The following is a 72089-nucleotide window of genomic DNA, read 5'->3' on the forward strand; positions in this document are numbered from 1 at the left end:
AGAAAACCTAGCTTGAATCCTAAGCAAATAACAAATAAGGAAACACATACTCATTCCTAAAATAACTAATATTCCTAATCGGTGTTGGTATCCCAACATCCCCAACCCCTTGAGACACAACTTGTCCTCAAGTTGGATGAAAACTAAAATAAAACATAGATAAATAATTTGCTAAAATATATCTAGCCTAAAAATATAGTTGGTTTCCTAACATCCCCAACCCCTCGAAACGAAACTGGTCCTCAAGTTGGATCGCTAGAATAGTTTACTATGAAAACATCATCATCAGCTTCCAACAGTAACACTTGGGATGCCCGTTTGCATAAATGACCAGGTGTATAAGCTTCATCACAATGAAAGCATAAACCCTGCTTTCTCCTTTCTTCCTGCTCGAACTTAGAAATTCGACGTACTGGAACTGTAGTAGATGTAGTTGTCGTAACAGGTTTTGATGCAGCTTGTATAGATTTTGTAGCTTTGAACCTTGATGTTGCATCGATATCTTCCTCTTGAAGAATTTCCAAATCAAAAGCTTCAAATAAGCTCGAAGGACGAAGCATACAAACACCTGCACTTATATCTTCACGAAGTCCCGAAAGAAAAATGCTAATTTGATGTGACTCTGGCATATCGGGCACAAAGTTAAGCAATTTTTCAAATTCAGTAATGAACTCACGAGTTGAACCTGTTTGCCCTAACTTAGAGAGGCTGGCACATGGATCAGTATATTTCCGTGAACTAAAACGTGCTCGAATTGTATGAGAAAACTGTTCCCATGTTAATTGTTCTAAGGAGCTAGATATCCAACGATACCAAGATATATAATCCCCCTCGAGATGGACAACAGCCATACTTACCTTTTTAGCCTCTTGTACACCAACCAAGGAAAAATATTGTTCGGCCTTGAAAATCCATCCTTCCGGATCAGTTCTATTGAATACAGGAAATTTCAAATTAATCTGGCTTGCACGAATGATAGGAGCAGTACCAACTCGACCATTATTACCATTTGAATTTTGTGTGTCATCCTTCTCACCATTCTTATTTTGTGTGTCAACCTTCTCGCCATTCTTCTCCGCGATGTTCTCAGCAATATTATGTTTTTGAGTTTGGAAAAAGGTTGCAATAGATTCCAAAGCTACAGTGGCCCTATGCCGATATTCAATAGCTTTTTGACGATCTTCTTTCATCTCGGCAAGCACTGATTCCAAATTCTTATTTAATACAGCGATTTGTTCTTCTAAGTTTTTCACCGTCATTGTCGGAGTCCAAGAGAAAAACTTGCTTGACAGAAGGAACAAGGACCCAAACTCACCCGGTATTAGTGGATAACGAGCAGCTAATTAACAGGAGGCAAAAACTTGAATAACCACTATCGCGGAAACTGAGGTACTGTATTGTTTGTGCTTGATAATTAATGAAAGGAACAACAGCAAATCTTAGATAGTCCAACAATCAAAACTTACCCGACTAGTAATTGGTGAAGCCCTCTTGGTGGTACCGTACTTTGTTCACAATTTCACGGTAAATTTTTTTTTTTTTGAACAGAGTAGCGGAAGATGGTTTAGGGAAAAAAAAATTGGGGTGGAAGAGTGGTTTTAGATCGCTGGCTCTGTACCAGATGTTAGGATTCGAGACCAAAACGATAAAAAAAAGATAGAAATCCTTTGAATTGGGGATTATCCAAGGGGTTTAAGAAAATCTCATTAATTATATTGATTTGATTGATACCATAAATCCTAAAACAAACTATGAATTTATATAGAAAACCTAGCTTGAATCCTAAGCAAATAACAAATAAGGAAACACATACTCATTCCTATAATAACTAATATTCCTAATCGGTGTTGGTATCCCAACACTAATGAAACACGCTACTATGACCCGACTAACTAACACACTATAATATGACACGACCAACTAAATATTTGGCCCGTTCTGCTATGACCCGACTAATAAAATATGCTCCCGATTATTATAGACAAGACCAACTAACACGCTAATTTAAATGTGGGCATTATATTTGTTGGTCGTGCTAATTGTATCTCAAATTTTTGAAACAGAATAGGACAAAAGGAAGGTTTGGAATTTTAGACCATAGGAAGGAAGAATTCTAGAGAAGTGTCCTTACTATTAGGAGTTGCTTGTCCCAGTTTAACGAATGTTGTCACTAATGGTCATGTGATCGTACACTTAAAAGAATAATCTAGCCTATGATGAATTGATGATTATTAATCGTTTCCTTTTCTAATTTCAGTTACTGGCGGTCATCCCCGACGAGTGTGATTCGACAGTCCAGCTAACCCTCAACTACGAATATCCATGTAAGACACATTTTGTGCATATTCCATTTAACGGTCTAAGAGTGTCACTCTATCATTCTCCACTGTTACAAAAAAAGAATAAATTTGAATAGTGCTTCTGCAATATTTGCTTGCTATTCCTCAGTCCAAGATTATTCTTCCGCGTTACATATAGGCTATTGTCAATGTAGCTACTTAACTGTATCAATTTCCATGTTTTAGGAATCTAACTAGGTAGTAAAAAGATAGCCTTGGCAGGTGTTAACAAATTGTCGAGTGGATTAGGATCTGTATGTTATAGTTCCTCTACTTGGATGTTATCATCTATTAATCTTCGTGAGCAATAATTTTTTGGTTCAGTGACTGTTGATGTAAATCAGAGGTAATAAAGTAGCATATGGAGGAAACTGCCAACGTGTTGCTGAAGAAAAATAAGTCAAGAAACGAACTGCCTTGGTTTTTAACACGGATGGGAAGGAATATAGATTACTTATGTAAATGTTCATAGACTTTGTTGCATGAAAAAAGTATGAACTAGATGGTTGTCCAACTTGTGCACACTATGTCAAGTATCTACATATATGGTTTTAAAATCTAGGCAGTACGATTCTAATTCAATTTTGTTATTCATTTTTATTTTCTTGTCATATGTTCGCATTACACAAATGCAAGATAAAATTTCACATCGCTGCTTCCATATGTTCGCATTATTTTTATGTGACAACTTAATCTTTGTAAACAATTTTAAGAATCATTTGAGTTCGTCTTTTTTTTGGTCACTTTGGTGATTACAACTGTTATTTTATTTGCAGGATTGAATATTTTATCGATTTTTTAATTATAAGTAAAAGATCAATATTATTGACCCAAGTGCTACGACAGTCCTTACTGATTGACGCAACTATAAAATACTTACCGCTAATGGCGGGTACCGTTTTGCTCGGAGAGTATCAATATGCATATAGGACAAAAAAACATTTTCCTTTAGGTTAGCATTTTCTTTTAGGGCTGTCAATGGATATCCAATATCCTACTTCTAGATAATTTCGGGGTTCAATCTATACTTAAAAGCTACATATATTTTGTAGATCCCTGCATAATCACTTAATTTGAATCTTGATTTTTATTGCACCGAAATAAAACATATGACTAAACGTACGATGATTATGTAAATAATTAACATGAACTCAATATATTCACGAGTTTAACTTACACATGATGATATAATTCGCAAATTTACGTATATGCTATATTTATAATTAAAGATTTATATATGTTATGTTTAATTTATTTTAATTTTGGTGATTCCCAAGTGAAAATGTATTTTAGGTTAATGTAGTCGATTGAGAGAAAGGAAACCAAAAGAAGGTCATTTACTAAAGAAATTCATTACTCAGTATCCATTTTGACTTTAATAAAACATTAACAAAATCACATGGATTAATTTTGATAAAGATTTTATTTTTGAAAGATGTATTGTATCAATATCATGATCTCGATAATGTTTTTGTTCACGAAGTAAAACCACATAATAATTAGTTAAGATCAAGAAAAACAAGAATACATAGAAGAACAAAAGCATGACCTTATAAATAATAAGATTATCGAATTTTGGAAATGGATTTAGGACATAACTTTTGGCCAATCAATTGTCGCACCAATAAATGTTGTAGTCCTTTATTGGTAGCTGGGCAAAGAGTACCTAAAACTACAACCTATGTTTTACCTACAAGTATACAGGGTCTTGATGAAGCTAGTGTGCAAGTAGGGGAAAGTCCACAGGGACAAGGAGGGTGATATGTTGGTTTCTAAGTGATTTCCTAAAGAATTCTAAATGGCAGTGATATGGGAGGGACTAGGATCTTGAATCCACCCTTTTCCTAAGCAAAGTCCTCCTAGTTCTAATAGAGTCTTGTTCCTTGTATAGATATTAGTGAAGTTCTAGCCTCATCTAACTATCTAGATGGCAGTTGAGGTTCTATGCCTGCTGCTCATCAAAGGATGGTCTTAGGATAATGGTTCAGTGTCTCTAAGATGATCCTAATCCTAGTTCTAGCTGCCTTCTCACAATGCAACTAACTATGGATTAACCTCTTAGATAGCTAAACAATCCTGAAGGATATTCTAATCGCAACTAAGGTGTTCCTACAAAGTACTAAGAGTATGATTAAAGTACAATTAGTCAAAGTTATGAACAACAATCTGTTAAGCATGAGTTGCAACACATTCAACATAGAAATAACCTGACTACAAAGGATACAAGGCATACATTGTGAAAGTAAAATGCTGACATGTTTAGATTATATTTATCCACAACATTATATCACAACAAGAACACTGTCTAGAATATGAACAACTTAACATAAGAATTGGGGTTTCATCTAAACCCTAGACATGAAATCAGAACATAACAAACATTGTGCAAAACAATTGAAAATAACACAGTTGAGGAACTGGCTAGTCCAGTCCTCTTGGGTGAAGCTCTGGCTAGCCCAAGCATGCCCCAACACAACACACAAGCCTTCTATTTATACCCAATTTTAATTCCCCCAAAATACCTAATTTCTAAAATTAGGGTTTACAAATTAAATCAAAAATTCTTACCAACTACTTCTGATATCCACTCAATTAGCTTGACCCACGCTTCCTCTTCCTCTCCTGCTCACTCTTCTGGTACGATTGCCCTAGCTCGAGCTATTCCATCATTTTCTCTCCTAGGGTTTCAGGAACTGTGAAGAGGAGAAAGTGATAGAATAGTAGGCTAGAATGATGGGGGATTAGATGGTAGTGATGGGTTCGAGTGTTTGGGGATTTGACGGCTCATGGAGGGGAGTGGTGGTGGTTGAGGCGACGGAGAGGGTAGAGTTGGCAGGAGCAGAGCTCGACTTCTCGAAGGAGGAAGATGAGAATTTGGGTAAGGTGCGTTTGGATGAAGGGTATAGGTGTCAGGTGTTGTAGTGTTGAGCGGAACATCAAAATCTGATGAACATCGAAGCGAAAGCGTTGGATTATAAATTCTAGATTGATTCTAACGGCAAGATGGAAGCAGGTCTTGAGCGACCGTTGGATGCGTGACACAACGAAACTGACGGCTCAAGATGGATTTAGGTGCTATAGTGTTTGACAGGAGCTTCAGATTTTGATGCACTATGATGAAGCGACCGTAGGATGCTGAGATGATCCAATCTGACGGCTGAATATGGAGGCGGGTATGGATATTGGAAATGGGTTTGGGTAAGGGTTTTGGACCTTGGGTATGCCAAGCCCATATCTTCTTTAAGAACAATTCTTCCTTGTTAAGCCCATTTCTAGCATTTTGGTCTTGTGCACAACATTCCTCGCGGCTTCCTTGCGTAATTCCTCCCGACTTTTCACTACTTTTCTGCTCTTTTCGCTCCGCAATTCATCCAAACTTTATTTACAACCTAAAAATGCAAAATTAATTAATAAAAATATTTATTCTTGAAAACAATGAAAATACAGAATATGGGATAAAATGTAGAATTAATGCACAAAAGATGAGTTAATTGCCAAGAAAAAATATATAGAAATATGCACTTTTTAGCACTCATCAAATACCCCCAAACCTGAATTTTACTTGTCCTCAAGTAAAACAAAACTAAGGAAATCCTACCTATACCACTGTCGCTGGTTTCTCGATTGCATTTAGCGAATGCAATAAGCCTTTTAAACCACTAAGTGTCCCTAGTGGACGAGTTGAAGTCTCGTGAAGGTTTGCTTAGAACGTACCTGCAAAGTTCTAGGACAAAATATAAGCTCAGATTCCATGAAATGTGACATGTGCAAGACAGTAGAAGCTCACAGCAAAATGGAGATGTCAATCTAGCTATCAAAGGCACAATCCTAGCACTGATAACAACTAAAGACACGTGATAAGAGTGTAAAGTGTATCTACACATGTTTCTAGAATGACCTGAAGTTATGACTACTAATCACCAAGAGATAGTTTTTAGGCTAAGAACCGAATTCTAAGCCAAGCTAGCTGTCCGGCTTTACGAGAATTGTGAATGTTCACCCAATGAGTTGGTGATATTTCAGTTTACCCGCGTTATACATCGATGGCTGCACCCTCCTTGCTTATTACAAGACTATTTACAACAAAAAGATGACTCTTTACATGACTCTTATTTACATTGATTGCTCTCTTTTATTTTTGGAACAAGAGAGAACTATTGTCTTTAACATGACAAAACATGGAATAAATAAATACTTGATTTTCTTTTTTTAAAGAAATAACTTTGATCTTTACAACATAGTGACACTTTTGATACATGAACAAAAAGAAAAACATAATTACATGACTCTTAGCAAGAGGTGGCCCTTATCGAATGCATCCGGTCAAATTCTATGGTTGCTTTTCTTAACGTATCCTCCAACTTCTATCACAGCCAACCAAAGAACAAGCTAGTCAAGTCTCATTCAGTATTCTAAAGTGATTGGCAATCTAACTTCCTATCAAACACCTTGAAGATCGAGGCTATACATGTATTGGTAGATTGTGCAAGTTTCTTATCACATGTGAATTGTGCTAGAATCAGGGTGCCTAAATATCTAGACTAAGAATCCTTATGTTTACATACATGCACAAGAGTCAACATTTAAAGGTAAATGAGCTCCATTTTTATGATTTTTTTTTTTTTTTTCAAAAAGAAAGAGTTCTGTTTTCAATTATTGCATGCTATCGTGGTATATACTCTTTACCCCCAAAACTAAACTAAAAATTGTCCTCAATGTTTCAAAAGATGAACAAAATTGTAATACAACATACGAAGAGGATCATGCTGAGTAGAAAAAAAGGAAAGAGATTACCCAATTTGACGGCGAAAGCAAGATTAGAACTCCGTTATTCAAGGCTGGAATCCAACATTTTTTAGCCGAGATCATATTGGATTAGCACAATATATACAAAAGATACAAAAGATTTATCTAGAATATTATCTACTGGATTATATACAAGAAAATTCACCATACACTAACAATCTAAAGAGTTGAGGATCAACCCAAAAGACGGAGTGTAGACATTTCAACAGCTTCACACAATAATAATAGAAAAGAAATGCAAGTGAGGCTGTGAAACAAAATGAGCTACCCCCAAACCTGGATTTTTCAACAGATATAGTTTTGGGTACAAAATCTCGCAGTTTTGGGGGTTCATCATGCCCAAGGTCTAGCTCGAAATAACTTTGCTAGGGACGGGCAAACATGCTAATTCCAACTGTGGCTCCTCAAAGATATTATACTTAGATGCAAAATAGTCCAAAAGGACTTGGGAAGCACACAGTTCCAAACCTAGGTTGGGAATTCTCAGAAAAATTGGTTTGACAATATCGGTACAAACCAAATCTAGGTTGGGTGGAAGGCCATCAGATTGTGACTTATGTAGGACGATAGGCACATCATTATTAATCACAACAACATCTCCTAAGTCTTCTACAAGTGTCACAACATGCTCACCATGCTCACACAAATCAGAATCATCAGAAGAATTATTCTCATGCATCGGCAAATCAATGGAAACATCACAACGTGACCCAAGTAGAGAATCAGACACAACAATTATATTTTCATGCATATTAGTGTCAACAGAAGATTCTATATTACCTAAGTCATCTTCATAGGACAGATGCACATGCTCAAAATCAGTATCAACATCACATGTATATGGAATACTAGAAGAAACATCATTCATGAAGGTCGAGGCAGAGAAGCCTAATGTATTTGAACCCAAAGGTTCCATAACATTTTCAGTATAGACATGTTCTTCTAACATAACATCATAATCATCATCATATGGATTTTGCAATCTAGGATAATTTTCAATCCTAAGGTCGGAGCTATCACAAGAATAAGACTCTAACTCATGGGGGTGACTCATACCATGTGGTGTTGTCCCTGTTTCCCTAACAGATTCCCATTGATGGGTTTTCTCTGCAATCTCAGCTAAAAATTTCCATGCATCATCCACAGATTTATCAAGAAATTTACCATTACACATAGACTCAACCATGGTTCGAGATTTAAAGTCTAGTCCCTCATAGAGGATGACGACAAGTCTCCACTTCTCAAATCCATGGTGCGGACATTCGCTCAACAAATCATTAAAACGTTCAAAATAGTGAAAACAGTTTCCTCATCCAATTGGACAAAACAATTGATACTTTGACGAATAGCGATGGTCCTATGATGTGGAAAGAATTTTTTGAAAAATAGATCTGTGAGTTGGTCCCAAGTGTGATTGATTGTGGTCTCAAACCGTAAAACCATGTTTTGGCCCTTTCCTTTAGAGAAAATGTAAACAAACGCAATTTCAGAGAGTCTTCGGTCATATGATCAGGTTGCATAGTCCGAAAAATTTGTTCAAACTCTCTTACATGAGTATAGGGGTTCTCAGAATCGAACCCTCGAAGTATAGGAAGTATTTGTATCATGCTTGCATTTATTTTAAAAGGGTTATTGGTATGAGGTAAGACAATACATGATAATGGAATTTTTATTGTGGGATACATGTATTCATGGAGAGCACGAGGTTGGCCCATATTGAAAAGACACAAACCCCACTATTTGGTTTTAATGGGTTTTCAAAAACTCCTTTTGGTTTTAATGGGATGAGGCCCAGCTAACTGGTTCAAATTTTCTGTGGGACAAGCCCAGCGAACGGACTAGAGATTTGAGTACACGGACCAACTAACGAGTTCAGCGAACCAAGCCCAGGAATGCACGAGGCCCAGCTGGGTATTTGATTTTTGGGCTCTCAGTTAGCCAAAATACGAGGCCCACTTGGGCCTAAAAACGTTTTTCAATTTTTTGTTGGGTCAAGCCCACAGTTCAGTTCAAATTACAAACCCAATAGAAAATGGAAGCCCACAATTTGGGTTCTCTTAATGGGTTTAGGCTTACTCTTTAAGCACAGCCCAGCTGCTCTGATTTTGGTTGCACAGCCCAGTTGGGCTTGGTTCTTTTCCAGCAGCACAGAGCAGCAGCAGCATAGCAGCACCAGCAACAGCAAGAGGCAAACAGCAGCAGCACCAGAGGCTGGCTGTAGCAAAAGTTCAGCAGGTAACAGTAACACAACAACAGCAGTAGGCAGCAACAGAAGCACCAACTACAACAGCGGCACAAACTCAGCTTAGCACCTCAGCATCAACACAGCAGACAGGCAGCAGCAACACCAACTACCTGACACTCATTCTGTGTGATCAGTACACATAAAAGGTAGGGAAAAATGGAAAACTGCATAAAGCAGTGCAGTTTGTAGCTGTAGATGCATGGTTTATGAGGCTACAGGTGCAATGAGCAAAGCCACAGGGAAATGATACAGATGCAGCAAGGCTTCAGAGCAAGGATGCAGGAATGCAAGTTATGATGGCAGACACAGATGCAAATGCAAGATGAATGCAGAACTAAGTTAAAGCTAAAATGCAAATGATGCAGATGATGCATGTATGCAGATGCAGGAGATGCAGAACTACAATTACATGCTAAAGTTACAGCTAAGTTATAGGTGGTACTAAGATATAGCAACTAAAGTTACAGCTAATCTACACTAAGTTACACTAAAACAGAAAATAGCAAAGTAAAAGGAACAACTTCACTACACAGCAGCAAGTCCCCGGCAGCGGCGCCAAAAACTTGGTAGCTGGGCAAAGAGTACCTAAAACTACAACCTATGTTTTACCTACAAGTATACAGGGTCTTGATGAAGCTAGTGTGCAAGTAGGGGAAAGTCCACAGGGACAAGGAGGGTGATATGTTGTTTTCTAAGTAATTTCCTAAAGAATTCTAAATGGCAGTGATATGGGAGGGACTAGGATCTTGAATCCACCCTTTTCCTAAGCTAAGTCCTCCTAGTTCTAATAGAGTCTTGTTCCTTGTATAGATATTAGTGAAGTTCTAGCCTCATCTAACTATCTAGATGGCAGTTGAGGTTCTATGCCTGCTTCTCATCAAAGGATGGTCTTAGGATAATGGTTCAGTGTCTCTAAGATGATCCTAATCCTAGTTCTAGCTTCCTTCTCACAATGCAACTAACTATGGATTAACCTCTTAGATAGCTAAACAATCCTGAAGGATATTCTAATCGCAACTAAAGTGTTCCTACAAAGTACTAACAGTCTGATTAAAGTATAATTAGTCAAAGTTATGAACAACAATCTGTTAAGCATGAGTTGCAACACATTCAACATAGAAATAACCTGACTACAAAGGATACAAGGCATACATTGTGAAACTAAAATGCTGACATGTTTAGATTATATTTATCCACAACATTATATCACAACAAGAACACTGTCTAGAATATGAACAACTTAACATAAGAATTGGGGTTTCATCTAAACCCTAGACATGAAATCAGAACATGACAAACATTGTGCAAAACAATTGAAAATAACACAGTTGAGGAACTGGCTAGTCCAGTCCTCTTGGGTGAAGCTCTGGCTAGCCCAGGCATGCCCCAACACAACACACAAGCCTTCTATTTATACCCAATTTCAATTCCCCCAAAATACCTAATTTCTAAAATTAGGGTTTACAAATTAAATCAAAAATTCTTACCAACTACTTCTGATATCCACTCAATTAGCTTGACCCACGCTTCCTCTTCCTCTCCTGCTCACTCTTCTGGTACAATTGCCCTAGCTCGAGCTATTCCATCATTTTCTCTCCTAGGGTTTCAGGAACTGTGAAGAGGAGAAAGTGATAGAATAGTAGGCTAGAATGATGGAGGATTAGATGGTAGTGATGGGTTCGAGTGTTTGGGGATTTGACGGCTCGTGGAGGGGAGTGATGGTGGTTGAGGCGACGGAGAGGGTGGAGTTGGCAGGAGCAGAGCTCGACTGCTCGAAGGAGGAAGATGAGAATTTGGGTAAGGTGCGTTTGGATGAAGGGTATAGGTGTCAGGTGTTGTAGTGTTGAGCGGAACATCAAAATCTGATGAACATCGAAGCGAAAGCGTTAGATTATCAATTCTAGATTGATTCTAACGGCAAGATGGAAGCAGGTCTTGAGCGACCGTTGGATGCGTGACACAACGAAACTGACGGCTCAAGATGGAGTTAGGTGCTATAGTGTTTGACAAGAGCTTCAGATTTTGATGCACTATGATGAAGTAACCGTAGGATGCTGAGATGATCCAATCTGACGGCTGAAGATGGAGGCGGGTATGGATATTGGAAATGGGTTTGGGTAAGGGTTTTGGACATTTGGTATGCCAAGCCCATATCTTCTTTAAGTACAATTCTTCCTTGTTAAGCCCATTTCTAGCCTTTTGGTCTTGTGCACAACATTCCTCGCGGCTTCCTTGCGTAATTCCTCCCGACTTTTCACTACTTTTCTGCTCTTTTCGCTCCGCAATTCATCCAAACTTTATTTACAACCTAAAAATGCAAAATTAATTAATAAAAATATTTATTCTTGAAAACAATGAAAATAAAGAATATGGGATAAAATGTAGAATTAATGCACAAAATATGAGTTAATTGCCAAGAAAAAATATATAGAAATATGCACTTTTTAGCACTCATCATTTATGATGTTAAGCTAAAACTTATACTGTTTTAATAATCTTTCTCAGTTACATCTTTATTAGTTTTCAGGATCGTTAACTTCTTGAATGAAAGATTGTAATCGAAAGCGACGCGGAAGAAGTAATTCAGAAGATAAACAAAAGAGACTTTTGTGAAAATTATCGAACTCAATCGATTTTATCGGATATTGCATATCTAAACACCAAATTTAGGAGAATAAAATTTGCATATGTTGACCGCACCTGTAATACGGTTGCCTATAATGTAGCCCAATGTGCAAAAAATAACAAAAATTGTATAGCATGGTCTTCACCGCCTGTTTGGCTAATGACGTATCTTAGTGCTGACTACAGTCCCCCATATTTGACTGTGGAAGTTTAATGTATTTTTGATCTTTATGACTTTGCGTATATAAAATAAAAAAAAAGAAAAAAAAACTTCTTGAATGATTTATTAGTTTTTAATAATAGTGTTTTGTTGTGAAAGAGAATGAGACATAAAATAAGGAGAAAAAGTAAAGAGAATTTTTTAATGAATGTGTGCATAGAATACAATGTTTAAGTCTAAGACTTGGCATCCAAGATATATAAACCCTAATTTTAGACACGAAAGGCATCTTAGTAAAGTTTATAATATATATTTTTTTCTTAAACATGACTTTGCAAGTGAACACGGGTGAAAAACTAGTATTTGTTATAAAAAAGTTATAATTTCTTACAACCGTATTTTGGTGGTGGTGGCGGCCTGCTGGTGGCGCTATATTCTCACTTTCCCTCCATAGCAGCATCAAAGTGTGTCTTACCGTCGGGAAAAAGGGGTAACGTGTGGTTATGTACATATGATATGCTATGAAGGATCTGTTTGTCACATGCGTTTCTATGATACTCAAGCTCGAGCACCACCCACCGTACTACCTTTGTTGGGATTAACCTTATACCTTCCCATGTAATGCTTCATTTAATTCACCCCCATCGAATTAGTTCTATTTGCTACTCACACCCGCGTATGCTGCTACCCTTGCTTAAGGGTATTTTTAAGATCCTAAAGACGAGGGGTATTCTTTCAAATGTAGTGGAGGTTGCTATTGCATATCATTGGATGATGTTAGTCTTAGCACCCAGGCCTTTCCAGGTGAAACCATAACTTTGTCCAAGCTTGTGTTCTGCAAGTGGGAAGTTGCATATCTACTTTATGATCAGTCTGACTCTAGGGGGAATGAACCAATTTCCTGAGAGTGGTGTAACTTGAGATATTGTTGCAATTTCTTGTATGGTTAATAGCTGATGTATTTTCAAATAGTGATTGTAATAGTGGTAAAAACTGGGTTCTTTTCAGACTTGTGAAGGAAATAATTTTTAGACTTAATAAAAAATTAAAGATAAAACAAATTAAATTCAAAGGTGATGTAAATATTATGGAAAGACCAGGGGTTAGGATTTCACCATTCACCAAAATTCATGTGATTCAATAATAATTATTATCATGCAATTCTAGACGTTATAATTCAAATCAAAAACAATTGTGATTCTAATCATTGCCTAAATCAGATTTTCAAAACATCCATTGTTAATCGCAAGCATGAAATATCAAAAGCAATAAACCAAGCATATTTCATCAAGAGAAAACACAATTAATTAATAAAAATCATTTATTCAATTTTCATTCGGTGCAATTAATCATAAAAGGATTGCATAAATAAATTTAAATGAATTTTACCACATAACTTTTGGAAGAATGGCTTCCTCCATCACCCCTGGGATTGGGTTTAGCTCCTCATCCCAAAAACACACTCACAAGATGTATTCATGGATACAATAGGTGTTTTTATTGATGTATATAAGGTGAAACAGGAATTAGCAACGCTGTAGAAGTGTTACAGCGTCACTGTTACAAAGGGGTAAGTGTTTTTGAGACTGCTGTAAACGATAAGCCTTTACTGCTGTATAAGAACGATATTTGTTCTGCTTTTAAGACTGTCGAAGAACGACGGACTCTGCAAGTCTGTTCTTCGTCTTCTTCTTCCTCCTCGAGCAGCAGCAGCAGCAGCAACAATACCTCCTGTAACTTCTTCTTCTCGTCTCTCGTGAACTCCCAACTCTCTCCTAAGAGTTTCTAAAACTTTCTAACCCTCTTTATGACTTGAACCAACTCTTATATAGTCCTCTAATCCCGAAAAATCTCTACTGAATCCGCGACTTTTTTTTTTTTTTCTTCTCTGCGTTGTTGAGAGAATATCTCTCTTGTGATCTCCCTGTACGCGTTTGTTAGCTATAAACTTGCCACCAAACTCTTATCAAGACTTGAACAGGACCAAGTACAACAATCACTAGCGTGAAACTCTCCCAAATATTCCTCACAAAATCTTCAAACTCAACAAAAGCGTACGTGTCCTGTTTGGACTTTGATCACTTCTCCCAGCCATTCCAGCCCAATTGGTTGGGTCCAATCGATTGTAACAGACCTGTTGAGTCTTGTAGAGTCCATACGTACCAAATACAGTCATTGAATCTCCTAAAATCACGTAGAAATTCGATCTCCAAATCTGTTCCTCGCTGCATGCATTTTCCCGCCAAAACTTGTATTTGAATTATGAAGATGACCTCCCCTTATCCAGTTCCGGTCTCCCTTTAGCAGATGCATGGAAATGGGTCACCCCTTAGTAATTAGGTTACCCCTTATCCAAAGTGACAGTCCGTATAGTAGTTTTCTCCCACGGACGCAAAAACCATTTTTTTAGCCAATTTCGCCGCATCTTCAGAGTCCTTACAATATTCAAGAGATTCTTCTAAGTTATTATCAGGTAGTGCATCTTTACTCATCTCTGCGGGTCTATCTTCTTCTTCCAAGACTATTGTTTCTAAGTCGCTAGACTACATTTTCAGAATAAACCCGTTCCTCTAAACCACTATCGGCTTCGTAATCAAAAGGAAATACTACATCGTCTAAAACGGTGGTATTCCTAATCAAATCCTCGTCCTCTTGAATAGGTGAATAATCATAAAAATTATTTGGATTTGAAGTAGAAATAATATAATCACTATAAAGCTCAATTGGATTACTAGATTCCTGATCACTATGCCTACATATTTCAGATTCTTCATCACTACTATCCTCATCATCATAATAGTACGAAGATGATTGAACCTTATCTAAATAAGTAGTTTTACCAATTATAACCTCGTTATCTTGATTATGTGAAAAACTATCTTCATTCTCAAGGGTATTATTGGATACACTATATTGGCAATTCAAGTTATTTCGAGCAATACTTTCGTTCGTCTCTAACTCAAGTCTACGTGTCGACTCAGCTATCCTCTCAAGGGTCTCTTCCAAAGAAAGTTCCCTTAGTGTAGGATCTAAGTTTTGAGTTAATCTATTGAGGATATCTTCTACAGATTCAGTTGTTGTTGCAGTTCTTTCGTCCATAACTACATTATTCACCTCATCTAATTTATACGTCGATTCAGCTAACTGACGTGATGACTCAGCTAAATTCCTGAGAGTCTCTTCTAGAGAAGGAATAGGAACTGAAGGATCATAATAAGGAATACTTTTCAATAGTTTGATTGTATCCTCTAGAGACGAAGAACTAGTACTATAATCTTCTTGCTCGTATGACTGATGCACGTGTGGATAGTAATTGGGCTCACTATGGTATGAACCATAACCTTGAAAAGGTTGGCGTCCCCAGCCACTATTCTCACTATGGTCATAATACTGATGATGTCCATATTCAAATTCAGGTCGATATTCATTGTATTGGCTTCTATCATACCAGTTCGTCATTCTTAATTGTAAGGGAATTCTACACAATCACAAACAAGGCTGACTCGACCAAATCAAACCTATAGAATCTAGCAAACAAAAAGCATGATGGCTCCACTTAGATTGTTTCTAGACTAGATTCTATCTCTCGAAGGGGAATTCGTTACAGTTTAAGCAAACCCCTCTGGAATCAATCCGAATCAAAGTAAGTTGAATTGAGGCGAGGGAAGCTCAGTGGAGCTTTGATACCCAAGGCCTCACCGCTATCACAAGGCGGCGCAGTCACGCGTTCAACTCACAGAAACCATTATTAACTTCGAGATTGCTTAAAAGGTAACCAATATCCTTCGAAAATTTTTCCTAACAAGCTCGATACCCTATAGGTTTCTTTCTAATCAGATTTTAAAGCTCGGGTTCGCGTTAGGTTTTGTTTTCCTAAGGCGGGCAAAAAGGGAGCGGTGATGAAATCCGAACCCTTATCTTGTATTGGCCAGGCCTTTCCCTTTACTAAGAATTTAAAAACAGTCCGTTTCGTCCTCAAACAATTATCACCTTAAAGAATACAATAACTCGCTTACAGGAGATTCACGAGTGTTTCGATTGGACTTACCTCCCGTACCAGACGGGGGATGAACCGTTGTAGTCGACTCGGGCCACGACTCCTATGTCATGTACGAACCCGAGGGGCCGAGACGATATTGTAATCGTCGTCCTTCCCTGCAAACAATTTGTATTTAAGGATCCCTTCCATAAGGTATAAAAATAAAAATGTCCAAAGTTTAAAGTCCACAGTCCACAAAAATAAAGTGCAAAAGAAAAAGTAAATTACAAAATATTTCCTAATACAATTCTAAAAATAAATAAATAATAATAATAAATAAATAATAAAACTAAATCCTAAAACAAAAATTGTCTTATTTTTCTTCTCTTTTAGCTTTAAGCTTTGTTCCAAGTCCTTAGTATCCAACTTCAAACCTGCAAATCAAAGACACACCCAAAGAAACGTAAAGAGGAACAAATAAAAATAATAAAAAAATAAAAAAATAAAAAATAAATAAATCTAAAAAAAAATGCTACCTAAACACAAATCCGCGTCGGCGGCGCCAAAAATTTGATGTATTTTCAAATAGTGATTGTAATAGTGGTAAAAACTGTGTTCTTTTCAGACTTGTGAAGGAAATAATTTTTAGACTTAATAAAAAATTAAAGATAAAACAAATTAAATTCAAAGGTGATGTAAATATTATGGAAAGACCAGGGGTTAGGATTTCACCATTCACCAAAATTCATGTGATTCAATAATAATTATTATCATGCAATTCTAGACGTTATAATTCAAATCAAAAACAATTGTGATTCTAATCATTGCCTAAATCAGATTTTCAAAACATCCATTGTTAATCGCAAGCATTAAATATCAAAAGCAATAAACCAAGCATATTTCATCAAGAGAAAACACAATTAATTAATAAAAATCATTTATTCAATTTTCATTCGATGCAATTAATCATAAAAGGATTGCATAAATAAATTTAAATGAATTTTACCACATAACTTTTGGAAGAATGGCTTCCTCCATCACCCCTGGGATTGGGTTTAGCTCCTCATCCCAAAAACACACTCACAAGATGTATTCATGGCTACAATAGGTGTTTTTATTGATGTATATAAGGTGAAACAGGAATTAGCAACGCTGTAGAAGTGTTACAGCGTCACTGTTACAAAGGGGTAAGTGTTTTTGAGACTGCTGTAAACGATAAGCCTTTACTGCTGTATAAGAACGATATTTGTTTTGCTTTTAAGACTGTCGAAGAACGACGGACTCTGCAAGTCTGTTCTTCGTCTTCTTCTTCCTCCTCGAGCAGCAGCAGCAGCAGCAACAATACCTCCTGTAACTTCTTCTTCTCGTCTCTCGTGAACTCCGAACTCTCTCCTAAGAGTTTCTAAAACTTTCTAACCCTCTTTATGACTTGAACCAACTCTTATATAGTCCTCTAATCCCGAAAAATCTCTACTGAATCCGCGACTTTTCTTTTTTTTTTTCTTCTCTGCGTTGTTGAGAGAATATCTCTCTTGTGATCTCCCTGTACGCGTTTGTTAGCTATAAACTTGCCACCAAACTCTTATCAAGACTTGAACAGGACCAAGTACAACAATCACTAGCGTGAAACTCTCCCAAATATTCCTCACAAAATCTTCAAACTCAACAAAAGCGTACGTGTCCTGTTTGTACTTTGATCACTTCTCCCAGCCATTCCAGCCCAATTGGTTGGGTCCAATCGATTGTAACAGACCTGTTGAGTCTTGTAGAGTCCATACGTACCAAATACAGCCATTGAATCTCCTAAAATCACGTAGAAATTCGATCTCCAAATCTGTTCCTCGCTGCATGCATTTTCCCGCCAAAACTTGTATTTGAATTATGAAGATGACCTCCCCTTATCCAGTTCCGGTCTCCCTTTAGCAGATGCATGGAAATGGGTCACCCCTTAGTAATTAGGTTACCCCTTATCCAAAGTGACAGTCCGTATAGTAGTTTTCTCCCACGGACGCAAAAACCATTTTTTTAGCCAATTTCGCCGCATCTTCAGAGTCCTTACAATATTCAAGAGATTCTTCTAAGTTATTATCAGGTAGTGCATCTTTACTCATCTCTGCGGGTCTATCTTCTTCTTCCAAGACTATTGTTTCTAAGTCGCTAGACTACATTTTCAGAATAAACCCGTTCCTCTAAACCACTATCGGCTTCGTAATCAAAAGGAAATACTACATCGTCTAAAACGGTGGTATTCCTAATCAAATCCTCGTCCTCTTGAATAGGTGAATAATCATAAAAATTATTTGGATTTGAAGTAGAAATAATATAATCACTATAAAGCTCAATTGGATTACTAGATTCCTGATCACTATGCCTACATATTTCAGATTCTTCATCACTACTATCCTCATCATCATAATAGTACGAAGATGATTGAACCTTATCTAAATAAGTAGTTTTACCAATTATAACCTCGTTATCTTGATTATGTGAAAAACTATCTTCATTCTCAAGGGTATTATTGGATACACTATATTGGCAATTCAAGTTATTTCGAGCAATACTTTCGTTCGTCTCTAACTCAAGTCTACGTGTCGACTCAGCTATCCTCTCAAGGGTCTCTTCCAAAGAAAGTTCCCTTAGTGTAGGATCTAAGTTTTGAGTTAATCTATTGAGGATATCTTCTACAGATTCAGTTGTTGTTGCAGTTCTTTCGTCCATAACTACATTATTCACCTCATCTAATTTATACGTCGATTCAGCTAACTGACGTGATGACTCAGCTAAATTCCTGAGAGTCTCTTCTAGAGAAGGAATAGGAACTGAAGGATCATAATAAGGAATACTTTTCAATAGTTTGATTGTATCCTCTAGAGACGAAGAACTAGTACTATAATCTTCTTGCTCGTATGACTGATGCACGTGTGGATAGTAATTGGGCTCACTATGGTATGAACCATAACCTTGAAAAGGTTGGCGTCCCCAGCCACTATTCTCACTATGGTCATAATACTGATGATGTCCATATTCAAATTCAGGTCGATATTCATTGTATTGGCTTCTATCATACCAGTTCGTCATTCTTAATTGTAAGGGAATTCTACACAATCACAAACAAGGCTGACTCGACCAAATCAAACCTATAGAATCTAGCAAACAAAAAGCATGATGGCTCCACTTAGATTGTTTCTAGACTAGATTCTATCTCTCGAAGGGGAATTCGTTACAGTTTAAGCAAACCCCTCTGGAATCAATCCGAATCAAAGTAAGTTGAATTGAGGCGAGGGAAGCTCAGTGGAGCTTTGATACCCAAGGCCTCACCGCTATCACAAGGCGGCGCGGTCACGCGTTCAACTCACAGAAACCATTATGAACTTCGAGATTGCTTAAAAGGTAACCAATATCCTTCGAAATTTTTTCCTAACAAGCTCGATACCCTATAGGTTTCTTTCTAATCAGATTTTAAAGCTCGGGTTCGCGTTAGGTTTTGTTTTCCTAAGGCGGGCAAAAAGGGAGCGGTGATGAAATCCGAACCCTTATCTTGTATTGGCCAGGCCTTTCCCTTTACTAAGAATTTAAAAACAGTCCGGTTCGTCCTCAAACAATTATCACCTTAAAGAATACAATAACTCGCTTACAGGAGATTCACGAGTGTTTCGATTGGACTTACCTCCCGTACCAGACGGGGGATGAACCGTTGTAGTCGACTCGGGCCACGACTCCTATGTCATGTACGAACCCGAGGGGCCGAGACGATATTGTAATCGTCGTCCTTCCCTGCAAACAATTTGTATTTAAGGATCCCTTCCATAAGGTATAAAAATAAAAATGTCCAAAGTTTAAAGTCCACAGTCCACAAAAATAAAGTGCAAAAGAAAAAGTAAATTACAAAATATTTCCTAATACAATTCTAAAAATAAATAAATAATAATAATAAATAAATAATAAAACTAAATCCTAAAACAAAAATTGTCTTATTTTTCTTCTCTTTTAGCTTTAAGCTTTGTTCCAAGTCCTTAGTATCCAACTTCAAACCTGCAAATCAAAGACACACCCAAAGAAACGTAAAGAGGAACAAATAAAAATAATAAAAAAATAAAAAAATAAAAAATAAATAAATCTAAAAAAAAATGCTACCTAAACACAAATCCGCGTCGGCGGCGCCAAAAATTTGATGTATTTTCAAATAGTGATTGTAATAGTGGTAAAAACTGTGTTCTTTTCAGACTTGTGAAGGAAATAATTTTTAGACTTAATAAAAAATTAAATATAAAACAAATTAAATTCAAAGGTGATGTAAATATTATGGAAAGACCAGGGGTTAGGATTTCACCATTCACCAAAATTCATGTGATTCAATAATAATTATTATCATGCAATTCTAGACGTTATAATTCAAATCAAAAACAATTGTGATTCTAATCATTGCCTAAATCAGATTTTCAAAACATCCATTGTTAATCGCAAGCATGAAATATCAAAAGCAATAAACCAAGCATATTTCATCAAGAGAAAACACAATTAATTAATAAAAATCATTTATTCAATTTTCATTCGGTGCAATTAATCATAAAAGGATTGCATAAATAAATTTAAATGAATTTTACCACATAACTTTTGGAAGAATGGCTTCCTCCATCACCCCTGGGATTGGGTTTAGCTCCTCATCCCAAAAACACACTCACAAGATGTATTCATGGATACAATAGGTGTTTTTATTGATGTATATAAGGTGAAACAGGAATTAGCAACGCTGTAGAAGTGTTACAGCGTCACTGTTACAAAGGGGTAAGTGTTTTTGAGACTGCTGTAAACGATAAGCCTTTACTGCTGTATAAGAACGATATTTGTTCTGCTTTTAAGACTGTCGAAGAACGACGGACTCTGCAAGTCTGTTCTTCGTCTTCTTCTTCCTCCTCGAGCAGCAGCAGCAGCAGCAACAATACCTCCTGTAACTTCTTCTTCTCGTCTCTCGTGAACTCCCAACTCTCTCCTAAGAGTTTCTAAAACTTTCTAACCCTCTTTATGACTTGAACCAACTCTTATATAGTCCTCTAATCCCGAAAAATCTCTACTGAATCCGCGACTTTTTTTTTTTTTTCTTCTCTGCGTTGTTGAGAGAATATCTCTCTTGTGATCTCCCTGTACGCGTTTGTTAGCTATAAACTTGCCACCAAACTCTTATCAAGACTTGAACAGGACCAAGTACAACAATCACTAGCGTGAAACTCTCCCAAATATTCCTCACAAAATCTTCAAACTCAACAAAAGCGTACGTGTCCTGTTTGGACTTTGATCACTTCTCCCAGCCATTCCAGCCCAATTGGTTGGGTCCAATCGATTGTAACAGACCTGTTGAGTCTTGTAGAGTCCATACGTACCAAATACAGTCATTGAATCTCCTAAAATCACGTAGAAATTCGATCTCCAAATCTGTTCCTCGCTGCATGCATTTTCCCGCCAAAACTTGTATTTGAATTATGAAGATGACCTCCCCTTATCCAGTTCCGGTCTCCCTTTAGCAGATGCATGGAAATGGGTCACCCCTTAGTAATTAGGTTACCCCTTATCCAAAGTGACAGTCCGTATAGTAGTTTTCTCCCACGGACGCAAAAACCATTTTTTTAGCCAATTTCTCCGCATCTTCAGAGTCCTTACAATATTCAAGAGATTCTTCTAAGTTATTATCAGGTAGTGCATCTTTACTCATCTCTGCGGGTCTATCTTCTTCTTCCAAGACTATTGTTTCTAAGTCGCTAGACTACATTTTCAGAATAAACCCGTTCCTCTAAACCACTATCGGCTTCGTAATCAAAAGGAAATACTACATCGTCTAAAACGGTGGTATTCCTAATCAAATCCTCCCTCTTGAATAGGTGAATAATCATAAAAATTATTTGGATTTGAAGTAGAAATAATATAATCACTATAAAGCTCAATTGGATTACTAGATTCCTGATCACTATGCCTACATATTTCAGATTCTTCATCACTACTATCCTCATCATCATAATAGTACGAAGATGATTGAACCTTATCTAAATAAGTAGTTTTACCAATTATAACCTCGTTATCTTGATTATGTGAAAAACTATCTTCATTCTCAAGGGTATTATTGGATACACTATATTGGCAATTCAAGTTATTTCGAGCAATACTTTCGTTCGTCTCTAACTCAAGTCTACGTGTCGACTCAGCTATCCTCTCAAGGGTCTCTTCCAAAGAAAGTTCCCTTAGTGTAGGATCTAAGTTTTGAGTTAATCTATTGAGGATATCTTCTACAGATTCAGTTGTTGTTGCAGTTCTTTCGTCCATAACTACATTATTCACCTCATCTAATTTATACGTCGATTCAGCTAACTGACGTGATGACTCAGCTAAATTCCTGAGAGTCTCTTCTAGAGAAGGAATAGGAACTGAAGGATCATAATAAGGATACTTTTCAATAGTTTGATTGTATCCTCTAGAGACGAAGAACTAGTACTATAATCTTCTTGCTCGTATGACTGATGCACGTGTGGATAGTAATTGGGCTCACTATGGTATGAACCATAACCTTGAAAAGGTTGGCGTCCCCAGCCACTATTCTCACTATGGTCATAATACTGATGATGTCCATATTCAAATTCAGGTCGATATTCATTGTATTGGCTTCTATCATACCAGTTCGTCATTCTTAATTGTAAGGGAATTCTACACAATCACAAACAAGGCTGACTCGACCAAATCAAACCTATAGAATCTAGCAAACAAAAAGCATGATGGCTCCACTTAGATTGTTTCTAGACTAGATTCTATCTCTCGAAGGGGAATTCGTTACAGTTTAAGCAAACCCCTCTGGAATCAATCCGAATCAAAGTAAGTTGAATTGAGGCGAGGGAAGCTCAGTGGAGCTTTGATACCCAAGGCCTCACCGCTATCACAAGGCGGCGCAGTCACGCGTTCAACTCACAGAAACCATTATTAACTTCGAGATTGCTTAAAAGGTAACCAATATCCTTCGAAAATTTTTCCTAACAAGCTCGATACCCTATAGGTTTCTTTCTAATCAGATTTTAAAGCTCGGGTTCGCGTTAGGTTTTGTTTTCCTAAGGCGGGCAAAAAGGGAGCGGTGATGAAATCCGAACCCTTATCTTGTATTGGCCAGGCCTTTCCCTTTACTAAGAATTTAAAAACAGTCCGTTTCGTCCTCAAACAATTATCACCTTAAAGAATACAATAACTCGCTTACAGGAGATTCACGAGTGTTTCGATTGGACTTACCTCCCGTACCAGACGGGGGATGAACCGTTGTAGTCGACTCGGGCCACGACTCCTATGTCATGTACGAACCCGAGGGGCCGAGACGATATTGTAATCGTCGTCCTTCCCTGCAAACAATTTGTATTTAAGGATCCCTTCCATAAGGTATAAAAATAAAAATGTCCAAAGTTTAAAGTCCACAGTCCACAAAAATAAAGTGCAAAAGAAAAAGTAAATTACAAAATATTTCCTAATACAATTCTAAAAATAAATAAATAATAATAATAAATAAATAATAAAACTAAATCCTAAAACAAAAATTGTCTTATTTTTCTTCTCTTTTAGCTTTAAGCTTTGTTCCAAGTCCTTAGTATCCAACTTCAAACCTGCAAATCAAAGACACACCCAAAGAAACGTAAAGAGGAACAAATAAAAATAATAAAAAAATAAAAAAATAAAAAATAAATAAATCTAAAAAAAATGCTACCTAAACACAAATCCGCGTCGGCGGCGCCAAAAATTTGATGTATTTTCAAATAGTGATTGTAATAGTGGTAAAAACTGTGTTCTTTTCAGACTTGTGAAGGAAATAATTTTTAGACTTAATAAAAAATTAAATATAAAACAAATTAAATTCAAAGGTGATGTAAATATTATGGAAAGACCAGGGGTTAGGATTTCACCATTCACCAAAATTCATGTGATTCAATAATAATTATTATCATGCAATTCTAGACGTTATAATTCAAATCAAAAACAATTGTGATTCTAATCATTGCCTAAATCAGATTTTCAAAACATCCATTGTTAATCGCAAGCATGAAATATCAAAAGCAATAAACCAAGCATATTTCATCAAGAGAAAACACAATTAATTAATAAAAATCATTTATTCAATTTTCATTCGGTGCAATTAATCATAAAAGGATTGCATAAATAAATTTAAATGAATTTTACCACATAACTTTTGGAAGAATGGCTTCCTCCATCACCCCTGGGATTGGGTTTAGCTCCTCATCCCAAAAACACACTCACAAGATGTATTCATGGATACAATAGGTGTTTTTATTGATGTATATAAGGTGAAACAGGAATTAGCAACGCTGTAGAAGTGTTACAGCGTCACTGTTACAAAGGGGTAAGTGTTTTTGAGACTGCTGTAAACGATAAGCCTTTACTGCTGTATAAGAACGATATTTGTTCTGCTTTTAAGACTGTCGAAGAACGACGGACTCTGCAAGTCTGTTCTTCGTCTTCTTCTTCCTCCTCGAGCCAGCAGCAGCAGCAGCAACAATACCTCCTGTAACTTCTTCTTCTCGTCTCTCGTGAACTCCCAACTCTCTCCTAAGAGTTTCTAAAACTTTCTAACCCTCTTTATGACTTGAACCAACTCATATAGTCCTCTAATCCGAAAAATCTCTACTGAATCCGCGACTTTTCTTTTTTTTCTTCTCTGCGTTTTGAGAGAATATCTATTCTTGTGATCTCCCTGTACGCGTTTGTTAGCTATAAACTTGCCACCAAACTCTTATCAAACTTAACAGGACCAAGTACAACAATCACTAGCGTGAAACTCCCAAATATTCCTCACAAAATCTTCAAACTCACAAAAAGCGTACGGTGTCCTGTTTGGACTTTGATCACTTCTTCTCCCAAGCATTCCGCCCAATTGGTTGGGTCCAATCGATTGTAACAGACCTGTTGAGTCTTGTAGAGTCCATACGTACCAATACAACACCATGAATCTCCTAAAATCACGTAGAAATTCGATCTCCAAATCTGTTCCTGTTCCTCGATGCTGCATTTTCCCGCCCAAAACTTGTATTTTAATTATGAAGATGACCTCCCCTTATCCAGTTCCGGTCTCCCTTTAGCAGATGCATGGGAAATGGTCCACCCCTTAGTAATTAGGTTACCCCTTATCCAAAAGTGACAGTCCGTATAGTAGTTTTTCTCCCACCGGACGCAAAAACCATTTTTTTTAGCCAATTTCGCCGCATCTTCAGTCCTTACAATATTCAAGAGATTCTTCTAAGTTATTATCAGGTAGTGCATCTTTACTCATCTCTGCGGGTCTATCTTCTTCTTCCAAGACTATTGTTTCTAAGTCGCTAAGTCTAGACTACATTTTCAGAATAAACCCGTTCCTCTAAACCACTATCGGCTTCGTAATCAAAAGGAAATACTACATCGTCTAAAACGGTGGTATTCCTAATCAAATCCTCGTCCTCTTGAATATAGGTGAATAATCATAAAAATTATTTGGATTTGAAGTAGAATATATAATCACTATAAAGCTCAATTGGATTACTAGATTCCTGATCACTATGCCTACATATTTCAGATTCTTCATCACTACTATCCTCATCATCATAATAGTACGAAGATGATTGAACCTATCTAAATAAGTAGTTTTACCAATTATAACCTCGTTATCTTGATTATGTGAAAAACTATCTTCATTCTCAAGGGTATTATTGGATACACTATATTGGCAATTCAAGTTATTTCGAGCAATACTTTCGTTCGTCTCTAACTCAAGTCTACGTGTCGACTCAGCTATCCTCTCAAGGGTCTCTTCCAAAGAAAGTTCCCTTAGTGTAGGATCTAAGTTTTGAGTTAATCTATTGAGGATATCTTCTACAGATTCAGTTGTTGTTGCAGTTCTTTCGTCCATAACTACATTATTCACCTCATCTAATTTATACGTCGATTCAGCTAACTGACGTGATGACTCAGCTAAATTCCTGAGAGTCTCTTCTAAGAAGGAATAGGAACTGAAGGATCATAATAAGGACTACTTTTCAATAGTTTGATTGTATCCTCTAGAGACGAAGAACTAGTACTATAATCTTCTTGCTCGTATGACTGATGCACGTGTGGATAAATTGGGCTCACTATGGTATGAACCATAACCTTGAAAAGGTTGGCGTCCCCAGCCACTATTCTCACTATGGTCATAATACTGATGATGTCCATATTCAAATTCAGGTCGATTTCATTGTATTGGCTTCTATCATACCAGTTCGTCATTCTTAATTGTAAGGGAATTCTACACAATCACAAACAAGGCTGACTCGACCAAATCAAACCTATAGAATCTAGCAAACAAAAAGCATGATGGCTCCACTTAGATTGTTTCTAGACTAGATTCTATCTCTCGAAGGGAATTCGTTACAGTTTAATCAAACCCCTCTGGAATCAATCCGAATCAAAGTAAGTTGAATTGAGGCGAGGGAAGCTCAGTGGAGCTTTGATACCCAAGGCCTCACCGCTATCACAAGGCGGCGCAGTCACGCGTTCAACTCACAGCAGAAACCATTATGAACTTCGAGATTGCTTAAAAGGTAACCATATCCTTCGAAATTTTTTCCTAACAAGCTCGATACCCTATAGGTTTCTTTCTAATCAGATTTTAAAGCTCGGGTTCGCGTTAGGTTTTGTTTTTCCTAAGGCGGGAAAAGGGAGCGGTGATGAAATCCGAACCCTTATCTTGTATTGGCCAGGCCTTTCCCTTTACTAAGAATTTAAAAACAGTCCGGTTCGTCCTCAAACAATTATCACCTTAAGAATACATAACTCGCTTACAGGAGATTCACGAGTGTTTCGATTGGACTTACCTCCCGTACCAGACGGGGGATGAACCGTTGTAGTCGACTCGGGCCACGACTCCTATGTCATGTACGAACCCGAGGGGCCGAGACGATATTGTAATCGTCGTCCTTCCCTGCAAAATTTGTATTTAAGGATCCCTTCCATAAGGTATAAAAATAAAAATGTCCAAAGTTTAAAGTCCACAGTCCACAAAAATAAAGTGCAAAAGAAAGTAAATTACAAAATATTTCCTAATACAATTCTAAAAATAAATAATAATAATAATAAATAAATAATAAAACTAAATCCTAAAACAAAAATTGTCTTATTTTTCTTCTCTTTTAGCTTTAAGCTTTGTTCCAAGTCCTTAGTATCCAACTTCAAACCTGCAAATCAAAGACACACCCAAAGAAACGTAAAGAGGAACAAATAAAAATAATAAAAAATAAAAAAATAAAAATAAATAAATCTAAAAAAAATGCTACCTAAACACAAATCCGCGTCGGCGGCGCCAAAAATTTGATGTATTTTCAAATATGATTGTAATAGTGGTAAAAACTGTGTTCTTTTCAGACTTGTGAAGGAAATAATTTTTAGACTTAATAAAAAATTAAAGATAAAACAAATTAAATTCAAAGGTGATGTAAATATTATGGAAAGACCAGGGGTTAGGATTTCACCATTCACCAAAATTCATGTGATTCAATAATAATTATTATCATGCAATTCTAGACGTTATAATTCAAATCAAAAACAATTGTGATTCTAATCATTGCCTAAATCAGATTTTCAAAACATCCATTGTTAATCGCAAGCATGAAATATCAAAAGCAATAAACCAAGCATATTTCATCAAGAGAAAACACAATTAATTAATAAAAATCATTTATTCAATTTTCATTCGGTGCAATTAATCATAAAAGGATTGCATAAATAAATTTAAATGAATTTTACCACATAACTTTTGGAAGAATGGCTTCCTCCATCACCCCTGGGATTGGGTTTAGCTCCTCATCCCAAAAACACTCACAAGATGTATTCATGGCTAAATAGGTGTTTTTATTGATGTATATAAGATGAAACAGGAATTAGCAACGCTGTAGAAGTGTTACAGCGTCACTGTTACAAAGGGGTAAGTGTTTTTGAGACTGCTGTAAACGATAAGCCTTTACTGCTGTATAAGAACGATACTTGTTCTGCTTTTAAGACTGTCGAAGAACGACGGACTCTGCAGTCTGTTCTTCGTCTTCTTCTTCCTCCTCGAGCAGCAGCAGCAGCAGCAACAATACCTCCTGTAACTTCTTCTTCTCGTCTCTCGTGAACTCCCAACTCTCTCCTAAGGGTTTCTAAAACTTTCTAACCCTCTTTATGACTTGAACCAACTCTTATATAGTCCTCTAATCCCGAAAAATCTCTACTGAATCCGCGACTTTTTTTTTTTTTTTTCTCTGCGTTGTTGAGAGAATATCTCTCTTGTGATCTCCCTGTACGCGTTTGTTAGCTATAAACTTGCCACCAAACTCTTATCAAGACTTGAACAGGACCAAGTACAACAATCACTAGCGTGAAACTCTCCCAAATATTCCTCACAAAATCTTCAAACTCAACAAAGCGTACGTGTCCTGTTTGGACTTTGATCACTTCTCCCAGCCATTCCAGCCCAATTGGTTGGGTCCAATCGATTGTAACAGACCTGTTGAGTCTTGTAGAGTCCATACGTACCAAATACAGCCATTGAATCTCCTAAAATCACGTAGAAATTCGATCTCCAAATCTGTTCCTCGCTGCATGCATTTTCCCGCCAAAACTTGTATTTGAATTATGAAGATGACCTCCCCTTATCCAGTTCCGGTCTCCCTTTAGCAGATGCCTGGAAATGGGTCACCCCTTAGTAATTAGGTTACCCCTTATCCAAAGTGAGAGTCCGTATAGTAGTTTTCTCCCCGGACGCAAAAACCATTTTTTTAGCCAATTTCGCCGCAAAAGCTTATTTCTCCAAGAATACCTACAGGGACATAAAAAGCCATAATAAATATAAAATCGAGCACTAATAATATATATTGAGATTATATAAGACACAAAAATGTGCCTATCAAATACCCCCAAACTTATTATTTGCTAGTCCTCGAGCAAACCAAATAGAAAATAAAATCCTAACTCACTGTCGCAGGCATCGTCGATTGCATTTAGCGTATGCAATAAGCCTTTAAACCCCTAGGTGGCCCTAGTGGCCGAGTTAAAGTCTCGGGAGGGCTTACCAGAGATATACCCACAAACCTTTACTCCTAATTGGTCACAAGTATCCAAAGAGCTATGAGGACATACATATTCTCAACCTATCTCCAAGTAACTAGAATGCCAGAGAAATTAAAGGTGTCAGCTCTAAAGCTAACTGAAGAAAAGGGGAGACACATCCACACGACTGCTAGATAAAGAGATATCCGCTATACAGCTAGATAAACATTGTAAGATGCGTCCGCTGCTTTACAGCTGGATAAGATTAGGAGAGAGATAAAAATGAGAGGGACATCTGCTATACAGCTGGACTAATTACGTGTGATGAGTTAAACCATGCTAGAAAGATCTTGTGCAGATTGAAAGCAGACTAACAAAGCAACCAAAATGCATCTTTCTTCGACTCTCTCACAGTGCCCAGTAGAAACAACGCCTTCTTCGGTATTCAACTGTTGATGATAAACTCTCGAACCTCATAGAACCTTGACAATTAACTCTTCTCTTCGATTTCTTGCTTGACTTATAAATTTCTTCTTCCCTATGGCCTTATTGAACAAAAAGAACGTAATGATGTTTCATTTTTTATTTTTTTTATTTTTTTTTATTTTTTTTTTTTCATTTCATTTTTTTTTCATGGCTAAAATATTACAAGACAAAAATTTACATGGCCATGAGAGAAGGACTTTCAAAACTTGGATCTTCGCAACTTGTGATGTCTTGGTATCATGGATTCTAACAACTTATATCATTTGCTCTTATAACTTCAACTTTGATTTTTGAATTATTCTCTTCTATTGTTGCTTCTAAACCTAAAACGTCTTCACTTTCTTCATAGATTTTGATGTCGCTCCGCTTGTTGATGATGATAAGTTTCTACTGAGAGAGAGTCGCAATCCAGTAACTAAGACTACATTGTGAGGTTGCTTTGTCTTTCTGGCATTTCCTGACCTACTTGCCTTTCCATCATGTATGGTTAGGTCCATCACGGTTACCCTCTAAAAAGAACAAGTTCTCTCCTGAATTTCAAGGATCTCAATGTCTTTTTCTCTAATGTCTCAATAAGTTGTTATCTGTAGCATTCCAATTTCTATCTTTTCGGTGAGAAACAATATGTAAACTTAGCTAACCGGATACCATGTGACGCTAGAAGTTTCAAAAGTGCAACTAAAAAGTTTCTCCCATACCCCCAAACTTAAATCTAACATTGTCCTCAATGTTCTAAAGATGAAAAAAAACATGAACAAGGAGAAACTGTTACCATTTGAAGCAAAAGAGATAAGGAAAGATATTACCGTGCTCGCAATATTGGGTTACCTCCCAAGAAGTGCTAAGTTTAAAGTCTTCAGCCAGACTAAGCAATTAGTCAACTCGAACCGTATAACAGTAGCCGGAATAACTGTGGGTCTTTAAAACCAAAAAGAGCTGACAAAAGGAAACTGCAGTGAACCAAGAAAATGTACAAGACTAGCATGCCCTTACCTAGTTTCTGGATAACTATCGCTAATTGCGGTTCAGGTTCAGGTTCTATGAAGGGGTCTAAATAGACTATTTTCCTCGGATGCATTTCCATAGGTAGGATCCAAATTATTAGGTCCTAGAGTCTGGAAAAACTCAGATAAGAACCTGGAATCACAAAATAACCTAAATAATTTAGGATCCTCTAAGTCAATTAGGTATGACTTACATAGTTGACCACAGTCAGAGTAGTGGTCATTCTGAAGCAAATGTGTCGATTCTAATTTCCTAAAGTACTTAGGCTTAGTCTCAGAACGTAATAAGTGACACATTGGAAATCTATACGTTCCCACAATTGGAAGAAAACTATTTGGTGGGAAAACAAAGTCAATCTGGGTATCATAGCCTGGGCAAACCACATCAACCAGAGGATGGTTTCTAACGACTGAACTTTTTTCAGGACATCATTAGGTTCGGGAAACCTAGTATGAAGATAATCTTGTAAGATGGTTGAGGCATGGATATCAAGTCCTATGTGAGGGGACTTTCTGAGAGTTAAAGGTAAAGCACTAGGAAAGTGATAATCACCCCCAAACTTAGAGTTTTCAGTGTCTCTAGATAGACCTCTAATTATTTCTTGAATTTCCGTATCTTCAGAGTCCTTAAAATATTCAAGAGATTCTTCTAAGTTATATCAGGTAGTGCATCTTTACTCATCTCTACGGGTCTATCTTTCTTCTTCCAAGACTATTGTTTCTAAGTCGCTAGACTCTAAAACATTTTCAGAATAAACCCGTTCCTCTAAACCACTATCGGCTTCGTAATCAAAAGGAAATACTACATCGTCTAAAACGGTGGTATTCCTAATCAAATCCTCGTCCTCTTGAATAGGTGAATAATCATAAAAATTATTTGGATTTGAAGTAGAAATAATATAATCACTATAAAGCTCAATTGGATTACTAGATTCCTGATCACTATGCCTACATATTTCAGATTCTTCATCACTACTATCCTCATCATCATAATAGTACGAAGATGATTGAACCTTATCTAAATAAGTAGTTTTACCAATTATAACCTCGTTATCTTGATTATGTGAAAAACTATCTTCATTCTCAAGGGTATTATTGGATACACTATATTGGCAATTCAAGTTATTTCGAGCAATACTTTCGTTCGTCTCTAACTCAAGTCTACGTGTCGACTCAGCTATCCTCTCAAGGGTCTCTTCCAAAGAAAGTTCCCTTAGTGTAGGATCTAAGTTTTGAGTTAATCTATTGAGGATATCTTCTACAGATTCAGTTGTTGTTGCAGTTCTTTCGTCCATAACTACATTATTCACCTCATCTAATTTATACGTCGATTCAGCTAACTGACGTGATGACTCAGCTAAATTCCTGAGAGTCTCTTCTAGAGAAGGAATAGGAACTGAAGGATCATAATAAGGACTACTTTTCAATAGTTTGATTGTATCCTCTAGAGACGAAGAACTAGTACTATAATCTTCTTGCTCGTATGACTGATGCACGTGTGGATAGTAATTGGGCTCACCATGGTATGAACCATAACCTTGAAAAGGTTGGCGTCCCCAGCCACTATTCTCACTATGGTCATAATACTGATGATGTCCATATTCAAATTCAGGTCGATATTCATTGTATTGGCTTCTATCATACCAGTTCGACATTCTTAATTGCAAGGGAATTCTACACAATCACAAACAAGGCTGACTCGACCAAATCAAACCTATAGAATCTAGCAAACAAAAAGCATGATGGCTCCACTTAGATTGTTTCTAGACTAGCTTCTATCTCTCGAAGGGGAATTCGTTACAGTTTAAGCAAACCCCTCTGGAATCAATCCGAATCAAAGTAAGTTGAATTGAGGCGAGGGAAGCTCAGTGGAGCTTTGATACCCAAGGCCTCACCGCTATCACAAGGCGGCGCAGTCACGCATTCAACTCACAGAAACCATTATGAACTTCGAGATTGCTTAAAAGGTAACCAATATCCTTCGAAATTTTTTCCTAACAAGCTCGATACCCTATAGGTTCTTTCTAATCAGATTTTAAAGCTTGGGTTCGCGTTAGGTTTCGTTTTCCTAAGGCGGGCAAAAGGGAGCGGTGATGAAATCCGAACCCTTATCTTGTATTGGCCAGGCCTTGCCCTTTACTAGAATTTAAAAACAGTCCGGTTCGTCCTCAAACAATTATCACCTTAAGAATACAGTAACTCGCTTACAGGAGATTCGCGAGTGTTTCGATTGGACTTACCTCCCGTACCAGACGGGGGATGAACCGTTGTAGTCGACTCGGGCCACGACTCCTATGTCATGTACGAACCCGAGGGGCCGAGACGATATTGTAATCGTCGTCCTTCCCTGCAAACAGTTTGTATTTAAGGATCCCTTCCATAGGTATAAAAATAAAAATGTCCAAAGTTTAAAGTCCACAGTCCACAAAAATAAAGTGCAAAAGAAAAAGTAAATTACAAAATATTTCCTAATACAATTCTAAAAATAAATAAATAATAAAATAAATAATAATAAACTAAATCCTAAAACAAAAATTGTCTTTTTTCTTCTCTTTTAGCTTTAAGCTTTGTTCCAAGTCCTTAGTATCCAACTTCAAACCTGCAAATCAAAGACACACCCAAAGAAACGTAAAGAGGAACAAATAAAAATAATAAAAAATAAAAAATAAAAAATAAATAAATCTAAAAAAAAACTACCTAAACACAAATCCGCGTCGGCGGCGCCAAAAATTTGATGATTTTCAAATAGTGATTGTAGTGGTAAAAACTGGTTCTTTTCAGACTTGTGAAGGAAATAATTTTTAGACTTAATAAAAATTAAAGATAAAACAAATTAAATTCAAAGGTGATGTAAATATTATGGAAAGACCAGGGGTTAGGATTTCACCATTCACCAAAATTCATGTGATTCAATAATAATTATTATCATGCAATTCTAGACGTTATAATTCAAATCAAAAACAATTGTGATTCTAATCATTGCCTAAATCAGATTTTCAAAACATCCATTGTTAATCGCAAGCATGAAATATCAAAAGCAATAAACCAAGCATATTTCATCAAGAGAAAACACAATTAATTAATAAAAATCATTTATTCAATTTTCATTCGGTGCAATTAATCATAAAAGGATTGCATAAATAAATTTAAATGAATTTTACCACATAACTTTTGGAAGAATGGCTTCCTCCATCACCCCTGGGATTGGGTTTAGCTCCTCATCCCAAAAACACACTCACAAGATGTATTCATGGCTAAAATAGGTGTTTTTATTGATGATATAAGATGAAACAGGAATTAGCAACGCTGTAGAAGTGTTACAGCGTCACTGTTACAAAGGGGTAAGTGTTTTTGAGACTGCTGTAAACGATAAGCCTTTACTGCTGTATAAGAACGATACTTGTTTGCTTTTAAGACTGTCGAAGAACGACGGACTCTGCAGTCTGTTCTTCGTCTTCTTCTTCCCTCCTCGAGCAGCAGCAGCAGCAACAATACCTCCTGTAACTTCTTCTTCTCGTCTCTCGTGAACTCCCAACTCTCTCCTAAGGGTTTCTAAAACTTTCTAACCCTCTTTATGACTTGAACCAACTCTTATATAGTCCTCTAATCCCGAAAAATCTCTACTGAATCCGCGACTTTTTTTTTTTTCTTCTCTGCGTTGTTGAGAGAATATCTCTCTTGTGATCTCCCTGTACGCGTTTGTTAGCTATAAACTTGCCACCAAACTCTTATCAAGACTTGAACAGGACCAAGTACAACAATCACTAGCGTGAAACTCTCCCAAATATTCCTCACAAAATCTTCAAACTCAACAGAAGCGTACGTGTCCTGTTTGGACTTTGATCACTTCTCCCAGCCATTCCAGCCCAATTGGTTGGGTCCAATCGATTGTAACAGACCTGTTGAGTCTTGTAGAGTCCATACGTACCAAATACAGCCATTGAATCTCCTAAAATCACGTAGAAATTCGATCTCCAAATCTGTCCTCGCTGCATGCATTTTCCCGCCAAAACTTGTATTTGAATTATGAAGATGACCTCCCCTTATCCAGTTCCGGTCTCCCTTTAGCAGATGCCTGGAAATGGGTCACCCCTTAGTAATTAGGTTACCCCTTATCCAAAGTGAGTCCGTATAGTAGTTTTCTCCCACGGACGCAAAAACCATTTTTTTAGCCAATTTCGCCGCAAAAGCTTATTTCTCCAAGAATACCTACAGGGACATAAAAAGCCATAATAAATATAAAATCGAGCACTAATAATATATACAATTGAGATTATATAAGACACAAAAATGTGCCTATCAAATACCCCCAAACTTATTATTTGCTAGTCCTCGAGCAAACCAAATAGAAAATAAAATCCTAACTCACTGTCGCAGGCATCGTCGATTGCATTTAGCGTATGCAATAAGCCTTTAAACCCCTAGGTGGCCCTAGTGGCCGAGTTAAAGTCTCGGGAGGGCTTACCAGAGATATACCCACAAAACCTTTACTCCTAATTGGTCACAAGTATCCAAAGAGCTATGAGGACATACATATTCTCAACCTATCTCCAAGTAACTAGAATGCCAGAGAAATTAAAGGTGTCAGCTCTAAAGCTAACTGAAGAAAAGGGGAGACACATCCACACGACTGCTAGATAAAGAGATATCCGCTATACAGCTAGATAAACATTGTAAGATGCGTCCGCTGCTTTACAGCTGGATAAGATTAGGAGAGAGATAAAAATGAGAGGGACATCTGCTATACAGCTGGACTAATTACGTGTGATGAGTTAAACCAATGCTAGAAAGATCTTGTGCAGATTGAAAGCAGACTAACAAAGCAACCAAAATGCATCTTTCTTCGACTCTCTCACAGTGCCCAGTAGAAACAACGCCTTCTTCGGTATTCAACTGTTGATGATAAACTCTCGAACCTCATAGAACCTTGACAATTAACTCTTCTCTTCGATTTCTTGCTTGACTTATAAATTTCTTCTTCCCTATGGCCTTATTGAACAAAAAAACGTAATGATGTTTTATTTTATTTTTATTTTTATTTTTTTTTTTTCATTTCATCTTTTTTTTTCATGGCTAAAATATTACAAGACAAAAATTTACATGGCCATGAGAGAAGGACTTTCAAAACTTGGATCTTCGCAACTTGTGATGTCTTGGTATCATGGATTCTAACAACTTATATCATTTGCTCTTATAACTTCAACTTTGATTTTTGAATTATTCTCTTCTATTGTTGCTTCTAAACCTAAAACGTCTTCACTTTCTTCATAGATTTTGATGTCGCTCCGCTTGTTGATGATGATAAGTTTCTACTGAGAGAGAGTCGCAATCCAGTAACTAAGACTACATTGTGAGGTTGCTTTGTCTTTCTGGCATTTCCTGACCTACTTGCCTTTCCATCATGTATGGTTAGGTCCATCACGGTTACCCTCTAAAAAGAACAAGTTCTCTCCTGAATTTCAAGGATCTCAATGTCTTTTTCTCTAATGTCTCAATAAGTTGTTATCTGTAGCATTCCAATTTCTATCTTTTCGGTGAGAAACAATATGTAAACTTAGCTAACCGGATACCATGTGACGCTAGAAGTTTCAAAAGTGCAACTAAAAAGTTTCTCCCATACCCCCAAACTTAAATCTAACATTGTCCTCAATGTTCTAAAGATGAAAAAAAAGCATGAACAAGGAGAAACTGTTACCATTTGAAGCAAAAGAGATAAGGAAAGATATTACCGTGTCGCATGAATATTGGGTTACCTCCCAAGAAGTGCTAAGTTTAAAGTCTTCAGCCAGACTAAGCAAGGATTAGTCAACTCGAACCGTATAACAGTAGCCGGAATAACTGTGGGTCTTTAAAACCAAAAAGAGCTGACAAAAGGAAACTGCAGTGAACCAAGAAAATGTACAAGACTAGCATGCCCTTACCTAGTTTCTGGATAACTATCGCTAATTGCGGTTCAGGTTCAGGTTCTATGAAGGGGTCTAAATAGACTATTTTCCTCGGATGCATTTCCTCATAGGTAGGATCCAAATTATTAGGTCCTAGAGTCTGGAAAAACTCAGATAAGAACCTGGAATCACAAAATAACCTAAATAATTTAGGATCCTCTAAGTCAATTAGGTATGACTTACATAGTTGACCACAGTCAGAGTAGTGGTCATTCTGAAGCAAATGTGTCGATTCTAATTTCCTAAAGTACTTAGGCTTAGTCTCAGAACGTAATAAGTGACACATTGGAAACTATACGTTCCCACAATTGGAAGAAAACTATTTGGTGGGAAAACAAAGTCAATCTGGGTATCATAGCCTGGGCAAACCACATCAACCAGAGGATGGGTTTCTAACGACTGAACTTTTTTCAGGACATCATTAGGTTCGGGAAACCTAGTATGAAGATAATCTTGTAAGATGGTTGAGGCATGGATATCAAGTCCTATGTGAGGGGACTTTCTGAGAGTTAAAGGTAAAGCACTAGGAAAGTGATAATCACCCCCAAACTTAGAGTTTTCAGTGTCTCTAGATAGACCTCTAATTATTTCTTGAATTTCCGTATCTTCAGAGTCCTTAAAATTCAAGAGATTCTTCTAAGTTATTATCAGGTAGTGCATCTTTACTCATCTCTACGGGTCTATCTTCTTCTTCCAAGACTATTGTTTCTAAGTCGCTAGACTAAAACATTTTCAGAATAAACCCGTTCCTCTAAACCACTATCGGCTTCGTAATCAAAAGGAAATACTACATCGTCTAAAACGGTGGTATTCCTAATCAAATCCTCGTCCTCTTGAATAGGTGAATAATCATAAAAATTATTTGGATTTGAAGTAGAAATAATATAATCACTATAAAGCTCAATTGGATTACTAGATTCCTGATCACTATGCCTACATATTTCAGATTCTTCATCACTACTATCCTCATCATCATAATAGTACGAAGATGATTGAACCTTATCTAAATAAGTAGTTTTACCAATTATAACCTCGTTATCTTGATTATGTGAAAAACTATCTTCATTCTCAAGGGTATTATTGGATACACTATATTGGCAATTCAAGTTATTTCGAGCAATACTTTCGTTCGTCTCTAACTCAAGTCTACGTGTCGACTCAGCTATCCTCTCAAGGGTCTCTTCCAAAGAAAGTTCCCTTAGTGTAGGATCTAAGTTTTGAGTTAATCTATTGAGGATATCTTCTACAGATTCAGTTGTTGTTGCAGTTCTTTCGTCCATAACTACATTATTCACCTCATCTAATTTATACGTCGATTCAGCTAACTGACGTGATGACTCAGCTAAATTCCTGAGAGTCTCTTCTAGAGAAGGAATAGGAACTGAAGGATCATAATAAGGACTACTTTTCAATAGTTTGATTGTATCCTCTAGAGACGAAGAACTAGTACTATAATCTTCTTGCTCGTATGACTGATGCACGTGTGGATAGTAATTGGGCTCACCATGGTATGAACCATAACCTTGAAAAGGTTGGCGTCCCCAGCCACTATTCTCACTATGGTCATAATACTGATGATGTCCATATTCAAATTCAGGTCGATATTCATTGTATTGGCTTCTATCATACCAGTTCGACATTCTTAATTGCAAGGGAATTCTACACAATCACAAACAAGGCTGACTCGACCAAATCAAACCTATAGAATCTAGCAAACAAAAAGCATGATGGCTCCACTTAGATTGTTTCTAGACTAGCTTCTATCTCTCGAAGGGGAATTCGTTACAGTTTAAGCAAACCCCTCTGGAATCAATCCGAATCAAAGTAAGTTGAATTGAGGCGAGGGAAGCTCAGTGGAGCTTTGATACCCAAGGCCTCACCGCTATCACAAGGCGGCGCAGTCACGCATTCAACTCACAGAAACCATTATGAACTTCGAGATTGCTTAAAAGGTAACCAATATCCTTCGAAATTTTTCCTAACAAGCTCGATACCCTATAGGTTCTTTCTAATCAGATTTTAAAGCTTGGGTTCGCGTTAGGTTTCGTTTTCCTAAGGCGGGCAAAAGGGAGCGGTGATGAAATCCGAACCCTTATCTTGTATTGGCCAGGCCTTGCCCTTTACTAGAATTTAAAAACAGTCCGGTTCGTCCTCAAACAATTATCACCTTAAGGAATACAGTAACTCGCTTACAGGAGATTCGCGAGTGTTTCGATTGGACTTACCTCCCGTACCAGACGGGGGATGAACCGTTGTAGTCGACTCGGGCCACGACTCCTATGTCATGTACGAACCCGAGGGGCCGAGACGATATTGTAATCGTCGTCCTTCCCTGCAAACAGTTTGTATTTAAGGATCCCTTCCATAGGGTATAAAAATAAAAATGTCCAAAGTTTAAAGTCCACAGTCCACAAAAATAAAGTGCAAAAGAAAAAGTAAATTACAAAATATTTCCTAATACAATTCTAAAAAAATAAAATAATAAATAAATAATAAAACTAAATCCTAAAACAAAAATTGTCTTCTTTTTCTTCTCTTTTAGCTTTAAGCTTTGTTCCAAGTCCTTAGTATCCAACTTCAAACCTGCAAATCAAAGACACACCCAAAGAAACGTAAAGAGGAACAAATAAAAATAATAAAAAATAAAAAAATAAAATAAATAAATCTAAAAAAAATGCTACCTAAACACAATCCGCGTCGGCGGCGCCAAAAATTTGATGATTTTCAAATGATTGTAGTAGTGGTAAAAACTGGGTTCTTTTCAGACTTGTGAAGGAAATAATTTTTAGACTTAATAAAAAATTAAAGATAAAACAAATTAAATTCAAAGGTGATGTAAATATTATGGAAAGACCAGGGGTTAGGATTTCACCATTCACCAAAATTCATGTGATTCAATAATAATTATTATCATGCAATTCTAGACGTTATAATTCAAATCAAAAACAATTGTGATTCTAATCATTGCCTAAATCAGATTTTCAAAACATCCATTGTTAATCGCAAGCATGAAATATCAAAAGCAATAAACCAAGCATATTTCATCAAGAGAAAACACAATTAATTAATAAAAATCATTTATTCAATTTTCATTCGGTGCAATTAATCATAAAAGGATTGCATAAATAAATTTAAATGAATTTTACCACATAACTTTTGGAAGAATGGCTTCCTCCATCACCCCTGGGATTGGGTTTAGCTCCTCATCCCAAAAACACACTCACAAGATGTATTCATGGCTAAATAGGTGTTTTTATTGATGTATATAAGGAAACAGGAATTAGCAACGCTGTAGAAGTGTTACAGCGTCACTGTTACAAAGGGGTAAGTGTTTTTGAGACTGCTGTAAACGATAAGCCTTTACTGCTGTATAAGAACGATACTTGTTTGCTTTTAAGACTGTCGAAGAACGACGGACTCTGCAGTCTGTTCTTCGTCTTCTTCCTCCTCGAGCAGCAGCAGCAGCAGCAACAATACCTCCTGTAACTTCTTCTTCTCGTCTCTCGTGAACTCCCAACTCTCTCCTAAGGGTTTCTAAAACTTTCTAACCCTCTTTATGACTTGAACCAACTCTTATATAGTCCTCTAATCCCGAAAAATCTCTACTGAATCCGCGACTTTTTTTTTTTCTTCTCTGCGTTGTTGAGAGAATATCTCTCTTGTGATCTCCCTGTACGCGTTTGTTAGCTATAAACTTGCCACCAAACTCTTATCAAGACTTGAACAGGACCAAGTACAACAATCACTAGCGTGAAACTCTCCCAAATATTCCTCACAAAATCTTCAAACTCAACAAAAGCGTACGTGTCCTGTTTGTACTTTGATCACTTCTCCCAGCCATTCCAGCCCAATTGGTTGGGTCCAATCGATTGTAACAGACCTGTTGAGTCTTGTAGAGTCCATACGTACCAAATACAGCCATTGAATCTCCTAAAATCACGTAGAAATTCGATCTCCAAATCTGTTCCTCGCTGCATGCATTTTCCCGCCAAAACTTGTATTTGAATTATGAAGATGACCTCCCCTTATCCAGTTCCGGTCCCCCTTTAGCAGATGCATGGAAATGGGTCACCCCTTAGTAATTAGGTTACCCCTTATCCAAAGTGACAGTCCGTATAGTAGTTTTCTCCCACGGACGCAAAAACCATTTTTTTAGCCAATTTCGCCGCAAAAGCTTATTTCTCCAAGAATACCTACAGGGACATAAAAAGCCATAATAAATATAAAATCGAGCACTAATAATATATATAATTGAGATTATATAAGACACAAAAATGTGCCTATCAAATACCCCCAAACTTATTATTTGCTAGTCCTCGAGCAAACCAAATAGAAAATAAAATCCTAACTCACTGTCGCAGGCATCGTCGATTGCATTTAGCGTATGCAATAAGCCTTTAAACCCATAGGTGGCCCTAGTGGCCGAGTTAAAGTCTCGGGAGGGCTTACCAGAGATATACCCACAAAACCTTTACTCCTAATTGGTCACAAGTATCCAAAGAGCTATGAGGACATACAAATTCTCAACCTATCTCCAAGTAACTAGAATGCCAGAGAAATTAAAGGTGTCAGCTCTAAAGCTAACTGAAGAAAAGGGGAGACACATCCACACGACTGCTAGATAAAGAGATATCCGCTATACAGCTAGATAAACATTGTAAGATGCGTCCGCTGCTTTACAGCTGGATAAGATTAGGAGAGAGATAAAAATGAGAGGGACATCTGCTATACAGCTGGACTAATTACGTGTGATGAGTTAAACCAATGCTAGAAAGATCTTGTGTCAGATTGAAAGCAGACTAACAAAGCAACCAAAATGCATCTTTCTTCGACTCTCTCACAGTGCCCAGTAGAAACAACGCCTTCTTCGGTATTCAACTGTTGATGATAAACTCTCGAACCTCATAGAACCTTGACAATTAACTCTTCTCTTCGATTTCTTGCTTGACTTATAAATTTCTTCTTCCCTATGGCCTTATTGAACAAAAAGAACGTAATGATGTTTCATTTTTTTATTTTTATTTTTATTTTTTATTATTTTTTTTTTCATTTCATCTTTTTTTTCATGGCTAAAATATTACAAGACAAAAATTTACATGGCCATGAGAGAAGGACTTTCAAAACTTGGATCCTCGCAACTTGTGATGTCTTGGTATCATGGATTCTAACAACTTATATCATTTGCTCTTATAACTTCAACTTTGATTTTTGAATTATTCTCTTCTATTGTTGCTTCTAAACCTAAAACGTCTTCACTTTCTTCATAGATTTTTATGTCGCTCCGCTTGTTGATGATGATAAGTTTCTACTGAGAGAGAGTCGCAATCCAGTAACTAAGACTACATTGTGAGGTTGCTTTGTCTTTCTGGCACTTCCTGACCTACTTGCCTTTCCATCATGTATGGTTAGGTCCATCACGGTTACCCTCTAAAAAGAACAAGTTCTCTCCTGAATTTCAAGGATCTCAATGTCTTTTTCTCTAATGTCTCAATAAGTTGTTATCTGTAGCATTCCAATTTCTATCTTTTCGGTGAGAAACAGTATGTAAACTTAGCTAACCGGATACCATGTGACGCTAGAAGTTTCAAAAGTGCAACTAAAAAGTTTCTCCCATACCCCCAAACTTAAATCTAACATTGTCCTCAATGTTCTAAAGATGAAAAAAAAGCATGAACAAGGAGAAAATGTTACCATTTGAAGCAAAAGAGATAAGGAAAGATATTACCGTGTCGCATGAATATTGGGTTACCTCCCAAGAAGTGCTAAGTTTAAAGTCTTCATCCAGACTAAGCAAGGATTAGTCAACTCGAACCGTATAACAGTAGCCGGAATAACTGTGGGTCTTTAAAACCAAAAAGAGCTGACAAAAGGAAACTGCAGTGAACCAAGAAAATGTACAAGACTAGTATGCCCTTACCTAGTTTCTGGATAACTATAGCTAATTGCGGTTCAGGTTCAGGTTCTATGAAGGGGTCTAAATAGACTATTTTCCTCGGATGCATTTCCTCATAGGTAGGATCCAAATTATTAGGTCCTACAGTCTGGAAAAACTCAGATAAGAACCTGGAATCACAAAATAACCTAAATAATTTAGGATCCTCTAAGTCAATTAGGTATGACTTACATAGTTGACCACAGTCAGAGTAGTGGTCATTCTGAAGCAAATGTGTCGATATTCTTATGGCTAGCACTCGAAAGTCAGAGATTATCACCGTGTTAGTAGATGCTATCAAAAGTTTATCAGATTATGAGCTTGAAGTGGCTTTTTCCAACACGTAAGTTATTCAGAAGGCTTTATCTATTCATGTGTTTGACATTGACGAAATTCCAAATAGGGATCAGCCTCATTTAGTTTGCACCTTGTAATTATGAAAACAACGAAATTCATAACATAAGGTGAAGTTGTTTACAGAAACTGAGATTAATACCCTGAAAACAGACCAAAATCTGAAAGGGATGAAAATCCATTTTATTTTTCTTTAGCTAGTTCCCTGATTCTGCACTAGGTTTCTAGTACTCTATCCACAACACAATTCAATTGGTCTTCACTTTTACTGTATTTCTCTTGCCCGTACTTGAAAATGTACGATGCGCTTTTGCAGGTGCAGTTGTTTGGTCTATTGACTTCATGATGTGTTGTGCGCCATTTATTATGTATTCTGGCTGCTGTTGTACCAAATGTTAGTTAAGGACCACCAAGAAATTGAACCCTTCTGTTTCACCGGAGTAGTTGGCGACTTTTGTGTACTAACGAAACATATATATCCCCTGAGGTTTCACATTCCTCTTTATGATAATGATTGCCTCAGTATATACAATTATTCTATCTTGAGTATTTTCATTTATTTTTGTGTTTTAAACCCTCTCGGAAAAGATAGTCTTTCTTTCTTTGGTTAGCTGTTAACTGAAGATGGGTATAACATAACATGTTAATTTATACTAATATGATTTATTAAATACGTTTTGAGTGTTTATATTGACCTTAGTTACACTTACTTTGCAGGTTTGAGTACCATGCTGCGGCTGATCTGATTAAAGAAGTGTTATTTGAGGATGTTGAAGGTTAGTCATTACCTCTTTTCGGGATTACCATTTGTCTGCTGGTTTTGTATACACACTTACTTTGCAGTGAGCATCCGACTGTATCTAACTTTTGGTTGCATGGTGCCTAAAAACAAGACCCATCTACTCAAGGAACAACTTTCCAAACATATCTGAACACTAGGGTCTAGAAAAGAACTTCAAGCATACGAGTCATCCAAAAAGTTCCAAAGCTTAGTCTGAAACAACTGTTCATTAAGATATTGTTACTACCCTTAAGACCCTGAGCACATGCATTTTCGTAGCCTAAAGTGTGGCTTTTTAACGGCCCTGCAGAGGCCTTAAGCTTCATGCCTGGACGGGTTGGGACCATCTTCAATGATAGAGAAAAAAAACTCGGTATCAGATATAAATTAGTCAGTAGGGTTTCATTTTATTTAGGCCTGATCTAATTTCCATAGGAAGTACCCATATTTGTGACTGATTACTAAAGCTGCATATGGTGTATGTAATTTCAGGTGGCATCAAGACAAGGATAGTGGTGAAGTGAAAAACCAGATATGCGGTTAGGTTATACATGGGGATTGCCATTCTTGAAAAAATTAATGTAAAGGTAATCAATTCTTTATACGAAGATATAGCAATACGCTTGTCTTCAACAAACAATCTCACAGAGAAGTGTTTTTCTAGTGTGATTCTGATTTATGTGTGTGTAATACTATAGATTTCTGTGAGCTGAGTAATTTTGAGGTTGAAACACTTTTTTTATGTGAAAGATCCCAGAAGCTGGTTTACTTATCCAACATTTCCCTGATCAAATTAGGCAGTAGGCACTTTGCATTCTACAAAGTAGCAACAAGTAGATAAAATTTTTGCAAGTCATTCGACAGTGTCAGCCTTAAAAGTGGAAATGACAGACCGAATTGAGCTGAACTGAACTGAAATTTGAATAGGAAAAGAAGAGAGAAAGAGAATGGCAGTTGAGTTTTCTTTGGGTCTGTTAATATGACTGATTGGTGGACTGGGAAAAAAAGACTCCCATGTCCCCGATAAACGAGCGAAATTGTGGGGGATAATGAAATTAAAATTACAATTGAAAATTTTCTATCCTGACTGAATACTCGAGCAATCAGAACTAAATACAAAAACACCAGGATCTCCTAAATTCCTAATTTCATCCATTTAAAGAAAGATACAGAAACAAGCTGGCGTGAGCGGGAAGAATGTGTAAATTGCCAGACCACAAGGCCTAAACTAAAAAAATAATAATGAACAGGGTTTAGCCTCGGTGAGATGGATGAGGTTTCCATCTCAACCAATAGGATGATGATGAACTATTACTTGAGTTTTATTTTAGTATCCACCAGCTGGTGGTCGTGGTGGCGAGCTTTCTGATTTGGTTTCTGACGAAGTTCTGATATCTGTATCAGCCCTTCGAATATCTTCCACCATTTTGACAACTTCCGACATTTTTGGCCTCTGCTCTGGCGTTCTTACAACACAAGTCATTGCTATCTGTAACATTTCCACCATTTCTTCCTCTATATTAGGGTACCTCATTAGTTCGATATCAAAAACTTCAGCTGTCCATTCCTCGCGAACTACAGATTGTACCCAGCGAACTAAGTGAATTACCTCATCGCCACCTGTTGTGTGAACGGGAGATTTCCCGGTAAGGAGTTCAAGTAGTAAGACTCCGTAGCTGTAAACATCTGATGGCTGAGCTGCTTGTCGTGTGTCTACAACCTCTGGAGCTCGGTATCCGGCGGCGCGTGATATAGGTGGGGGAACTGGGTTCATTAGGGTTGTTAAACCCAAATCAGATACTAAACCATAGTTTTGAGAGTTGAGGAATATGTTGGATGATTTAATGTTTCCATGAACAAGTTTCCCATAATTCTGTGTGTGAATATGAGCAATCCCTCGTGCTGCACCAATTGCAATTCCAAGACGTGTATTCCAGTCTAGAGGAACTCTATCTCCTCCTCTTTTTCCTACAATGTTAGAAATTACAAAAACAGATGAGATGTGGAAGTGGAACTGTAAAAAGAGAAACAAACTTCAGAGACAGGATAACTAAACCCTATGTATCGAAAAATAACTAAAGGAACCAGGTACGAGTTTTTAAGGAAAGCAAGTTCCGTTTGAGTTGCCTGCAACAACTGTTTTGGTTAATGTTGAAGTAATACTGACTACCAATATCCAGCAGTAAACAAACTTCAGAGACAGGATAACTAAACCCTATGTATCGAAAAATAACTAAAGGAACCAGGTACGAGTTTTTAAGGAAAGCAAGTTCCGTTTGAGTTGCCTGCAACAACTGTTTTGGTTAATGTTGAAGTAATACTGACTACCAATATCCAGCAGTAAACACACTGCTGACTAGTTCAAAGTTACTGACAAAAAGTACCTTGTGTGATTGCTTAATATGAAACTAGCCATTGTGTATATTTAGTGAGATCAGCTTACAGAACAAATGCTTGCCCATCGCAATACAGGGAATACTTGTTCAGGAAATTTAGAGCACTAACACAAATATTGAACATTTCAATAAATGTTCTTTTTGGGAGTTATTCTTTGTATGAATAATCTTCGCGAATTAATAGATTGGGAAACCTGATAATACCATTGAGAACACCTTGACAACTTGTTAACCTTTTTTCTTCAGAAATGGAACACCTAAGGAGTTGCCAAAAACATCCGAAATTAACAATGAGCTGTTCCTAAGGTGAAGAACTCCGCCCTAGTTGTAGATTTTCAGGCATCTACTACGTTCTAAAAAGGGTCATGGAGTACTAAATTCGAACAACTACCACAAATGCAGGCTTAATGACCAAATGAAATAACATAGGGAATATAACTTCTATGAGAGCAAAGTTAAGTCAGTAACTATTGAAGCTACAGAAGATTTCTTAACTTGTTTAACATTTTCAACAGCAAAATAAACAATAGTGGATGTTGTGGAGCATATATTCAAATCATCATGCAACATGACCACACTCTACCATCCAAAGAGCCCAACAAAATTAGGAACTGAATATTAGAAGGGTGTGTGTGTGTGAGAGAGAGAGAGATCATACCATGTAAGAGAGCAGATACACTTCCTCGACTGTAAAAGTCATACACCATAAGCCTCTCATCCTTGGAATAATAGTAGGCTCTTAGTTGAACAACATTTTCATGGCGAATTCTGCCAACAACCTCCAACTGCTGCTCAAATTCTCGCTTTCCAACACCCACTTCCTTCAATCTCTTCACAACAACAGTTGTTGCGTCCTCAAGTACCGCTTTGTAAGCAGTACCAAATGTTCCTTTCCCAAGAACTTCCGCGGAAGCTGTTAACAAATCCTCTAAATCAAACGCATAGTTACAGCCCTCAAAGAACACAAGTCTGACATTTCCATCTTGACTACCTGGAGCCGTAGTTTTCCCTTGAGATTTTAACCCCTTGTGCAATTTCCCTGAGAGCCCACCACTTTCATCATCTCTTTTGAAACAACAAACAAACAGCAGAAACCCAAGTACAATCAGAATCAGCAGAACAGAACCGCCAATTATAATTCCAAGTAATGCGGTTTCACTAAGCTGTCTTGAATTTGTTGAGTTCGGAGGAATCGGTATAACGGGTGATTGATATGGATCAACGGGTGTGGATGAATTACCATAAGACACATTATTACCATAAAATGAATACTTAGGAAAAGCCTGCAGAGATTTTGGAATGATTCCAGACAAACTATTATTAGCCAAGAGTAGTTGCTGAAGATTTGGAAGATTGAAATCAGGAATTTCACCTGAGAGAGAATTATTAGCAAGATTCAGAGCTTGTAAATGAGTAAGATTCGATAGTGAAAAAGGAATGCTCCCATTAAAACTATTATGAGAAAGATTAATAATAGTAAGATTCTTCCAAATAGAAAAATCATTTGGTAATGAACCAGAAAACTTGTTAAACTGAAGGTAAAGAAGAGACAAGTTTTTCAAGTTGATAAAATCAGAAGGAAAAGACCCAGTAAGACCATTAGATCTGAGACTTAAGATCTGAAGAGCAGTAAGTCTACTGAGTGTATTTGGTGGAATCTGACCGTTCAATCCAATCCCAGGTAACCTGAGGGATATGATTCTGGACTTATCCGAACTACAATTGACTCCAGTCCAGTGGTTGCAGACACTGGAATTCTTCTCCCAATTTAAGGTTCTTGAATGAGGGGTTTTACTTAGAAAATCTAGTAAAGCTTGTTTATCTTCAGCTGGATCTGAATTAACTACAACTAATACAAAAATGAAAATCACAGAGACAAGAATGGAAGAAGTTTCCATTCTATCTCTCTCTCGAACGAATGCTGATGAAATATAACTGAGCTGGTTTTCTTTTCTGCCTTTCACTCAAATCCAACTCAATAAGCCTACTCCAAAACCCCAAAATATACAGCAGCACGTATTCCAAGGCAAGTGTCGGTTAAAGTTAAAGCTTTACTGCAAATTTTCTCTTTGAGCTTTATACTTTAAACAAAATCGGGTCAACAAATGAAGGAGGGAACCTGCACAAATTTCACTAGAAATACATCTTCTTTTTGTTTTTTTTGCTTTTCTTTCTTTATCCCCCCAAATCGCTAAAATTTTGATTTTCAAATACTCAACACTGTTTGTTCCTCGAAATGGTAGAATTCAGATCGAAAAGAACTTCCCGGTTTCCTAGTTTAGCTGAAGAAGAAACACTAGCTAGGCTAGGGAGGGAGAGAAACTTCAAGGATCAGTGGTGATTTCCATTGGTTTCTATCTCTCGCTCTGGAAAAGACTTGTATCCAGGTTGTGGTCACTGAAGAAGCATTAAATAGTTAAGAATATATCCCATAACTATCTATCCGTCATTTCCGCCATTAATATGGACAGATGGGGAAATATAGTAAGTAAATACTAAACCAGAAAATAGCTTTCTTTTTCTTTTTTTATTTATTTATTTATCCACATCGGGATTTTTTAGGTGGCGATGGCTTGGGATTCTTTTATCGGTTATGAATCTCATGATGAGATCATTGTCGTATCGGTTATTCGCAATTCGACGCGTGGGAGCCTCCAGGAAGATGGACAGTTTTGACCGTTAGATTTTTGGGGACAAGATGGGCCGGACGTATACCCCCAATAGTTATCTACCTACACATCAGAACTTCTTCGTACTTATACCCTAGATAAACAGAAACACAAATTCTCCTGTGTATACGAAATTGATGTAACTATGAGATTATTTTCTCACATTCTTCACATATCCGGAGAGAATAACCACGAGTGAGTTTGGGGGAGTTTAATGTATTTTGAATCTTGGAGATTTTGAGGGAGTGTAAGAGAGTGTGGAGAGTTTGAGAGAGTTTGGTGTTTTGAGTGTGGGGAGTTTGAGAGACTCTCCAGTGAGGAAAAAATACTCTATAAACTCTCTAGAACTCCCCAGAACTCCCCCCAAAACACCAACTCCCTAACATTCTAATTTTAACGACTAACAGGGAGTTTGAGAGTTTCTTTCAAACTCCTCCACGATTAACAGGGTTTTCTAGGGAGTTTGGGAGACTCTTCTAAATTCTCCCAAGACTAACAGAGATTTCGAGAGACTCCTTTGAACTCCCCCACGACTAACAGGAAAAAACCAAACTACACCCAACTCCCCCAACTCCCTTGAGGACTAACACCCTGTAACACTTTTTTACCGTAAAAGCCTAATTTTTCTAACCTTAAAGTTTTCTTCGACCCGTTTTCTTCAACCCTAAAGATAACAACCAAACAAACCCTAGTTTTTCATCTTGATTTCTCCTCTCCAGGTAAGATGAAACAAGAACCGCAACGATTGTTTGTTCTTGTAGTATCTCAAGGTTATGATTTCATTCAACACATCAACGTTAAATATTTCTCTTGTATTACAAACGCTTGAACTCTCGTATGTAGTACAATAGATGTATACACATCTTTTTTCCTAAATAAGAATAAGAACAACCTTAGCTTGTCTTGGTAATTCATGTCCTTCTCTACCCTGCAATTTTGTCAGTTTCAATAATTCCATTTTCGTTATAGTTCAAATCTTTTTTTTTTCTCTATGAAGCTTTATATGAAAAACTAATTTCAGAATTTATTTTGTGCTTCTTGTGATGCTTAACGGTGGTTAATGTTGGAACTGTTTAAGATTCAACATGAGGCTAGGTGTAAGTTACGATCTTTTACGTACACATACTGAAACGTAGGATATTGAGATGGTCTTGGCAAATAAAGAAGCCAATTTGTTTTCTGTAGTTGTGTTTCCGGAGTCGCGCGATATTGCTAGTGCAAGAAACAGCTCAAGCTTACTTAGTTGCTAAAGAACAAGAGACAGTTGCAGCCAATTTGTGCGCCATCCATGCCAATATTGTCTCTGGAAGAAGTATGTTTTTGTTATATAATGTGGGTCCCAAGGAGTTTTAGACGGATGATCACCATTGGGTCTGAGGTTCATTTCTATCCGTAATGGCATCGTGTATATGCATGCCACCGAGTCTCTATTTTTTGACATATGTATATACACGTGTTTTTGTGCTGTATGGGAATGTCCTCTTTGGATCACTATAAATACAGCTTTCCAATGTAACTACAAAGTATAAGAAGAAAGCAGCTTCCACTTTCGTTACATATCAATTAGTAGTTATACTTTCGTGTGTATATTTGCTACCATATAGTCTTGGTCCACTGCTGATTATCTAACAATAGTAATAATTAATTAGTAGCCAAACTAAACGAGGTATTAACTAAAGATTAGAGGCGATGACTCACAATACGTTATCAGCACGAATAGCTCGATGCCGCCAATTGATAAACCAGTGTTCGACGATGTTTATGCCAAGCTGCCGGGGATGATACCCACAAAGCCATATAATCAACCTCACAATTTATATTTGTGTTTTGAGTTGAATTTGTGTTTTTGATTATATATGTGGATAGTAGTACTGACTCTGTTGCTTCTATTGATCAGGGTAGTAACACTATTAATGGAGGCAAGTTGTTCTACAAGTATTGCAAACTTGTACGAATGTTTTTGGGTAAGTGCGGGAAGGTGAGAACCGCGACTCCGTAAACTTTAATAATTTTCCGCTATATTATTTTTGTTATGGTACTTGCGGTTTTAATACCGGCGAAGCGAGAAATTGTTGTATTCCTAGAGGATAACATAAATTTAATTTCTCTTGCTCTAAATAATCTCCAGAGATTTTGAAACAATTCCACCAGAAGATGGAATTTCGTCTAGCATAATATCGATGCAAAAGGCACGGTCCGCTAGCCCTTCGGTCCCAGAAGTGACCCGTTATAAAAGTGCTAGTTGTTCCTATTTGCGGTCCCTGAAGTGACCAAGTAGGAAACTTTTCCATAAAAGAGTGTATCCATTTGTACACTTGTAAATTAATATGTCATTGGCTATGAAGGTGACAAAATTGGAGATTTGTTGATATTGTATTAGTGCCATATTTGTTTGGATGTTTATCCTTTGTTTTAAGTTTTGTTTATTTTCTTTGCTTATTTTTGTCAGTAATGGATTCCAGAAGCAATCCATGAGATGTTGTCGGCTCCATAAGCAGTCCAACATATATTTTGTGCCTTCCTATAATAATCCAAAATTTATGGGTTCCAGCAGTAATCCATAAAGTAGACTCCAGAAGTGGTCTACCGAAATAGTTGGATTCCAGGAATTAACCACGAATTCTTGGGTTCCCGAATTAGCCCATGGTTACGTAATGATATTGTTAATGACTTATTAATGTATGTCTCTCGTCCAACTGTGACATCGGATATGAATTTCTGAAGTAATCTATCCATTTTAAATAGACGATAGAGATATTTGTCTCTAAACAAGGGAACAACAAACACAAATTTTTTCGAACCATTTATGTAACCTTGTAGAGGTTTTGGGAAATGTGAAATGCCATTTCGGGTTCGAATAATATGATAGACGGCTCCGGAAGAGCGTGTATCATTTTGGAGGTATAACAGTCATCTTTATTAACGCCTTATAATATTCCGGATTCCTGAAGAATCTGTTGAGTTTTTGAGAATATTTGGCGTTACCACCTTGAAACAACAAACGAGCATTTTTATGGAGTATTTTGTTACTTCATTTGTTTTTGTGCCAGAAGCACATCGTAAAGAAACGTAAGGCTTTCTTTTATGGGGTGTGCCATAGGAGAATTCGAACAGTCGAATTCCACATTGTCATTAGCCAGAAGTTTAATGACCCTTGAATTATTCATGCTCAGGCATGATCAGTATGGACACAAAAGTTCTACCAAGATGAGTAGACGATTCAAAATGCTCATGGACATCCTTTACAGAACCTGAAGCTTCCATTAGATAAGGATGTAAATTGTGTTATTGGTCCCTGAGACAATTAATTGTTAAATTGCATTATCATTAACATTATGGTAACCCATTACTGAATCACCAACATTAACTCCTAGAAAGGATTCAAGGTGGAAATTGCAGGACTTATTCACCCTGCAATATGGACAATTATTTCAATACTTTAATGTATTGATAGACACATCTACTAGATGGTCTCTTGTTATATTAACACGTAATGTTAGATTTTTCCGAACTGTTTGTGCAAATCTTGTGGTTGCGTATCCATTTTTGGACTTTCCACTTAAGTCCATTTATCTTGGTGGTAAATTGATAGGCTTTGATGCTTTGCTTTCAGTTGGTGTTGTATTGAGCATATACTTAGCACACGTGCGCACTCAACATGGTCTAGTTGAGTTCTTTGTTTAAGCATTTTTAGTTTATTGCTCGACCAACTATTTACCATCAATTACATCTTGGGAAGCAACCTTACAACTTACGTATTTGTTCCATAACGTCACTTATCTATATATGTTGGTTTTGATTCATAAGACATTTAAAACCATGTGTTGGTAATGTCTTATTGAAGATGAGACTGTATTCCCGCCGTTAGGGGGAGGAAGTAAACCGTTATAAGGAACGGCGTGAAATATCTCATCTCTTGTCGAGCCTGCATCTTTTTTTGGGATACCTATTGTGTAGTTAAATTAAAACCCAAAATCTATCATGAGTAGAATTGCCTTTGAAAATCAGGCAATTATGGAACCGGAAGTTTCCAGAAATGAGATAGTAATGTTTCCGCCATGATCAGGAAAACTAAAATGCCACCAGCCACCAGAAGTTTGGCAAGAGTAGGGTTGATAAACTTTAAAGTTCTCCCACTTTAGTCAGGGGGAGAAACGCCACCATAAAAGGATGGTGCAAATTATGATAACCTAAAAGGTTTTCCCGCCTTAACCAGGGGGAGAAACACTACCACCTGAAGATGGCACGAATTATGTCGACAAATTTAAGGACTTTTCCCTTGAAGTCATAGAGATGACAGACACCACCTAAAGGTTGTAGTAAGCAATGTCGACAATTCAACAGGTTATCTGATTAAGTAATTATCCTGATCAAACAAAGTTTGGCTGCCGCTATATATTGGCGTGAAACTATCTCAGTTTGTTTTATCACACCAAGATATTGGATATAATTGAGGTGTTGCATATTACTCATGATTAAAACAAATAACTGCAGTAGCTCTGGGGAAAATATTGCTCGTCACTTGCTTGAGGATGCAGACACAGGAAGTTGTCTCAGCAGGTTAAATCATGCATCTCGCAGTGACAAAGTCGTGTGTTAAAACACGCTTGAGGCCTGAATAATTGCCTCATATATGCCTCTTAAAAGAAATTCCAATCACTTTTCTAATATGTAGTGTTCTTGAAGAGAGACACAGATAGTGCTCGTGGAGACTATCAAAATATGATCCACATTCTCTAAGTTTGAAACTCCTTATTGAAGATGAGGATATGATAAAGCCCCTGAAGTGGCGCTGGTACCAGTTTGTAAAATTTTCTTGAATGTGCATGCACCAGAGAATGTGCTAAATCATATATGATTGTCGATTACTGTTTACCATAATGGTTGTGTACCCCTCTGCAGAGAAACATCGACATTGTGATTGGTAGGCATATGACATGTTACCTCAAACTAAGGTAGAAGATGGAATCTCTCGAAAAAGCGCAAAAGTTCGGATCCGACTCACACTGTAAAATTGTGAGGCCTGAAAATTACAGGTTGGTATTTGAGATTAAGCGCAGAGAGAATAATATTATCGTTTTAAGTGTGATTGAGGGTTTCCTGCTGAATCCCAGGATTGGTTCTATGGTATTCTCCTAATATTGATGCACTTTAGAGTGGTAGTCTCTGGAAGACTCTAATTGCATCTAGCTACGACTTATGATTGGTGATGGTATTTGAATCCCTGAAGGATTCTAGTTTTAACTCTGGCAGCCTCCTGACCTTGTGAATTATGTCAGGCTTGAAATTTTAGTCATAATCACCATTTTGAAGAGGAGAAATTTATGAACAACCCTTTGTGTATTTTATGTTCTTGGTATAAGGTTAAAATCCGTATGAAATGATGATATCATTTTTGGCTTCTGAAAGAACCCTTAGTAGCGCTAAAATCCATGCTTGAACTAGATTTTTGAGATCTCGCTAAAATCGAAATATTTGCTCGACCTGAAGTTCGAGGACATGCTAGCATAATAAAACTTTCCTGTATATACCAGAGTATCTAGTTTTGATGCTCGTAATACTTATCGTGCTTCTAAATTAGCACCATTACTGGGAAGTGATCGATCTATCTGATACGCACGTTGAATTTATGGTCCAGAAGTACCATACATGGATATAATGCATGCATTATCTTGTGTTTTCTAACTTTTGTTTTGCAGGTTATACTTTTAGATGATGAAATTGATTCTACAGTATTTATGAGTTTACAAAAGACCTTTCATTGTTATGCCTGAAGTTAAAGCGGGAAATAAATTGGTACGCAATGGACTGAGGATTTAAATGCGAGGTGAACAATGGCGATTGTGTACCCGGCGCAAGACCTGCAGTCAGTCCTCCATAAACTGCAAATGGTAAATCGGTTTTCCGAAGACTATATAATGTTTGCACCACCAACCGCTTTAAGAAGTCATGCTTCAGGGGGAGTAAACTCGTAGAATCTTTGGATGGAATAAAATGCGCTGTACTCTTTTTCCTTCCCTAAGGTTTTGTCCCGTTGGGTTTTCCTTGTCAAGGTTTTAACGAGGCAGCATATGCGTATTCAGCACCATTATCAGGCGACGTCCGTTGTACTCTTTTCCTCTAGTATGATTTTTCCCACGTGGTTTTCAGACGAGGTTTTTAACGAGGCAACATTAGCATCGACGTCAACATCATTATGAACTTTAGGCGTTCAGGTTTTATCCCAAGTGGTTTTCCTGACGCAGACGTGTAGGTTTTGTCCCAAGTGGTTTTCCTAACGCAATTTGTCGGAGGAAGTATTTCCTGGCACTCAGGTTTTTTGTCCCAAGTGATTTTTCCTGATGCAATTTTGACGGAAGACATGGCGATGACCAATCTCACTCCAAGCTCAGGTTTTTTCTAAATGGTTTTGCTCACACGATTTCGGCGACGGGAGAAAATATGTGACTACCATCATCACTTTGAAGCTACCAATACTGAAACAAGTTTTGGCTACTGAATTTTTATGGCAAGATTTTGATGAAATGACAATTCAAAACGGTGGTCATCCAAGGGGGAGTGTTATATAATGTGGGTCCCAAGGAGTTTTAGATGGATGACCACCATTGGGTCTGAGGTTCATTTCTATCCGTAATGGCATCGTGTATATGCATGCCACTGAGTCTCTATTATTTGACAGATGTATATACACGTGTTTTTGTGCTGTATGGGACTGTCCTCTTTGGATCACTATAAATACAGCTTTCCGATGTAACTACAAAGTATAAGAAGAAAGCAGCTTCCACTTTCGTTACATATCAATTAGTAGTTATACTTTCGTGTGTATATTTTCAACCATGTAATCTTGGTCCACTGCTGATTATCTAACAGTGGTAATAATTAATTAGTAGCCAAACTAAACCAAACTAAATGAGGTATTAACTAAAGATTAGAGGCGATGACTCACAATAGTTTTTAGTAGACGGTGGCAATTTTGTTATAGATTTTTTTGTCTTCCTGTTGTGTCGCGTTCAGAGCTTCTTAAAGTGAATTGAAATATTATATCGCACGGGAAATTGTCTTGCAAGATACATTTTTTTTTCTTTTTACCGTTTTGTAAATTTTCTTAAGAAGGGCTATGGGTATAAAAATTTTCTAATAATTCAACAATTTTCATGTTAACCAAATTAAAACTAACTAATGGAGTATCGTTAGTATTTTCTAGGCGTATATAAAAGAATACCCTTAAATTCGGGGTGGACGAAGAAAGCGGAAAATGTTAAGGCGTTTTTAAGCAATTGCCTGGAGAAAAGCTAGAGATCGGCTTCAAACAGTTGGTATGTGCCAAACGGAAGGTTTAGATAAAAAAATAATTATTAGAGTCAAAGGTGGAGGCAGGAATTTAGAATAAAGGTGCAAGAAAAATACACAGAAAAAAAATATTTCATGGCACATCAAAGATTGTGTAGTGTGTATACTAGTAATTTGATAGTAATGGCAGGATCATTCCTATACACCTTAATTCCCTACACTAGATCTAAACTAGTAAGTTTATCAATATAAGCAGAAAAAGATTTATGACAGAGAATATAAAGGAAGGGGATAAAGGATCTCCTTGCCTAAAGACTGTTTTAGGTTTTATCGTACCAGTTAGGACAACATATTGAGTGAAATATAATAAGAGACAGTGGCCAGATATTGGATCATGGGGGATCATGTGTTCACATGGACCCATCATCTTGAGGACTTTCTCAAAAAACAAAAATATTCAAGCTTATCATAAGCTTTGGACATGCCAAGTTTGATAGCAGCTAAACCTTCTTTACCATGATAATTTTTTTTGATAATGGTTCACTATAAAAACCACCTCATTAGCAAAGGAGGATACTATCTGCAATGCTTCTGTTAGGCATAAAGACACTCTGATTTTGAGAAATCAACCCATCCATGAGAGGTTTAAGTCGATTAACAAGAGTTTTAGAAATAATTTTATAGGCAAAGTTACATAAACCTATGGGTTATACTGAGATCATTACACGAAATCAGGGAATTTGTAACGCCCGATTTTGTAACAGTTTTTTTTTTAAGTAACGTCGAATCGACGGTGGTAACTTTGTAACGCTGAATAATCGTTGCAATAATTGGTACCTATTACAGAGTTTCAGAAGGGTTATGGGTAATTACCTTCCTATCTTCAATTTAAATTGCCAAGTTACATTGTTACCCTCCGTTACTACTATTAGCGCCTCTATTACTACTATCAGCTCCCAATTTCATCTCACACACAAGGGCTACCCAGCTTCCCAACGATTCTGTCTTTTTTCTCCATAATTTTTTCCCATTATAACTCTTCATTTTAATTACCGAAAACCAGAAAACAAAATTAAAATCCGAAAACAAAATTAAAATCATCTGAAATTAGTTTTTCATTTAATATGTCTGAAAGTTGGGAGGTAGATAAACAACTTAATGTTTTGATAGAAAAACGGTTGAGACATTACTACATCATATCTTTCACCTCCATTTATTTCACATCTCACCGGCTTCTTGGTATATCCCTGCAGCCTCCATCGATTTCACCAGAAAATTCATCAGATTCAATTTGAGATTCAGTTGCAGGAAGCTTCATCAACAAAATTGATTCAACCGGTTCTTCCATGACTCGTCGATTTCATTAAATATTTGAGCTTGATCGAGTTATCACAGAAGGATTGAGTTTGATTAAGAATTCTGAATCTATCGATTCTCCTGGGTTATCTTCAGCTAATTATTAAGGTATTTCTTTTATTGTTTTCTTAATCGACAGTTTTTCAAAATCTGGGGTTTATTAATTTTAGAAATTGATGTTGTTGTGAATTGTATTATATTGTGGTGTGTTGATAAATCTGCGACATTTTTAGGTTTAGTTGATAAATTTAGGTTACTAAGACATAGTACTTTACTTGTTTGTAGGATGTCAAATTTTGTGGATACATCTTAGATGCGTATAACAGACATTTATAGTCCAGAATACAGAGAAGGGGTTAGAAAATTCATTGATTTTGAAATGGCAAATGGTACTTGTGCAAAAACATGTGCTTTCCCTTGTAGGAAGTGTGAAAATAGACACCGACTTGGATTCTCGATTGTTAGGACCCATCTGTATGAGCATGGTGTTGACAAGACATACACCACCTGGAGCTTACATGGTGAAAGAAAGGATGGTGTTTCAACAAGTCGTTCTAAGGGGAAGGCCGTAATCGAAGAAACGCCTGATAAGCAATCATATTGTTTGAATTTGAATGATTTTATTGACTCTTCCTTTGGTATTCATCATGACCATGATGAAACACAAATTGGAGAATCACACTTAGAAGATCCAGATGTCGAGAAATGTTATAATATGTACAAATCGTTAGCGACAGAGAAGTTATACCCTTCATGTGAAGACAATCTCACAATCCTATCTGCTATGGTAGAACTGCACAATGTGAAGAAAACTTATAAAATTTCGGGTAACTGTGTCAACAGTTTGTTGGATTTGTTAAGAGAGTGGCTTCTGAAACCTAACAAGTTGCCCAAAAATTATGATGCTATTAGGTAAATGCTTAAGGATCTGGGGATGAAAGTGAAGGCTATTCATGCTTGTGAGAATCGTTGTATTCTGTATTACGATGAGAATGAGGATTTAATAGAGTGTCCGGTATGAAAAACTATGAGGTTTAAGTTGAAAGCTACCAAAGATGGTCCTGTGGTGACAAATGAACCTTGCAAAGTGCTAAGATACTTTACTGTAGACGAAAAAATAAAGGAAATGTATTCTCTACCTTGGATATTAGACACAATGCTGTGGCACGATCGAGCGCAAGTTTCATCTGAATATATGCGTCATCCAATCGATTCATCTCAGTGGGAACAAATGAAAATGAAGTTTCCGTTGTTTGCCGCGGAAGGAAGAAATGTTTGGCTTGGAATATCAACAGATGGGTTTAATCCTCATGGTGTACAGACTTTGAGTTGGAATTGTTGGCCTGTGATCCTTGTGGTTTATAATCTTCCGACTTCTATGTGTATGAAGTCTTAATTCCAAATGATGAATCTGTTGATACCTGGGCATAAGTCACCTGGTCAAGACATTGATGTTTTTTTGCGGACGCTGGTCAACACGCTAAAAAAACTTTGGCATCAAGGTGTACAAGCTTTTGATTCTTTGAAAATGAGTATTTTACTCTGAAAGTAACTCTGATGTTTGGCATTTATGACTTGCCTGCTCAAGGTATTTTAAGTGGATGTACCACTCATGGCTATTGTGCGTGTGTTTGTTGCGCAGACGAAACTTGAAGTACTCATCTAGGTTACGACAGCAAGATTGCGTACACTAACTATCGTATATTCCTTAAGAAAAGGCACCCATTTAGGGATGGGACTCTTTTGGGATTAGAGACACAGGAGCATAAAAATGCACCGCTAAGACTAACAGGAGCGCAGTCGCTTGAGAAGTTGGACGATGTTTATTACGAACCTGGTAAGTTAGTGGTCCGTAAGACAGGTAAACGAAAGAGATATCAGTCTGATGAAGAGGAAGGTGATTCTGAGCTTGTCACGGGTGCTTTCTTCAAGAAGTGTATTCTTTGGGAACTTGAGTCGTATTGTGCCTGGACTATACGACATTGTGTCGACGTGATGCACACGGAAAAGAACGTCATGGAACACATTATCTACACTATCTTTGATAAGGATAATAAGGCTATTTTTGCATGGAATAATCGTGACAAATTGAAGGAGAATAAACTACACCGTGGAGAGTGGAAAGAGAAGAAAACAAATAAAGGAGTAGAGATGGTTCCGCTGTTTGTTTTGAGCAAAAAAGAGAAAACTGATTTTTGTCAGATTCTTAAAGATCTGAAAGTTCCCACATGCTTTTCATCGAATATAAGTAACAATGTAAATATGGAGCAATTGAACTTGAGCAGCTTGGAGTCACATGACTACCATGTGATTATGGGGTACTTATTACCTGTTCTGCTTCAACATGCCTTTCCAGGAGAGAAAGACTTGCACACCGCGCTTCAACAAGTCAGTTTGTATTTTAAAATTTTGTGCTCAAAGGTGGTTAGCAGAAAGTATCTGAACCAGGCTTAGTGGATGATTGCAGAGGCCATGTGTGTGCTCGAAAAGTATTTCCCGCCTGTTTTTTTTTATATAAGCGGTGCACAACATGGTTCATTTGGCTGATGAGGCCTTAGTTTGTGGACCTGTTAGGTATCGATGGTTGTACCCATTCGAAAGGTGAATTGTTATTTTACCATTTGTCCTTTATTTTTGTTGTTTTTGTACTGAAATTTACATGTACATACTGAATCAGGGCAATGAACGAGTGCAAAAACATCCCAAATAACAACATATACATTGAAGGGTCAATTACGAAGTCGACTGAAATGGATGACTGTGTTAGATTTTCCATGGAACACATGAAAAATGTCGATCAAGGAGGTCACAAAGAAAATTTGGATCCCTTCTTAAAGGATGAACATGAATTCAGTGAAGTGGGTTCTGTGCTTGTGAAAAGCCAGTTCAGGTGAGCCCTATTCAGTGGATGCATATACTGAAAAAGCGGGGATCTAACAACACCACCCAATATTACGCTTAGAAATATGTATGGACAAACTCGAATATACTTTTAAGAGAATCAATAAGACTCAATCAATTAAAAGTATATCAACGAGTTTATATCTCTCTTCTTGATAGTTCAAATCAAATACAAGGAATAACTTGGATGGTACCAAAGACCAATATCCAAGGATCAATTAATATCAATCAACAACCAAATGTCGGATTTCCAATTGATTGATTCAAATGCACAACCTGTATTATTTCAATTATATAACAAATATAATGCGGAAATAGAAATAACACAGACACCAGAAATTTTGTTAACGAGGAAACCGCAAATGCAGAATAACCCCGGGCCCTAGTCCAGATTGAACACACACTGTATTAAGCCGCTACAGACACTAGCCTACTCCAATCTAACTTCGGAATGGACTGTAGTTGAACCCCGATCAGTCTCCCACTGATCCAAGGTACAGTTGTACTCCCTACGCCTCTAATCCCAGCAGGATACTGCGCACTTGATTCTCTTAGCTGATCTCACCCACAACTAAGAGTTGATATGACCCAAAGTTGAAGACTTGACAATAAAAAAATCTGTCTCACACAGACAAGTATACAAAGGATCAATCTGTCTCCCACAGATAAACCCTAAAAGGTTTTGTTCCGTCTTTTCATAATAATCAAGGTGAACAGGAACCAATTGATAACCCGGTCTTATATTCCCGAAGAACAGCCTGGAGTTATCAATCACCTCACAACAATCTTAATCGTATAGTAGCGAAACAAGATGTTGTGGAATCGCAAACAATGAGACGAAGATGTTTGTGATCACTTTTTATATCTTGCCTATCGGAGATATCAATCTCAAGCCAGTCAATCTGATTGTACTCCTACGATAGAAGATGCAAGATCAGATCACACAACTACGATAAAAGTAGTATCGGTCTGGCTTCATAATCCCAATGAAGTTTTTAAGTCGTTAACCTGGTTTTAAAAGAAAAAAACAAAGGTTAAATGAGAAAAACTCTAGTATGCAAACTAGTATCACACATGAGGTGTGGGTATTTGTTTTGCACAGATACTAGAGTTCCCCTTATATAGTCTTTCAAATCAGGGTTTGCAATTAAGTTACCTTGGTAACAAAGCAATCAATATCCACCGTTAGATGAAACCCGATTTAGATTCAAGCTAATATTTCTCAACAGTTAGATCAAAAATTTAGCTTGTTACATACACTTGACAATGCACACTTCTAGGTTTGTTAACCGTACCCAAACGTATGCACTTGTTGGTTCAACAATAGTTAACCAAATGGTTAGCCATATGAGCATTCCATATCAACCATGTTCTTCTTCACTATAACTAGCTCAAATGATTTCAAATGAACTAGTTAGAGAGTTGTTCAATTGCAAGGAAATCTCATGTACTACACAAGACACAATTGAAGCAAAGATGATTTGATTCACTTGAATCGGTTCATGAACTTTTATAGACACGGTTTGCAAACTGCATTCCTTAGTCTTTTTAAGTTTAAGTTCAGAAATCATCTTCAGATATATAACCTACTCAAGTTCACAGACTAGGTTCGCGGACTTAAGTTACCGGGCAGAGTTTACAAACTCCGGCAGAAATTCTCGGGTATAAAAACTTCGCTGGTTCGCGGACTTAGTTTCACGCAAGTAGTTTGTCAACTCCAGCAAAAATTCTCGGGTTTGAGAACTTCGGTAGTTCGCGGACTGAGTTCTCCGACTTGGCTCACGCCATTCTTCCGGTTCTCTTGATCAACAAAGTTCGCAAACTTTGGTTCAAGGAAAAAGACTTATACATAAATATGTTTCCACAATAATGCTTATGTCCACCATTGGTTATGTAATCTAAACTCTCATTTCAATCATTGAAACATTCTTAGAGGACGTTATATAGTTGTTACACCGTTTCTCGTCAAAGAAATTTTCAAGATGATTGAAACATATCATGACTTTCGTCACATGGTAAAGATAAACTTGGTTAAAGAGAAAATCTTACCAATTCATATTTCGAGATATAGATAGGCGAGGTATACTCGGCTCGAAATACCAAATGTGTATAATCAAAGTCTATATATATAGCATATGACTTCTTGTCTCAAAGAGCATGAAATAGAGTAGATAGACTTTTAAGTGATAGATAAGTTCAAGTCTTCACATACCTTTTTTTCGAGAAGTTTCACCGGTTCCTTGAGTAGTTCTTCTACTTGCATGATGAATCGCCATGAAGTCCTTGACTCAACTACACTTTCTATCCTAGTCCAAGACTTAGCTATAATAGACTAGAAATCAAGACTTATAGTTTTGAGTACTAACATTGACAAACATACTTGAGATAGCAACGCATGCGAGTTCGACCGAGCAATGCTCTAACAATCTCCCCCTTTGTCAATTTTTGTGACAAAACTATCAATAAATATTGAATACAAAAAAGATAAAGAAACTTTAGTAGCTCATATTCCACATGTCTAATCTTCAACATTCCTCGAAATATTTGTCACTTCCAAGTACTCCAATGATCACAAAGGTTGTAAGTTTAGCATCACCGTTGTTGAAGATCCGTAGCTATAACAATGAGAAAACATAGTTCTCGATCATTGTTATACAGTGTCATGGTATTATTACACAGCGTCAAAGTCCAATTTTATCATAACTTCAACAATAATACTATGGTGATATGTATCACTCCCCCTTAGTCAATACTCCATCTCACATGGAAACCACTTCCCCTTACACAATGATCCGAAAACCATATGTATTTGTAGTGTGAACTACATATTAATTCCTCCCCTTTTTATCAATAAAATTGGCAAAGGTACAAGAACGGGGTCATAATGAAATTTCCGAGAGAGACATTTCATGAATAAAAAAAAAAAAAAATATACCAACTAATTTAGATGCAATCATAAAGCTGAAGCTAAATACATTCATCAAGGAGTTTAAAGATACAAGATAACCCTTCTAAAATTCCACTGCCGCACACCCTTCAAGATATGACCATTAAGCACAAGTTTAAAAGAACTCTCCCCCAATTTGATGTCATTCCCGAAGGAACAACAAGAGCGACCTTAATTTCGAAAGAAAAGAAGGATTTTTATTGGACACAAAAAACCATGAGAATGATTTCCTATATCCAAAAACTCAATCAAATTGATCACAAGTAAACCCATGATTAATTTAATCGAAATACGCAATCAAATTAAACACAAAAAATGATCAATTCAATTGATTATGCTCAACATAAGAGAACTTATGGAGACACGAAAAATACTCAACTAGATTAATTACAAGAGAACCCATAATTAATCTAATTAGAATACACAACCAAACTAATCACAAAAATAATCAATTTAATTGTCATTTGTTTTGCTCGACATAAGAAAACTTACAGAGCAATAACTAAATAACCAAAAAAAATGATTAATTTAGTTCAATATGCTCGACATAACATATCTCACGGAACAACAACTAAGCTAAAAAAAATCAACTTGGTTGTATAATGCTCAACATAAGATACATTACGGAGCCACACAGTAATACATAAAATATGGATCAGGGATGATCAATACTGCGGAATACACAAGGATTCATTCTATTTTCCATCACTATTTGCATAACGGTATTTATAGACATAATCCTTGAAAACAAAAGATTTTAACCTATCTTCCATCAATAATTGGCATAATAGGCTTAACTTTTGCATTTATCAAAAGTCCATTCATTCTTTGATCAATATGTGAATATCGACTTACAAAAGACTTAACTTCTGACAAAGTATGGGATAATCATAGTTCACGGACGCAAACACACATATCCCGTAACACATTGCAATATATAAAATCATAAAGATTAATACTGCAAAAATCATCTTCCAAACAATTTTAGAATTTAAACAAATAAACCCAAAAACAAAAAGAAGAATATGTTGGACATAGCTACGTGTAATCACAATAATGGCTATTCCAAACTCTAGTAATCCTTCTTAAAAACAAGAATAAATTCTCATAAGAAGTTTCCTAGGCATCAAGGCAAACTTGTAATGCACATATAAGATGATTTGTCCTTAGAGGGTAGAATCAATCTTTTTCGCCCGGATTTATATCAAGAATAGCTACCAAAGGCGTATAAAAAGATTTTCAAAGAATAACATACAAAGTCATTAACGACCATGCACCATAGTTCACCTAAAATGATTGTGAACATTAAAGAATCCCATAGTAATGCGTACTAATTCCCATTCTTGAACTTCCTTCTCTGTGATTCACCAACAACATTCTTTGTAAAATATACAAATGAGCTTAGAAGAGTAATACTCCATGAATCCAAGTGCCCAAGTCCAAGAGAAGTGGAACAAGTGCAACGAAACGGAGCAAAACACTCAAAAACAAAAGACAGGACAAATACCAATCCTAACTCATCCAAATTAAATAACTATCACCTCGTTTTTGAAGATAATTCAAAGAGGAATAGAATGCAAAAAGAATGAGGTCATTCCGAGTTCGGACGAAGAAGATACGGCCAAAACAAGTTTACCGAATATCGACGTCAAGTATGCATACGGGTTTGCAAACGAATTTTCATATCCTGGAGCAGTATGTAGACGGGGTTTGTGAACTTAAACCCCTGTATTTTGGTTTTAAATGATGTTATGCATACTTGGTATGTGTACCATGAATTCCAAACATACCGAACTAATGTTTTCAAACCTAAACATTTAAGAACCTTAAACACAGATCAAGTTAGGTAGAAATGAATGATAATCAAGGTACATGGATCATTATAAGTACTCAAACAAGTAATAAAAACATAAAACTTACTCAAGTTTATAGACAAATCTTTTTAGAAAAGTCCAATTGAATTCTACAGCCTTACCAAATATAATATGTGCTCCCAAGTTGTTGTGCTTCCCTCACCGTATACATGGCAGGGCATTTCTTGGTGAGGATGCACTTTCAACACAAACAAGTTGTGTTGAGGTGAACAATGTCTTTCTCACCATGGCACTAAGAAAGAGTTTCTTTCCAACAACTCTTAAATCTTGTAGTGTTGAGAAACACCCAAGGAACTGTTTTTATAAGTCTATCAAAGAACTTCAAGAGAACCCAAAAAGATTTGTGTTTCTGATTTCTTGTTTTCCAACTTATAAAAAACAGTTTCTGCGGATAGTTTTTAATACTGCGAAGGGAAACTCTTTTGATAAAAAGAGACGTCCTAGATTCTTCATAAAAGAAGACAATACTACTATCTTGATAGGAAGTATCAGGAATTGAGCAACAAATCAATTCATGCTTTGAGGTGATACAATCAGATGACTGAGATTTAAACTCCTCTTGTAATTCGTTTAATTTATCACAACTATTTGGATTACGCAGAGGAGGAGCATTGCTCTTACGGATTCGTAAATCAATATCAACCTCAACATGAATATTATTCATCATAACTTGATTTAGCCTGTCAAAAGATTCTTGCTCTTTCTGGAGGTATATCTCAACATCAAGAGATAAGCTCTCAAGCTTCTTTTCAAGCCCTGAAAACACTTCAAGGGATTTTAAACCCGGTGGAGGTTTAGATAGAATTTCTTCTACATATTTTATTAAATCAGGCATGGAAGAGAATTCTGAAATCCCTGAATCTGGTGGTGCACTTATTGAGATAGCACTACTGTCCAAAGAGTCAGATCGCTACAAACACAGACTTGTAAGGTCTTAAACGTGTTTAACTGCTCTGATACCAATTGAAAAAACGGAGGTCTAACAACACCACCCAATATTAAGCTTAGCAATCTGTATGGACAAACTCGAATATACTTTAAAGAGAATCAACAAGACTCAATCAATTAAAAGTATATCAACGAGTTTATACCTCTCTTATTGATTTGATTTACTCAAGCAAGAACTGCGAGTTCAAATCAAATACAAGGAATAACTTGGATGGTACCAAAGACCAATATCTAAGGATCAATCAATATCAATCAACAACCAAAGGTCGGATTTCCAATTGATTGATTCAAACGCACAACATGTATTATTTCAATTATATAACAAATATAATGCGGAAATAGAAATAACACAGACACCAGAAATTTTGTTAACGAGGAAACCGCAAATGCATAAAAACCCCGGGACCTAGTCCACATTGAACACACACTGTATTAATCCTCTACAGACACTAGCCTACTCCAAGCTAATTTCGGACTGGACTGTAGTTGAACCCCAATCAGTCTCCCACTGATCCAAGGTACAGTTGTATTCCCTACGCCTCTGATCCCAGCAGGATACTGCGCACTTGATTCACTTAGATGATCTCACCCACAACTAAGAGTTGATATGACCCAAAGTCGAAGGCTTGACAATAAACAAATCTGTCTCACACAGACAAGTCTATCAAAGGATCAATCTATCTCCCACATATACACCCTAAAAGGTTTTGTTCCGTCTTTTGATAACAATCAAGGTGAACAGGAACCAATTGATAATCCGGTTTTATATTCCCGAAGAACATCCTAGAGTTATCAATCACCTCACAACAATCTTAATCGTATGATAGCGAAACAAGATGTTACGGAATCACAAACAATGAGACGAAGATGTTTGTGATTACTTTTTATATCTTTCCTATCGGAGATATCAATCTCAAGCCAATCAATCTGATTGTACTCGTACGATAGAAAATGCAAGATCAGATCACACAACTACGATAAAAGTAGTATCTTTCTGGCTTCACAATCCCAATGAAGTCTTTAAGTCGATAACCTGGTTTTGGAAGATGAAAACTAAAGGTTAAAGGAGAAACGACTCTAGTATGCAAACTAGTATCACACATGAGGTGTGGGGATTAGTTTTGCACAGATACTAGAGTTCCCCTTATATAGTCTTTCAAATCAGGGTTTGCAATTAAGTTACCTTGGTAACAAAGAAATGAATATCCACCGTTAGATGAAAACCTAATTTAGATTCAAGCTAATATTTCTCAACTGTTAGATCGAAAACTTAGCTTGTTACACACACTTGACAATGCACACTTCTAGGTTTGTTAACCGTATTAGCCATATGAGCATTCCATATCAACCATGTTCTTCTTCACCATAAATAGTTCAAATGATTTCAAATGAACTAGTTAGAGAGTTGTTCAATTTCAAGGAAATCTCATGTACTACACAAGACACAATTGAAGCAAAGATGATTTGATTCACTTGAATTGGTTCATGAACTTTTATAGCCACGGTTTGCAAACTGTATTCCTTAGTCTTTTTGAGTTTAAGTTCAGAAATCATCTTCAGATATATAACCTTCTCAAGTTCGCAGACTAGGTTCGCGGACTTAAGTTACCGGGCAGAGTTTACAAATTCCAGCAGAAATTCTCGGGTATGAGAACTTCGCCGGTTCACGGACTGGGTTCGCGGACTTAGTTTCACGCAAGTAGTTTTTCAACTCCAACAGAAATTCTCGGGTTTGAGAACTTCGGCAGTTAGCAGACTGAGTTCGCGGACTTGGCTCATGCCATTCTTCCGGTTCTCTTGATCAACAAAGTTCGCAAAATTTGGTTCAAGGACTAAGACTTATACATAAATGTGTTTCCACAAAAATGTTTATGTCCACCATTGGTTATGTAATCTAAACTCTCATTTCAATCATTGAAACATTCTTAGAGGACGTTATATAGTTGTTACGCCATTTCTCGTCAAAGAAATTTTTAAGATGATTGAAACATATCATGACTTTCGTCACATGGTAAAGATAAACTTGGTGAAAGAGAAAAGCTTGCCAACTCAGATTTCGAGATATAGATAGGCGAGGTATACTCGACTCGAAATGCCAAATGTGTATAATCAAAGTCTATATATATAGCATACGACTTCTTGTCTCAAAGAGTAGGAGATAGAGTAGATATACTTTTGAGTGATAGATAAGTTCAAGCCTTCACATACCTTTTTGTCGAGAAGTTCCACCGGTTCCTTGAGTAGTTCTTCTACTTATATGATGAATCTCCATGAAGTCCTTGAGCTCAACTACACTTTCTATCCTAGTCCGAGACTTAGCTATAATAGACTAGAAATCAAGACTTATAGTTTTGATCACTAACATTGATAAACATGCTTGAGATAGCAACGCATGCGAGTTCGACCGAGCAATGCTCTAACAAATACGTCCGTGGGTAATTTTTCAGAATAATCCAGAAGGTATCAATGTTTATTACAGGTATTGGTTGGCCGTGTTTTGTTTGTATGTGGACAATGGGTTATTCTATTTAGATTTTAATACTATGTATGCTAAATATAGGGATTATTGCGAGAACTGTGAAGCTGATGGGGTTGCAATGGAGGAAGTCGAGATGCAAACCAAGTTCCTTAGTTAGCTGTATGAAAAGGTTTGTATTGGCGCTCCTATTTGTTAGAGCAGTAATGATGCAGTATGCTGATGTGTTGATTTTCTTTTCACTTTCATAGCTTAGATCATAAGACAAAATGGATACAGATTTGTGGCGTTACGTTAGAGGTCTAGGTCTCAGAAAGAGTACAAAAGATACCGTGTGAATGGATTTAGTTTTTGTTTCCAAGAAAACCAGCAAACGGATAAGACCCAGGAAAGTGGTGTCACCATGGTTGCATAAACCACTTTTAGGAGCTCGAAAAGGAACAAAATCCCTGTTACTAACCTAACGCGGTGGTATGGGGTGATCATACAAATCCTAGAGTTGAACTATGGTACATTTAGAGAAACTGTCTTCTACTATGATTGGGTGAAGGTAGAGAATAGAACAAAGATCTGTCAGGATTCAGATTTTCCTTTGGTAAATCTTTCAAGATTGAAAAGCCCTACCAATATTTCGGACGAGCCCGTGATTCTCGCTGAAGAGGCTGCCCAAGTTTTCTACTTCAGAGATGTGAAACATCCAGATTGGTGGGTTTTTATCCATACGCCGAGAGGAATGACTGCAGATGTGGACAAAACAGAGATACCAGGTCACGACAGTTTTCAAGATATTTTAGAAGAGGAACCACATCTACGTAAATTGCTGGAGCAAAAGCGTCTATCCAGATCAAAGAAATGAAAAATCTCCAATATATGTGCGATCAGTAAGTTTCCTAGAGAAAAAGCGTCTACCTAGAGCAAAAGCGTCTGTCCTTGAATGTATGCAGATTCCAATTGCAAGATACTTTGCATTTGATCAGATTAATGCTGGTCTTGAATAACAATTTGTTGTTTTTTCACCCCCCCTCCCATTTTTACACATATTTTCTTACAGATCCATGTGTAAGTTACTTTATTGTTTCCGCACCACTTTTTAGCCGCCCTTAAGTTAGAAGATGTTGTTTCCACCCAACATCTCCTTTTATCACTACCAAACAAGCACTCCCTTTCCCAACAAAATCATCTTCTTTGGGAAAGTATTTTATGTTTTCTACTTAGAGACAAAAAGCCAGTAGTTATTAGTTGCTCTTCAATAGTTCAGAAGCTGAAGTAAGTGGGAAAACAACAACAAAATCATCTTCAATTTTAGATGCTTCTGGATCTTTGAATAAACCATACTCTTTAATCTTCATCTATACAGGTATGGGTTTGTATTCTTTTAAGTGTTGTTTTTCTTCATCTTCCTCTGCATGATTGCAAAAAATGGATTCTCTTTTTAATGATCCTTTTTTCTTCATTACAAAGAGAATGTAAAGAAGTGTAATAGCACTTAATGTATTACTTTAATTTTTTTTGTTACTCTGTTTTGTGGTAGACTATCTAGTGGGAACAATTTGTTTGTGTTGGTGGCGTGTGATTGATTTAAGAACTAAGTGTAATTATAATATTGGTTTTGTTTGAATAACATTATTCTACTATGCAGATGTGTTTGATTTAAGTTTTGTGGTGGTTGTAAACTTTTTTTTTCTAGGGGTTGATATATTTTTTGAGTAAGAATGCAGATTGTTTCTGTTGTTATTTCTAGGATTTGATCTGTTTCTGTTGTTGTTTCTAGGATTTGATCTGTTTCTGAATGAAAATGAAAATTGTTGTCTCTCTTGCCATGTATTTGGTTATGTTTAACACCAAAGTAATTGTTTTGCAACAATACTTTTTATACACTATTGTATGGCATCAAGGAGGAGCCGCAATCCTGATTCGTCACATGAGAGGGGAGAGACAGGAAAGAAAAAAATCCTAAGGTATGTTGTTTGGATGATGAACCAGAGGCAAGCAGCTCCAAGGATCCTCTTGCTGAGTCTTATAAACTGATTGAGCTCATGACCCCTGAACAGTTGAAACATCTCCAGAAGCATGTGAACAAATTCGTCACATGTCATGAAATATGGCTCAAAATTTAAAGAGGACGACGCGACACGTCGGAGGAAGGCTGCCGAAGAAGCTGTTATGCAAGAGGAGTATGAAAAGTTCAGAGACGAATAGTTTCATCGTGCACAGGCATTACTTGCACCAAGTATGCCGAGATATCCTCCATAAGTAGATTTGCTGGCATCTGATGCTGAATCAGAGGCTGAACCAGATTGGGAACCTTTTCAACATGTGCCTGAGCTATACTCACCATATGAGGAGGTAGAGCAGCTCGCACAGGCTGATTTGGAGGAAGAAATGGAAGCAGACAATTGGAATGACTTTCTCATGGGGCCTGTTGATACATAAGAGGAAGAGTATGCTGAAGCACTAGTGGATGCTGAAGATAACGACGACGATGATGAAGACTATGAGGAAGATAAGACAAGTGAAGTCATCGACGAAGATGAAGATGCGGAAGAAGAGGATGGAGATGTGGAAGAAGAGGATGATGAAGATGAAGATGAAGAAGATGAATCTGAGGAATTTATTGGATATGACGAGTATGAGGAAGATTCTACATATGATGATGAATGAGGATGATGGAGTCTAACTGCTGATGGATGAACTAACTTTTTGCGGGTATGTTTTGGTATATATATACTTAGTGTGATACCTAGGGGTATATTTTTTGGTTTACATTTTGGTATATTGTTAACAAAACAGAACAATTTCTATGTGGATGATACGACGACGGTATTTTTTTTGTTCAGAGATCGCTATGTGGATGTGATCTCTGTTTTTCTGTTTTCCTGTAGCACACCCTTTGAAGATATTTTGTGTGTGTTGTGTAAAACAAATATATCTATATTATATAAAAACAAGTATTGTCTCTCTATCCGGATATATCCGACCATTGATTTCGTGATCCGACGATGGGGATCGAGAGTTGGGCGAGGGATATTTTCGTGCGTCAGATTCCCTTGATTTCCTGATTTTGGTACTGTCCTAACTCTCGTTAATAATGTGGTTTCCTAATACTACACTAACTGTGTATGGAACGTTTCTTCATAAAACTTTGTTCCATAAATATAGTTACGCATCCTTATGTTTATATAGATAGGATTTCATCCGTCATAAAGAAGAATCCTTATGTTTATCACGGCTATATAAGTCTCTTCTCTTACTGATGAAGAAGATGTTTAACTACGTAAAGATTTATTAGATCTGAAGGGATATTGTATTTGAAATTTATCTTAGCCTAGGAATGGCTAAGACGAACAACAGTAATCCAATCACAAACTATGAAGGTTACAAACTTCACCAAAAAGCAAAACTTTGGATTGCAAAGAAAATAAGAAAAAAATCGATTGCAAAGAGGGATTTAAAGATTAAAAAATAAAAACTAAGAAAACTTTGGATACTCTTTGAGCTAGATCTGGCA

General features: G+C 36.9%; 1 protein-coding gene and 1 long non-coding RNA gene across 2 annotated transcripts in view; one reads left to right on the top strand and one right to left on the bottom strand.

Moving 5' to 3' along the window:
- The window catches only part of LOC113358480, a 7552-nt gene extending 4484 nt beyond the window's left edge, over positions 1–3068 (top strand). The window contains exons 6-7 of the long non-coding RNA XR_003364552.1: positions 2258–2324; positions 2664–3068. This is a non-coding gene — a long non-coding RNA (uncharacterized LOC113358480). The remainder of the gene's footprint in view (positions 1–2257; positions 2325–2663) is intronic.
- A 41697-nt stretch (positions 3069–44765) lies between these two features.
- Positions 44766–48622, bottom strand: LOC113358482 (probable inactive receptor kinase At4g23740). The gene is made up of 2 exons (XM_026602075.1): positions 46779–48622; positions 44766–45692 (listed from the first exon to the last, which is right to left on the bottom strand). The coding sequence occupies exons 1-2, from the start codon at positions 48016–48018 to the stop codon at positions 45052–45054; spliced, it is 1881 nt and encodes a 626-aa protein (XP_026457860.1). The 5' UTR covers positions 48019–48622; the 3' UTR covers positions 44766–45051.
- Positions 48623–72089: the final 23467 nt, after the last annotated feature.

The sequence above is a fragment of the Papaver somniferum genome, chromosome 3, assembly GCF_003573695.1.
Source record: "Papaver somniferum cultivar HN1 chromosome 3, ASM357369v1, whole genome shotgun sequence".
NCBI lineage: Eukaryota > Viridiplantae > Streptophyta > Magnoliopsida > Ranunculales > Papaveraceae > Papaver > Papaver somniferum.

Bases quoted from the DNA above. Each gene is read 5' to 3' on its own strand.
- LOC113358482 (XM_026602075.1), bottom strand. From the start codon at position 48,018: ATGGAAACTTCTTCCATTCTTGTCTCTGTGATTTTCATTTTTGTATTA. The intron at 45,693-46,778 runs GTATGATCTCTC...CTAACATTGTAG, and splicing joins TGTATCTGCTCTCTTACATG to GAAAAAGAGGAGGAGATAGA.